We start from the raw sequence: 51,857 nt of genomic DNA, 5'->3' as shown, positions 1-51,857 counted from the left end.
AACACAGTATTATGTTTATGTAGACTGTAAGAACAAACCAGCTCTGTTTGACTGATTCACACATAAACTTGTGGCTTGGCAAGCATGAGAATCTGAGTTCAGCTCCCCGACACCCATGGGCCGGTAATCCCAGTACTTGGAGGCAGTACCAGGAGGACCCCTGGGGGTCTCTGACTAGAGAGAAAGCTCTGGGCTCAGTGACATAACCTGACTTAAAAGGTAAGGTGGAGGGGCCCCTAGAGTGGCCCAGTGAATACAGGTGCTCGTGCAGTCAGGAGACCTGAGCTTTGAGCCCTGGAATCCATAAAAAACCAAAACGACCCAGATGCCATGGCTAGTCTAATCCCAGCATTCCATTGATGAGAGGTGAGGACAGAATCAGCTAGAAGCTCATGTATGCAGCAGAGGGAAGAACCCACTCTAAAAGCTACTCTGACCAACCACATCTCTCTCTCTCTCTCCCCCCCTCCTCTGTCTCTCTCTCTCCCTGTCTCACACACCACACTTTGAGAATTTTTAAAATGTAGAGAGCAGAGCTCTGTGTCATGCCATGTGGTCGGTAAGGGCAGGACTCAACTAGGAGCCACCAGGGGACTCCAGCCCTGGGCTGTGGGGCTGCAACACAGCTACAGCCCTGCACCATGCCATGCGGCTGGCGGGGGCAGGCTCGACTAGAACCACCTGCTGCCTATGGCACCTGGCGGTCAGACACCATTATGGTTGGTGAGTGAGGACGGGGTGGGGAGGTGGGAGAGGTGGAGCCGTTCATGGGCTGGGGAGAGGCAGATCTGAAGAGGTGAGGGTAGTGAGGAACAGGCTGATGTGAATGGCCTGCTTGCCACCTGAGACCAAGGTGATGTCTGGGCCTGGGCTACTGCCAAGGGCTCATCTTGGTCCAAGGCCCTGAAGCAGCTGAGGAGCCATGGGTTGATAACTGTGGCTCCTGTCCCCACTGAGGGCCATGCAGAGAGGCCTGTACTCTGGGCCGCCACCTGGGGCCAGGTTGGTGTCTGGGGCCATGCTCCCTCAGGGGCCATGCCGATCTGAGTGGCCTGCACTGCCACTTGGGGCCATGGTGACATCTCAGCTGGGGCTGCTGCTGAGGACCATGTCTGGGTCTGTGGCCCCACCACAGCTGGGGTCTGTTGATGTCTGGTGGCCCATGGTGCCACCCACCAAAGGCCACACGGATGCCCAGGGTCTAGGCCACAACCTGTGGTCCTGTGGGTGATGTGGGTGTCCAGGGGCCATGAGTGCTGCTGCCAGGGCTATTCTGATTTGAGTGGCCTGTGCTGTCACCCAGGGCCATGGTGTCATCTGGGCCAGCGCTGCTGCTGAGGGTCATGTCTGGGTCTGTGGTCCTGCTGTGGCTGGTGTCTGTGTTGACGTCTACGGCTCGTGTTCCCACGGGGTGGTGGGGGCAGTGGTCATAGGAAGCAAGTGTTGAAATCTGAGGGCCTTGCCGAGCTGGTCTCGCCCATCGCTGGTCCTGGAGTAGCTGGCGCTGCCCATGTTGGATACTGTAGCAGGAGAGCTGCCCCCCCTGCAGTCAGGAAAGGTGGCCCCACCCCTCGTCACGGGTGTGCACTTCACCTGGGCAGCACGCTAGAGCTGACCCTGTTGTTGGGGGTGCAGGTGAGCTGGCTCTGAGGGCGTGAGAACAGCAGCGCTCATCCTGCCCCCCACTTTCATCTCCCATGTGGTGGCATGGGTGAGGGAAAGATCCCCCACACACACACACCACCATCTGTAGCAGGCAAGAGAGCTGCCTCCGGGGTCACGAAAGTGGAAGAACTAGCCCTGCCTGTCATCAGCTGCAGCACACAGGAGAGCAGACCTTGAACCCTACCAGGGCAGCACACCAGAGCTAACCCTGCTGTCAGTGGGGCAGGTGAGCTTGCTCTGAGGCCATGAGAGCAGGAGAGCTGACCCTGCCGCCCCCTCAAATGTCCCCTACAGCAATCGAGAGAGAGGACCCTGCACCTTGCCTGGGCAAGACAATGGTGGTGTCCTTTTTTAAAAACTGTTGCTGCCTTTTAAGCCACACTGTTCGAATCCACAACTGCATGCTACCAGCAGTGGTTGGTTATGCCAAGAGCCACAGCCTGAGGGAATTCTGTTCCCTCAGGCACTGACTCTTTCAAAAAGCTACGAAGGGAACTTAACTAAACCTCTGTCCCTCTAAAGAACTCAAGAGTCAAAGGTTAAGGGGGGAATTCTGCTCTTCAGAGAGGCTGAGTAGCAAGTAACTAACTCACCTCTCCTTGCTCATGTCCTCCACAAAGCCCCCCTGCTTAAAACACCCTCTCCACCTGGCTCCTCCCTACCACTTCCTGTCAGCTAGTTGCTGACGCAGCCTCCTGGCCACAGGTGAATTTTATTTAATCAAACACATCTTTGCATTATTCAACAAATGCTCCAGAGCATAAACAAAAGTAACACACCTTGAAATGATCTACATCACAGTGGAGCTAGCCCTGATGGTGTGAGTGCGGGTGAGCTGGACCGGAGAGCCTGAGAGCAGGTGGACTGGTCCCCCTCTTTGCCGCAGGCTGGGTTGGGTGGGCTGCCTGAGGCAGTGCTCACCTGGGTAGTGAATGAGGATGAAGGAGAGCTGGCAGGCTGACCAACCCAGCTACCACCCAGGCCCAGAACAAGGGCTGTGGGTTGGCCCACCCCAACACCCACCCCATCTGTGATTTGCTGGAGCATGTGAAGGGGATGAGCCTACAGATCCAAAGCTGCAGGATCCCCATGACACAGGACAACAACAGAATATCCAAGAGAGCCCCAGTGAGAGCCCAGCATCCGTGGCGTAGCAGAAGCCAGAGGCCACGAGCCAGACCAAAGGCTCATGGCCATGAACACTTCCATGTGGGGATGAAAGGACTGAAGGGTGAACTGTGTGTCTCAACAGGCCGCACTTCAGCTTCCCCGAGATTTTTCTTTTTCTTTTAAAATTTGTTTTTTTGGGGGAGGCTGCAAGGATGGAGGGTGGATATGGGATGAGTGGGATCGGGATGCATGGTGTGTAATCTGCAAAGAATAAAAGTAAAAAAAAAAATTACATGTTATATAAGTCTGGGTTGGCTTTATGATTAAAATGTTTTAAATATATATATGAAAAAAAAGTGGAAAGAAACAGGAAAACAACTCCATGTCAACCTTTGGCCTCCACAAACGTGTACAGCCATGCACACACAGCAGATACATGCACACGGATGTAACATAAAATTTAAAAAGCCTGCAGTTATTGCTGCTTTGTGGCAAATGTAGGGCCTCTGCCCTACACCAGGGTGGAGCCACTGGTGCAGGTGTATCAGAAATGCAGGAGCCATTAGTGACCCCTGTCAGGACACGGAGACACTGGTGTCCACATGGGGAAGGTGTGTCTGGTGATGGGCGGATGTGGCGTCTCCACACAGCTCTCTGAAACAGTCTTGTTTTCACAGGGGTGGGATGGCACTAGGGAAGTTGCCTGCCTCTGAGGTATATTCCTGGCTCTGAAGTCCTTTAAAGCAAGCTATCTGGTGGCTCCACCGTCCTCTTCTTTCCTGAGTCTGAACTTGGGCTTTTTTGCCCCATGGGAAATAGCAGCCAGCCATGAGCGCAGGGCTGCATGCTTTCTGGAGCTGAGACTGCAGATGGGGGCTCGTGGAGGGGTCATGACCTGTCACGTGGCACTGATGTAGCCTGCTTCCTATTTTGGGTGTCTAGCGCTCCAATCTCTAAAGCACAGCATTTTTGTCAATCTGATGGCCCAACCATTCCTTTCAAAGAGGTTGTGGTGTGACCTCTAGTGGGGGCTCAGGGTCACTGCAACCCACAATACCTGAGCCAAGACAACACTTTTAGTGCGTGCACAGCCCTGACTGTGGCTTTCAAGTCCACAGATAGCACAAGGCAGTGTCCTATGTCCTCTGGGGCAGCTGCTGTGAGTGAGGGCATTCCCTATCCTCTTCCAAACAGGAGATATGTCTGACACCTTGTCCTGCTTCAGTCACCACCCCCTGCCTAGTAAACCAATGTCTATCTGTCTGTCTGTCTGCATCCCTCCAAGTAGTGGGCTCCTGGCCCTTCCCTGGAAGGGGTTCTGTCCAGGGAGAGGCTCCCCTGCAGCCCCAGCCTTACCAAATGCTGGTAGAGGAGACCCCTCTCACAATGTGGGGCTGTGAATATAGGTAGGAGAGGAAGCAGAAACTTGAGGTGAATTGTTTGCCCAAGGCTACAGAGCTAGAAACCTTTTCAAATACATGAGCCTTGTCAGGCATTTTTTGGATAGTAGGATTGTCTGCGTGTTCCCCTCGTGAAGCCCAGGGTGGCTCTGAGCTCATTACTTTCTCGCCTCTGCCTTCTGAGTGCAGGCATGAGCAAACCACTCCCGTCTGGCTAGAACTGGTTTGTTTATAGGCTATGCCGGGGATTAAACCCAGGACCTTGCATGTGCTGGACAAATGCTTTACGACTCATTGACCTATCCCAGCAAGTGCACGGATTTATTTATTTGCTTTTTTGAGATGAGGGCCACTTAAGCCCTACAGTGGGGACAGAATGTTGTCACCCCTCCATGTCGAAACTGACCTGCACTTCACTCCTTTCCCCCTTCCAGAGTGTCCAATCTATGCACACAGGAGGGGTTCAGTCCCTTCTCAGGGCCATTTTCGGTGTTTTTATAAGTGCTTCCATGGGGATATATACTGGAGAGACGGCATGTCTCTAAACAGATGAGGTTGGCTTGAAATGCTCCTGCTGCTTCAGTCTCTCGAGTGCTGGGACTACAGGTGTGTATCTCCACACCTGCACATCCTCCAGAAATCTAATAGTGCGTGCTGTTACCTGGCTGTGCTTTATCCTTCCAAGGGGCCGATTGGGCTGCCCACTTACAGCCATCGGTCCTGCAGAAGTCATTTCCCTGTTGAGACTATACACCTGCCCGTGTTGGGGTTCCCCCACCCTGCTGCACCTGTCACTCACACGCCTGCATGGCTGAATACTCACTCTGGTGTGCACCTCATAGCTTGTCTCTCTGCTGGTGGACCTTGGATTGTTCGCAGTTGGATGTTTTATAAATAGTCGTACATACCCTGGTATATCTTTTGTGTGGCTAGGGTCTTCAGAGAGGGACAGGCACTGTGGGGTCACAGCCGAAGAACCTGCTCAGGGTTGGAGAGATGACTCACTGTTTACAAGAGCTAGCTGCTCTTTCAGAGGACCTGGGTTTTATTCCCAGCACCCACAAGGCAGCCCACAACCATCTATAACTTGTTTCCGGAGCTCTAATGTCCTCTTCTGGCACTGTGGTGCACATACATACATGAAGGCAAACACACATACACATAAAATAAATACTTAACCCAGGTGGAGCTCCAAGAGTCCAATTGATGAGAGAGAGGAGGGATTATATAAGCAGGAGATATTGAGACCATGATTGGTAAAAGTACAGAGACAACTAGCCAAACTAGTGGAAACACATGAACTGTGAACCAATAGCTGAGGAGCCTGGACTAGGCCCTCTGGATAAGTGAGACAGTTGTTTAGCTTGAACTGTTTAGGAGGTCCCCAGGCAGTGGGACCGGGACCAGTCCTGGGTGCATGAGCCGGCTTTTTGGAACCTAGTGCCTATGCTGAGACACTTTGCTCAGCTTCTGTGCAGGGAGGAGGGGACTAGACCTGCCTCAACTGAATGTACCAGGCTCTGCTGACTCCCTAGGAGAGGTCTTGCCTTGGAAGAGGTGGGAATGGGGGATGGGAGGGGGGGAAAAGTGTGGGGAGTGGGAGGAGGGAGGACAGGGGAATTCGTGGCTGATGTGTAAAACGAATAGAAAAATCTCTTAATAAAAAAAAAAAAAAGAAAGCCAGGAGGTGGTGGCGCATGCCTTTAATCCCAGCACTCAGGAGGCAGAGCCAGGCGGATCTCTGTGAGTTCAAGGCCAGCCTGGTCTACAGAGTGAGTTCTAGGAAAGGCACAAAGCTACACAGAGAAACCCTGTCTTGAAAAACCAAAATAAATAAATAAATAAATAAAATAATAAATAAACAAATACTTAAAAAACATCCTGCCTAGGACTGATAGTGGCTGCCCCATCTTGCTTTCCCACCATCACAGGATGAGTGTGTGCTGTCCCCTAGCCTTGGATGGCACAGCCATATCTGAATGGAGTGGCAGAAGTCATAAAGCCAGCACAGCTGCTAGACAAAGATCCGGCACAGCTGAGCCGAATGATGGCTGCCATGCCACCTTTGGTTTTCATCTCCACCTGCTGCATACTCGAGGGACTTTTAATATTTGTACAATTCGGGGATATTGGATTAATGGAAAATTTCTTATGAATCATTTATGCCTTCTCCCAGGAATGCTGCTTCTAAGCTTCCCCAGGGAAGTCCTGAACATACTATTCTCCGTACCCCCCCCCTCGAGGTTGTGACACATAAAGAAGGCAGAGGTCTCTTCATGAGGCTATGAGACATTCTTGAAACATCTGTCCTTGTACTTACTCAGGAACAAGATAATCAAAACGAAGTAAACTTAAAGAGGTCAACAAGATTCGGTGGGCGAGAGGAGTTGGCCACACATCAGATTATGAACCTCTTCCTACTGTACACTCAGACAATTATGTGGCATATACCCCTGCCCTACACAGAGACATATTGATGAGCAAAGTATGGAGTGGAAAGATGATAAAAGAATGAGATGTCAGGACCCCCCTTTCTTAGAAAAGTTAGCACATGCAGAGCCACTGTGGTGTTATATGGCCAAGAAACAAAAGAATGCCAGGATTAGACCTAATAGACAAATTCTATAAAGATATAAAATACAAACATTGTTTATGCCAGAATTTGAATAATAACTGCAGCAACTTTAGCCTGAGGACTTTTCCCTAGGCACTATTACCATTAAGAGTTAATAATACACTGCTTGAGACATGGCAAAATGTGCAAGGTGGCTTGAAGATTTTGTTTTGGTCTAGTGTCCTTGAAGCAACCAGAGCTACCAGCCTGCGAAGAGGCTGTCATATGCCTCTAGATTCTTAAAAATTGGATTTTGGGTTAATGAATAAGAATGTTAGGGGTTGGGGATTTAGCTCAGTGGTAGAGCACTTGCCTAGCAAGTGCAAGGCCCTGGGTTCAGTCCTCAGCTCTGGAAAAAAAAAATAAAAAAAAAATAAAAAAAAAGAACGTTAACTCTGTTTATTAATGATGTCAAAACTTGGGGGAAATGATTGGAAATGATAACTCTGTTTTGTCATAGTTTATTAATGATGACTAAAAGATGAGCAAAAGGAAGTGAAGCACATGTCCAAAAACAAAAATGATATGATCTATGTTTTGGAACATCATGAATGTATCCCTGCTTACTAAATTCTGTATAAATAAAGAAGCATTCTGGCTGCTAGTCAGTCAGGCTGCAAGATTCTCCCGACCACTATGGCCTGGCTCATCTACTTTCCTCACCAACTCTTTACATACTCTGCTGGGACCTGTCTACTGCTGGGGATGGCTCCTGGCACTTGCAGCCCCTCATTGTCCCTGGGCATTTCCACCCCAGTCATCATGACAGGCTGCAGCGGTGCTCATTAATGGCCAAGGTATGCAAACCTGAATGATGGCCATGCACATTAGATGTCTGTTCAAGGCCTCTGCACTGTCCCTGCAGAAAACACCAGGGGAGAAGGGTGGGAGGGAGGAAGCAGGCAGAAGGAGCCAGCTGGGTAGGGAACCCCGGGGGCTGGAGTCTGGGGACAAAACCATATGGGCCAGTGGGTGACCATGGACCTGCCATCCTGCAGAGAATGCACACCTGGCAGCCTGATGACAAACTCTTTGCTGCTGCTGCTTCTCCTCTGCCTCCTCCTCCTCCTCCTCCTCCTCCTCCTCCTGGTTTTTCAAGACAGGGTTTCTCTGTGTAGCTTTTGGAGTCTGTCCTGGAACTAGCTCTGTAAACCTGGCTGGCCTTGAACTCACAGAGATCTGCCTGCCTCTGCCTCCCAAGTACTGGGATTAAAGGCGTGTGCCACCACCACCTGGCAACTCTTTGCTTCTTATGGGTCCAAGGAAGCCCAGCCTGGGTGTTGAGAACTCACTTTCTTGACTGCAATTCTCTGTCCCTCGGTGTCACCCCAAGAGACACTGTGGGAAAGGAATGTGGAAAGTGCCCAGCACCTACAAACCTTAGCTGTTATCACCTCCATCTCCATCATCTGAAACTCACACTCTGCCTTGCGCAGTCAGCTCTTAGTGAGGTCTCTTATGTGGACCCTCAGAAGTGAAGCCTTCAAACAGCTGGTGACAGGCAGAGCAATTTGGGCTGAGGGAGGAGGTGGTTTAATAAAGGGACCACATAGCACTGTGGAGCAGCAAGGAACATCAGTCATGTCAGGGAAGGAAGCTGAGCCACTGAGTGGATGGAGTCTGTCAGTGTGGCTGTTTGGACGAGGATGCATGTGTATGTGCCCACGTTAACTACAGCTCTGGAGACCATAAGGACTGTGGGATTCTCAAAATCCCACAGAAGGCCCTGAACAGGATGAGAATATACCCTGGCGGCCTTCCTGAGAATGGCCTACAGGTAGGCAGGGCACTGAGTCAGCTGCTGGGAGGCCTGGAGGTATGGGTTCCTGAGTGTCAAGGTATGGCTGAGGAGCTAGGGAGGGTTGGATGTGGGGCAGAGCTGAGGGAAGAGCTGACTGCTGGGTCTGACTCCACTTGCCTGTGCACCAGTGGGGTACTGATGAACCACTCAGTGCCTGGGTCCCACCGGTCTGTGGCTAAACCCTGGAGCCTGCTGCATGCACTGGAGTCAGGACAGCTGCTGCATGCACTGGAGTGCTGTGATGGGGGGACCTTTTGCAGGTAACCACACAGAAAGCCACCACGGAGCTCTAGGCACCCTGAGCCTAGCACAGTAGACCTCTTTTCTGTCCACTTCTGCAGTTCCTGGACCTACGCTGCCCTTCTGGAGTCCACAGGGAAGAAGGGGTGCCTGAGAGAGACGGCCTGTCCTACCTATCATCACCGTGGAGCTTCTGTTCCCAGCATTCCACAGTTAGTTCCATTGGAAGGCCAGCTCCCACAGAGCACCATGGTTGTGGGGGACACAGAGGGTGCACAGACAAGTAGGTGGCTGCTACTCCCAGATATGTCACAGGGAGCCCTGGGATCATGGGGTGCAGGCTAACAGAGGCATTTGGGAAGCAGCAGGCTATCAGAGCCTGAGTGGCCCCCTTTCCTGCTCTGACGACAGTGAGCAAGATGACGGTGACACTGTGTCCCACATGATACTGGGGGAGGATGGAGTGAAGGAGGACCAGGCACAGCCACTGAAAGAACTGGGACGTGTCACCACTGCAGACAGGGAGGAAAGGGTGGCGATGACACCAGTGACCCTGAGAGGGAAAGGTAAGGGCCAAGACAGCAGAGCTGACAGTGTCTGCCCACAGTCAGAGCAAGAAGCTAAGAGCCCCAAGGCAAGGGCACCAGACCAAAAAAATGTCATCTGCGCTGGCCCGTGGTGGCGCACACCTTTAATCCCAGCACTCAGGAGGCAGAGGCAGGTAAATCTCTGTGAGTTCATGGCCAGCCTGGTCTACAGAGTGAGTTCTAGGACAGCCAAGGCTACACAGAGAAACCCTGTCTTGAAAAACCAAACCAAACAAACAAAAAACACCAAAACCCAAAACTCACCTTAAATTGGAAGAGAAGGAGGAGGAGGAGGAGGAGGAGGAGGAGGAGGAGGAGGAGGAGGAGGAGGAGGAGGAGGAGGAGGAGGAGGAGGAGGAGGAGGAGAAGAAGAAGAAGAAGAAGAAGAAGAAGAAGAAGAAGAAGAAGAAGAAGAAGAAGAAGAAGAAGAAGAATGTAAACTAACATTGGTCAGAGGCACTGGGCTGAACTTGCCCTAGAACCCTCCAAAGTCCAGCCTGAAAGGCCTGGAAAGTGTCTTCAGCAGGGCATTGTGTTCCTAGCATTTTGTTTCCTTTTCCTTTCCTTTCCCCTTTTCATTTTCCTCCCTTCCTCCCTCCCTCCCTCCCTCCCTCCCTCCCTCCCTCCCTCCCTCCCTCCTTCCTTCCTTCTGAGTCAGGGTTACTCTGCAGACCTGGAATTCTAGACAATCCTCATGCTCTCAAGTGGCTTCTGTGCTCAACCTCCTGAGCAGCTGGGATGACATCTCTCCTGCGGCTCGGACACCTCGGCTGTGGGCTCGCTGTACCTCCCAGCAGGGCTGTGGCTGCCATCCTTTCTTCTCCCTTCTCCAATCCTCAGGATCCTCTTTTTGTTGAGTTGTTTCCCATTGTTTGTTAGCAGAGGCCCAGCATGCTGCTGCATCAGCTAACATCTCTGAATGCAGCGGGGCTGGGGTGCCCACCCCAGCCCCCCAGGTCTCTGATTGCGCTGTTTGCCTGCTAGGGACTGCCACTGGACAGCTGCAGCAGTGGGAGGCCTAGCGTCACCTTGGTGGCTGTGACCCGTCAGAAGGGTGCGGGGAAGAGCCCGTCTCAATTTGGGATCCTCTAGTGGCAGCCCCTTGGACAGGGATTCAGAAACAGTCATGGGGAGGTGACTCAGCAAAGAGATGTGAAGGAATGCTCAGGGACCGAGATCCACGGGGCCAGAGGGTGATTGTAGGGATGTGTTCTGGAATGGTCGCCACTGTAGTACGGAGGCTGGGGCAGGGGTCCACATTCCCCTCCTCTGCTAAGGGCAGCCGCGGGATGGGGCTGGAAGGAGCCACCTAGCAGGAGTCTGCTCCCTTTGCCCATTTGTGGACTGGCAGCTTCGTTTCCTTGGTGTTTAACTTCTGCAAGAATTTGTCAATTCTGGATTTTAACCCCTGCTGGATAAGATTTTCTCCCATTCTGTGGGTTGTTTCGGGGTAGGTGGGTGGGATGTGTGTGGCACACATACATATAGTGGTCAGAGGACAACTTGCGGGGGTATTCGCCTTCTACCATGTGAGTCCCGGGATCGAATTCGGGGCCATCAGGCTTGGCAGCAGGCGCCCTAGCCTGCTGAGCCATCTCACTGACTCCAAGTGCTATCTTTGGTCTGACCCGAGTCCTGGATGGGTACATTTCTTTTAAAGTTACAATTTGCGCATGACAGGTGCGTGAAGTTCAGGGTCACCAAGATGTCACTCCATTTGATAACGAATGGCTTTGGGTAGAAGTGGGCCCCTGGTGATATCTGGGACCCACAGAGGGAATGTAGCCCATGGGAACCTCCACGTCCTGTCCTACCTCCTCCTGTCTCTTTTCAGGGGACCGGGACCGGGGTGCCTTGTGCACGCACAGGACCATCCACAGGAAATGGTGAGTGGTCTCGGGCTGGGCTCCACGTCAACTGGGGCAACGAGAGCAATGGGAGTGGGAGCCAAAGGTCCAGAAACCACTCTGTCCCACGGTTCCCAGGAGCCGCTGCTGCAAGTAGCCAATCAGCTGTCAGCTCAGTGCACGACCAAATACGACAGCTCCTGATTGGTTGCTTGAGGACCAATCAACTAGTCAAGCGGGAAGCTGTTGCGAAGCACCGCGACCCTCCGGCCCTTGCGAGGAGGCTGGCCCTCGCCTGGCCCTGGTCCAACACGGCTGTGTAGCGCATGCCCTGCACTGTGCATCATGACAGATCAGGTCAGCCTAGAGCCTGCACAGGTGACCTCGGAGCTCACCTGTGAGTGCCTGGAGCCCCGGGGCCGCCCGGTCCAGCGGTAGCGCAGTGGTAAAGAAACGGAAGGGCGACCTACTCTTTCCATCCCGGAAATGTCAGGAGCAGCCCTTCAGGCATGGCTGTATCCAGGTGTGCAAGGACTGTGACCCTACATGGTTTCTCCCCAGCCCTCGCCTTTCCCTTGTGCTGGCTTCCTTCCTAGGCCAGGTGACCACCCAGACCGTAAGGATTCCTTGTTATTAGGGTAGCTCCTTCATCAAAAAAGGAGCCCAGCTGCTCCTACTAGTTCCACATTTAGTCTTAAGGGTTATGACTCTGTAGTGATCAGTTTCAGAGTCCAGTTTGACCTCACCTCCAGGCGGGGATGCTGTGGGTATTCCGGGTGCTGTGCAGGTCAGCCCCCATGTCTTGTTTTCGGTCATCAGCTAGGAAAATTGAGTGCAGAGGCCTGAAGCACACCCAGACACTCCTGTGATCCCAGCACTTGGGAGACTGAAGCAGGAGGATTGCTGTGGGTTCGAGGCAAGCCTAGCAAAATATAGCAACAACAAAGCGGCCCAGTAATGATTGTGGTGATCATAATGAAACACAAAACCACTCAGATAGTGTGTGTGCTTTCTGACGTGAAGCAAGATGACACCCACCATGGAAAATCGGCTTTGCCTGGCATTCAATGTCTACACGCCAGAGATTCTCATGGCCAGCATCTTGGCAGTGTGTGGCTGGGGGCAGGGAAGAGTAACTGTTACTCTAAGAATTCTGTCCTGCTGTGTCCCCTCTATCCTCTCCTGCCCCTCTGTGGCACTCTGCCCCCTCTGTTCTGTTCTCTGTGCCCCCGTGTCTTGCCCTGTCTTCCTTGAGGCGAAGTCACCAGGTCTACTGGGTTTCTGTTGCAGTTCTGACAGGCTCTCCTTCTTATTTCCGGAAGCCAGTGTATACCCAACAAAGCCTCAGTGGAGCCCTGGGAGGCTCTAGCTTTAGGACCCTCCTGAGAACCAAGCCTGGCTTTGGTTGGAGTGTACTGAACAAGTTGGCTTGGGAACACAGGGTCCCACACCAGTGGGGAGGTTATCATGTGGGCGAGTCTGCCTTTCTGTCATCGGAAGCACCTCCTGGGCTCAGAAGGAAGACTTCTCCACACGGAGCTTAGTGCCAAGGGTCACCAGTGCCCAGCCTACAGTTTGCATGGAGGCCAGAACACTCTGAGCTGTGTGCTTTTCTTTTCTAGGAAGGGTTCATTTCAGACCTTTGGAAAGGAGGTGTGCATCACAGGTCACTCGGTAAGGACATGCCCTCAGCCTCTTATCCCTCCTGTGGGTGAAAGGGTGGGGGGAGATGAGGGTCTCAGGCTGGACCCTGCCTAGAAGCATGTGGTTGTATGGGTCATCTCTGTGCCCACATACTTCTGTGTAGTGTCACTTCCTCCCTTCTAGTCCCCCCTGAGACCAGAAGCCCCTTCAGTGACTTGCCCTGGTCACCAGCTTCGGAGGGGGTGGTGGCCCCAGCAGGTGGCCAGTACCATGCAGAAAGCCACAGGGAGTTGTCACCTCCTCCTGACTGACTTGCTCACCGTGAGGAAGCAGTGAGTGGCCAGGATTCCGCCCAACTCAGCTTGTAGACTCAAGCTGGTAAACCTGTAGCCAGCCTCATCCTGAGCCACAGGTGGACCTGAGTACCTGTGCCTTCCCCTGGGTGCTTCCTTCACTCCTGTCACAAATGCCTTTCACACTTACTTCTGTCCTCTGTGTCTTGCTTAGTTAGGTGCAACCTGGTTTGTGGTGATATATTGTGTACCTCGATAAAACTTACCTGGGCATCAGAGGACAGAGCCAGCCACTAAATTAGACATAGAGGTCAGGCAGTGGTGGCACACACCTTTCATCCTATCACTTGAGAGGCAGAGATCCGTCTGGATCTCTGTGAGTTCAAGGCCACACTGGGCTACATGAAATTGATCCAGTATAGGAGAGACACAGAGCCAGGTGATGGTGGCACACGCCTTTAATCCCGGGAAATGACATGACAGGACACAGAAAGGTATATCAGGTGTGCGGAAACAGGAACTCTCTCTCTTTTTTTTTTTTTTTTTTTTTTTGGTTTTTCGAGACAGGGTTTCTCTGTGTAGCTTTGCGCCTTTCCTGGAGCTCACTTGGTAGCCCAGGCTGGCCTCGAACTCACAGAGATCCGCCTGCCTCTGCCTCCCGAGTGCTGGGATTAAAGGCGTGCGCCACCAACGCCCGGCGGAACTCTCTCTCTTGAGGCTGAGGATTTCGTAGAGGTGAGCCAGAGGCTGGCTCTGTCCTCTGATCCCTAGGTAAGCTTTATTGGGGTACACAATACATCACCACACTGGTTGGTTCTATCCTCTGTGTGTCTTACTCAGGTGTACCCCGGACTCTGCACCGTCCTTCAGGAGTGCACATGTTGCCAATGCTATGCCAGGTTTGGGGGCCACTTGCCTGTGCCCCGGGCTGATGCACTGCTGCCCTACTGGGTCCCTCTGTCCCTGAGACCACGAAAGCAGGTAACTAAGTGACTTGGCAGATCATCACTTAGGGCCAGGACACAGAATCATAGGTATTGTATGAATGAAGTTTCTGAGACACAGTTTTGGTTTTAGCTGGGGATTGAATGAGCTAAGTAAGTCCTCTCCACCGAGTGACAGTCCCTGCCCACCTTCTTCTTCTCTTTCCTGACCACCTCTTTTGTTTCTTTTTAATTGTGTGTGTGTGTGTGTGTGTGTGTGTACACGTATGTACGTACATACATGTGGCACCATGGTACTCTTGTGGAGATCAGAAGTCTACCTTTGGGGGTTGGGTCTCTCCTTTAACCACGTGGGTTCCAGGGATCAAACTCATTTCAGGCTTTGTGGCCATTTGTCCTTTCCTGGTAAACCATTTCTTTGGCTTACACAGTTCTTATGAGATTCATTCATATGACATGGGTCTGGAGTGTTCTCCCATCTCCCTTGTACCTGCTTCTCTTCCGTGGGCACCTTGTCCACTGAGAGCAATTCACTGAGTGACGTGCGTGGCATTGACACCCACGGATCGGCCCCTGACCTCATCTTCCAGGGCCAAAGGAACTCAGCAAGAGCTCCCTGGACTTGGGTGAAGAGGTAGAAGGGCAGTTACCTTGTTCCTGCCACAGGCTTCTAGACAGTTCGTTTACCACTGACAGTGTGCCAAGGAAGTTCTTCGGCATGTGAGATCAAGGCCAGCCTAGTCTACATAGTGATTTTCAGGCCAGCCAGGGCTACATGTAAAAACCCTGTCTCAACTCCCCCCCCCCTCAAATAAAATAAAATACCAATAAATAAATTAATTTAAAAAGAAAGAAAGAAAAGGACCACACAGCTCCTAATTCTTTCCAAACAGTCCCAGCAGGTACAGACCAAGTATTCAAATATAGGAGCCTATCAGGGTCCTTCTCATTCAAACTACCACAAATACCATGCCTATTAGGAAATATTTTTTTTTACATTGATTGATTGATTGATTGATTGATTGTGTTGTGTATGTATGTGTGTGTGTGATGCATATGTGCCAAGGGGCATGTGGAGATAGTCAGAGGACAATTTACAGTAGTCAGTTCTCCTTCCACTGTGAGTCCCAGGGATGGAACACAGAGGTACGGGGTAGGCAGCAGGTGCCCTTAACCACTGAGCCATCTTGCTGGCCTCTGTGCCCTTACCTGCTGAGCCATCTTGCTGGCCTCTGTGCCTGGTGGTGCTGGAGGTGGAATCCATGTCCCTGTGCATGCTACGCAAGCATTCTACTAGCTGGTCTGTAGCCTTCCCTCTTAAAGTCAGAGTCTCTCTGTGTGGACCAGCCTAGCCCCGAACTCACAAAGGTCCACCTGCTTTCTGAATGCTCTAATTAAAAGCATGTGCCACCATGCCTGGCGGGGCCCCCCCCCCCGCCCCCTTTTGAACCTTTCTTACTGTCCCCTGGTAGGTCTCAAAGATGATGCGGTGTTATGTCCCCAGAGCCATAAGGTCGTGCCGTTGCCCCTGCCACAGCTTTGGGGGGCGCCTTCCGATGCCCAGGGAGAGGGCTGTCATGCCCTATTGGGTGCCCCAGGGGCTGAGGTCACAGAAGAAGGTAAGAAGGGAGCCTGTGAGACAGGGCTGAGTGAGGGGTGGGAAGGGGAGGAGTCCAAGGGGGCACCCCCTCCCTGATGGCCATGGCGAGGGCAGCTGAGGGCAGAAGGTCGTGTCTTGTGGAGGCTGCTGGGAAGTGTGAGCCTCATTCTCTGAGCATAGCGAGGGGTCATCTGGTATCCAGGCCACTGCATCTATTCCTCTTCGCTGTCTCCTCCTCCCTCTTCCTCCGCACCATGCCCTGTGCCCAGCCTCATCTCTGTATCTGTCTATAGGCCTGCAGAGGTGGCTGAGAGGGACCATGGCCCTGGGTTTTCTCCCTCTGGACACATCTGCACCCCCACAGCTGTAGTTCTAGGCCACGATGCCGGGATTGGCCACATCCAGCCTCCCTGCAGCTTAGAGGGTCTCCCCAGTATTTGAGACTAGCTAGAAGTCTTTTTTTCTTTTCTTCTGCCTTCCCACTTTTTGGGTTCTCCATCACCGAGCAGCAAGCTATCCCCAGCACAGAGAACTCAGTCCTGAACTGGGAGCCACACCACCCCTGCCCTGAAAGGTCTCAAGTCCTGATCACTCCCTGCCCCCTCCACACTGCGGGTCTCTAGATGACATACTGATCCACTTTCTCTTCTCTTAGGTGGTGAAGAGGTTGGAGAATGTTAAAGGCACTCCAGGTAACTCCACACCATGTGTCACCTCATTCTGCACTGGGAAAGGGGTGGGGCAAGGCCACGCAGGTGACACAGCCATCTCCAACCCTTGCCAGGCATCACAGCCCGCCGGCTGCCCTTCTTACAAATGATGGAGGCAGACCACCAGTCTTAGCAGTGACAAGCTAGGGCTGACGGTGTCTAAAGTGCGTTTATTTAAGCTATGAACTTCTGTTATTTGTGGTATGTAGTGTGTGCACATGTTCATTTTTGAACTGGTGTGTATTTCTGATGTGACAGCTCTTGTATCACACACACACACACACACACACACACACACACACACACACGTGTGCATGCCTTATACAGCGGATGTGTGCTGCACAAGTGTGTTCATATGCTCATGCATGTGACCTGGCATGCATGCATTCCTGTATTCATGATTGATAATGTATGCTCACATTCATGTGCTCAGTGTATGTTCCTACACACTTGGCAGCACACTCACACATTGGTGATGTAGCCCTCAGACATAACCCCATGGCTCAGCTCTCTGGGAGAGACAGTCTCCTCCCCATGTTATTTGTGTTTTTTGAACTCTGTCCTGGACTTGATTTTGAAGGCACGTCCAGGCTTTGGTCTGGTGCTTCTTTGGTGCACTATGCCAGCTCTGCACAGGAAGTCCCTTGTGCAGGATCTGGGTTGGGGATGGCATTCTAAAAAGGCAGGCGAGAGGAGCGTTCAGAAGAAAAGGGTGAGAAGCGCTTGGGAAATGGATAGCCACCAACCCACCTGGTCATATATATATATATATATTTTTTTTCTATTATCAGCTTGATACAGTATAAATTCTTATCCTAATAGTGAAATGCTTTACTGAGGCTCGCCCAGTGATTGAGTAAAACCAAAACTTATTATAAGCCACAGTCATCCTAGGGTCCCCCCTTGCTATATAGCCTCCCTGGTTCTGTGGGTTGCAGTCTGATTGTTCTTTGCTTTATGTCTAGAATCCACTTATGAGTGAGTCCATACCATGTTTGTCCTTCTGAGTCTGGGTTACCTCACTCAGGATGATATTTTCTAGTTCCATCCATTTGCCTGCAAATTTCATACTGTCATTGTTTTTCTCTGCTGAGTAGTACTCCACTGTGTATATGTACCACATTTTCTTAATCCATTCTTCCGTTGATGGGCATCTAGGTTGTTTCCAGGTTCTGGCTATTACTAGTAGTGCTGCTATGAATGTAGTTGAGCATGTATCTTTGTGGTATTATTGAGCATTCCTTGGGTATATGCCCAAGCATGTATGGCTGGGTCTTGAGGTAGATGGATTCCCAATTTTCTGAGAAACCACCATACTGATTTTCACAGTGGTTGTACAAGGTTGCACTCCCACCAACAGCGGAGGAGTGTTCCCTTTGCTCCGCATCCTCTCCAACATTGACTGTCATTGGTGTTTTTGATCGTAGCCATTCTGACAGGTGTAAGGTGGTATCTCAGAGTCATTTTGATTTGCATTTCCCTGATGACTAAGGATGTTGAACATTTCTTTAAATGTCTTTCATCCATTTGAGATTCTTCTTTGGAGAATTCTCTGTTTAGCTCTTTAGCCCAGCCTGTTCTTAAATGTGTAAAAATGTCCAGTTCCCAATCCCAGAAGCAACACTGTTACTCCAGAGTGCAGATCCTCCCAGCCCTGCAGACACGGCTTGAAGACATCAGGTTTTGAAGCATGGCATTTGTTGGGGACAGCCCGAGGGTACTCAGCACTCTCATCAGGGTTGGGAAATGTCATAGCAAAATCTTGGGGTGACTTGAGCCTGTTGTCACGGTAGAATGGACGCAGTGGGCCGTACCCGAAATGCAGCACTTGCTATTGGGAGACAGAGCTCTAAGCCACCGTGACATTGACACAGTGACCATGTCCCCAGGACTCAAGGCTCCTGGAAAATCAGGTCCTAGGAAGCCACACAAAAGGATGTCCTCACACATGTTCAGAGTTGGAACCTGCAGGGTTCAGAGGGAGGGCAGAAAGGTGAGTGGTAGGTGCCTGGCGGGGCAGGGGTGGAAGTAAGAGTAGACCTCCCTCCCCTCCCTGGGAGCTAAGGACCGAACCCAGGGCCTTGTGCTTGCTAGGCAAGCGCTCTACCACTGAGCTAAATCCCCAACCCCAAGAGTGGACTTTTACCCCAGGGAGGCTCCCAAGAGCAGAGCAGGCTCCGGCAAAGTCAGAAGCCCACACTGGAACCTTCTCCCAGGAACATGAGAGAATCAGGGAACTGTCTCCAGACCCAGTGGCGGCTCCCTTGAGGTCTGTTTTTGTCGACTGCTTTCACTTTGAATACTTTACATTATTAGGAAAGGTGAGTTTATTGTCAAATTATAGGGTTAGCTGATAGATTTTCAAAACCAGTGTTAGGTTTTACTCCATTCATGTTTTCCTTTTTTTTAGGACTTACTTACTTTTATTTTATGTATGTGTTTTCATGCATGCAGTGCCCATGGAGGCCAGAAAAGGGCATCAGATCCCCTAGAACTGGAGTTACAGATGGTTGTGGGCCACCATGTGGGTGCTGAGGATGGAACCCTGGTCCTCTCTCTGCAAGAGAGGACAGCGCTCTAGCCTCTGAGCTCTTTCCAGCTCCTCCAGTCACGCTTTCTAGTTGAGGTGATTTATTTGTTTTCAAGGTGAGACCTTCCTGTGTTGCCCCAGCTGTTGTGAACTCCTGGGCTCAAGCTGTCGTCCCTCCTCAGCCTTCCCTGTGGTAGGGACTGCAGGCCCTTCACTGTGTCCCTCAGTTCAGGTGACTTACAGAATACATTCCTCAAGCCTCTTACCTGTTCATGCTAGGAGACCTGGAAGGAAGGATCAGGAGGACAGCCTGTCCACACTTTTGTCCCCTCTTCCAGCTCAGTGTGATTTCATTATTTTGTTTCATATCTGACTGGTTTCCACTTGAAGATAGTGCGTGTGTGTGTGTGTGTGTGTGTGTGTGTGTGTGTGTGTGTGTGTATGTGTGTGTGTGTGTGTGCATGCTAGAATCACAGTCAGGGCCTTTCACATGCTGGACTACACCCACCAGACACATTTTTGATCTTATATTTTTCTCGAAAATGAGGGTTCCACGATTGATTTTCTCCTCTGTACTGTGGTGGGATTTTTTCAGAAGAAAATGTATTTATCATATTGCATATTAAGAGTATTTTTGCAGCTGAGTGGTGGTGGTGGTGGTGGTGGTGGTGGTGGTGGTGGTGGTGGTGGTGGTGGTGGTGGTGGTGCACGCCTTTAATCCCAGCACTCGGGAGGCAGAGCTGGAGGATCTCTGTGAGTTCAAGGCCAGCCTGGGCTACAGAGTGAGTTCCAGGAAAGGCACAAAGCTACACAGAGAAACCCTGTCTTGAAACCGCCCCCCCCAAAAGTATTTTTGCATTGATACAATTAGGGCTTATATTTCTATCAATAGGCAGAGGGAGATGGAGGCCAGCCTGGTCTACAGAGTGAGTTCCAGGACAGCCAGGGCTACACAGAGAAACCCTGTCTTAAAACAAACAAACAAACAAACAAACAAACAAACAAACAAACAAACAGAAACTATCTGCTGAGTCACCATTCTGACACACCCTGCACCTTGTCTGCGTGGGGCCAGTTCCCCACAACCCCACACCCCCAGGTGGTGTCATGCTCTGCCCTCAAGAGTGCTCCTCTTGCTCCTAGAGTGCTCCCTGGACTCAAGCAGCCGCCATGGCTGTTGGCGGGTTCGTGGGGACCAGCGTCTCCTCCTCAAGTGGCGGCAGCTCCAGGCCCTTCATCAGGATGAGCTGCCTCAGGCGCTCAGGCCTCAGGAGGATGAGCCACATGCTGGCCGCTTGGGCCTCTTCCTGCCCATCAGCTTCAATCTCCTGACCCTGCTGCAGGCTGTCCTGAGGGCCATCATGGCCATTCGGTGAGCTGCTGGGGAGGTGAGAAGGGGTGGGCCTAGACTCATCACTCACTTTGGAATCCAGGGTCCCTGCCACCAGCATCTTGCCCCAGACTTGCCTTATGTCCTTTACTGAAAGACCGTTAAGCCCTTGGACACCATGGTGACAGCACTTGTAAGCCTCTTCCAAGAAGTGCCCCTGGCTTCACGGGCCTGGCTCTGGGGCAGTGGTGGTGGCCCAGCCCCCTTGTCCAGCTGGGATGTGGGGAGCCCTGTGAACCTTCACGTCACATACCTGACTGCCCCTGTGGCCTGGCAGACACTTGATGGCAGGGAGTCCAGCTCAGAGCCTACGGAGGAGCAAGGATGCTCTGGAGCTTCTCCTCCCAGCTCTACAAAGCTAGGTGTTTTCTCCCTTCCTGTGAGTGGGTGCAGAAGGTCAGAGTCTCACTGGGGTCCCACAGCTGGGAGTCAGAGATGCTGTGCTGACTCAGTCCACTCCCCCAGTTCCTGAGCGTAGTGGGGAACCCAGTGACTGAGGGCGCGCCCACACCATCCTCTCTGTGAAGGCTCTCAGCAAGCCCATGCCCAGGACAGCGAGCACTCAGCCCGGGGGACAGTTCCCAGCACTTGCCTTTCTCTTGGCTTTCTAGCCATTTGTTCTGGGACTGAAGTGGAGTCTTCAGCTACTGTCAAGATCCTCAGCAAGAATGTCAGTCACCATCATGGTCCTCAAGGGAAAGCCCTCAGATCAGGAGGATCTGTGACACTTGCTGTTTCCACACACGACAAGATCTGCACCCATGATCCAATCTGAACTAGAAGCCACCATGCGACTGTTAGTTGGAGGGGGGCTGGTGTGAATGTCCAAACGAGTCTGTTATGAATGCAGCCAATAAATGTTATTTGTGAAACTCTAAACTAGCAGCTTAAAGATTATTTCATACTGTGTGCTCTGTGCATGTGTGTCTGTGCACCGTGTGTGTGCCTGGGTGCACATGGAGGCCAGAAGAGGGCGTCAGACCCCTGGAACTGGAGTCACAGACGGTATGAACCGTCACGTGGGTGCTGGGAATTTGAACCCCGGGTCCTCTGGAAGAAAAGCCAGTGCTCTTAACCACTGAGTCATCTCTCCTGTCCCCAGCCACGTTTAAAGGACGACCCGTGGTTTTCCTTTGGTAGGAGAAACTTGTCCTCTATGTCCCTGGAGGGGGCTTGTCTCTGCATCTCTTTCCTCTCAAGGATTGACAGGGTTTTATTTGGGGGTTTTGTTTGTTTGTTTGTTTTGTGTGTGTATGTTTTGTTGTTTTGAGACAGAGTCTCTTACATAGCCCAGGCTGTAGTGGAATTCCACTTACTCTGTAGATCAGGCTGGCCTTGATCTCACAGAGATCCACCTGCCTCTGCCTCCCAAGTGCTGGGATTGAAGGTGTGAATCAACACACCTGGCCTGAAAGTGTTTTATTTATGGCATGATCCAGAGTGTCCCATTTTAATGCCAAATAGCGTGTAAAATTGTATGTGAATTGAAAATTTACATTTATTTATGTTTTAAAAAAATGTGTGCAAGAACTGTATAGTGTTCTAACTGCTGTGCCTCTCCAGAATCTTGAGTTTTTTTTTTTTTTTTTTCGTTTTTTGAGACAGGGTTTCTCTGTGTAGCTTTGCGCCTTTCCTGGAACTCACTCTGTAGACCAGGCTGGCCTCGAACTCACAAAGATCCTCCTGGCTCTGCCTCCCGAGTACTGGAATTAAAGGCGTGTGCCACCGCCGCCGCCCAGCTTGAATTTATTTTTATTTGTTTTGTTTTTGTTTGTTTGTTTGTTTGTTTTGAGACAGAGTTCTTCATGTAGACCAGGCTGGCCTCAACCCTGATTCTCCTGCCTCCCCCCTCCAAGTGCTGGACTTCTAGGTGAGTGACACCATGGTTGGCATGAACTAAAATGTGGATGGGGACATCATTCGCATGATGTAAAAGTCACCACCTTGAAGTTCATTCATTCGCTGAACCTGGAGCTCAGGATTTGGCTCTCGGGGTCTCCCTGCCTGCATCCCCAGTGCTGGGGTTCCTGGTGTGCGCTGCTGCCCCAATTTCTCTTTGTGGAAATGCTGGGACTCTGAACTCAGGTCCTGATGCTTTCCCACAGGCGCTTTCCCCACTGAGCCATCTCTCCAGCGCCTCCAAAGGATCCTGCAGGAGACCCTCACCATCCTCCCTCCCACCCCGAGGTCCCCTCCCAGTCCTTCACAGCTGGGAAACCAGTCTGCTTCGACTTTAGAGCCCTGGGTCCCAGCCTTCTGCGGGATAAGATTTCCACGCTCTACCAGCGTCTCCTCGGCCTCACACAACCGACCCAGAGTGTGCAGGGACCTGCCTTCCCTCTCGGCAGCTGGCGAGAGCGGCAGCCTGGTCCCCCAAAGCCTAGCCGGTACTGTGCACAGCAGCTGTGACACTTCTGTCCTGAGACAGCAGAGCCGAGGTCAATGGCAGCTTTTGTGCTTGAAGGCAACAATGTGCTCTGGGCCAAGAGCTGAAGGAGTCTGTGAGTGAGGCCATCCTCCTGGCAGAGGGTCGGTCAAGCACTGCCAAGTCTGTGGCCGTTGGGCTCCAGCAGGCTCCAGATGCTACCCAACTGTACTGGACCGCACAAGTAGATGGTGCCTCGCTCCCAACACAGCGGCGTTGCCTCCCAAAGGCAGGCGGTACAACCACAGGCTCCCCCTGGGAGGGATCCGCACCCCCAAGAACTTGACACTCATCTACTCCTTTTCTCAAGAGTTGTCCGTTGGCCGCCTTCCCTGGGTCTCAGAGGTCACCACTCAGCTTTCGGGGGAGGTGGTCATCATTCTCCTGGGCATGCTCCCTCCTAGATGCCCATACCCAAAGCTCTGAACAGCGTATTCATATGCAAACATCTTGCAGACAGTTCCTCTCTGGCTACCCTTAGTGGGGAAGCAGGAGAATTCAGGAGTCCTTTTGCACAGTGCTGGGGTGGGGGGACAGAACAGTTGAGGACCCCGGGCATTGGGTTGCTTATTCTCCATCTCCTTTAGGAATGGGGGAAAGCCACAGGAAGAAAGGGTCTGGATTGTTCTTTGCACACAGCTGGAGTCTGAATCCCAAAGCTGACAGCTGATAAGTGACGCCCTAGTTACAGATCCCCAAATGTGACTGCATAGGTCCCAGGTTCCAACATTCTTATGAAAACAAACCAAAACCTTGCTAGTAGACTCTGGGAGTGTCTGACTGCAGCATCCTGGCTGTGGCTGAGGTGAGATGGCAGGGCTCCTTGCCCACTTGGTGCTAGCCTAGGACCTATGGTATCTGAGCCACAGCCATGGTGCCCTTGATGATCTTGTCTGCTGAGACCCCAGCGTAGACACAATAGCACGCAGTGACAACTTCCCCCAATGAAGGAGTGAGTTCTGGAGTCCCACCCTGCCAGGAGACATCACAGTCTCTTCATGGAAGTGGCCACGTGCCCACAAGTGGGCTTGGGGAAGTCAGCTGGTAGGTAGGTGAAGGGTTGGGCATGGTCTGGTGGGAGCTCTTGCAGCCTGACTTTCTCTCTCTATGCTTTATGCCAGCTGGGGCCTCCTGTCTGGCCTCTGTGGCTCATAGGCTTCCCTCACACAGCCTCCCAGAATGCCTCAGCTCCAGTGCTGTGTCGTAAGAGCTCCACAGGGTAGAGGCACTGGCTGTCTGTCCACCCTCGTCATTGTAACTCCGTTGCTGTGGGCACCTTTTCTCCTCTCTCCCCCTGCCTAGTTCCCAGGATTTTCTGGTTACCTATGTCTGACTAGGGTAACCTAGTCACTAGGAGCTGGAAGGGGCTACTCGGGGCATCTAGTCTAACCACTTTATTCCCAGACAGGGATGCTGGGTCCAGAGAATGGAGTGCCCCATCCACAGTTCCTGCTGCTGGGTCCAGAGAATGGAGTGCCCCATCCACAGTTCCTGCTGCTGGGTCCAGAGAATGGAGTGCCCCATCCACAGTCCCTGCTGCTGGCAGATGCAAGGCTTGCCTGCAGCTTCTTCTTCCTGTCCAGGCTGCTTCCAGGGACCTCCTCCCCACCTCTCCTCCATGAGGAGACTTCCCACACTCCCTGCCAAAGGAATGGCAGGTGATCTTCTTTTAGGGACCCTGGCTTGGTGGGGAAATGGAAGCCTTCAATCAATTGATGATGTCTGCTTCAAGCCCAGGCTGGGCCTCGGGGTCGGGAGTGTCCTGACGTTTTCAGTGCTGTCCAGTGCCGGGGAGGGGTGTCTGAGAGCGCCCCCACCCCCCGCCCTGGAGCAACGGGAGCTTCCTGTTTTCTCCTTTGCCATTTCTAAGAGGAAGCTCTGTTTGAAGACACCATTTTTATGTTGAAACAGCAAACCCCGGGCTGATCCAGGAACCCTGGAAGGTGCTGGAATTCTGCAGAAGGCCAAGACTGGCATTCCTGAGTGTCTCAGCATTGCCAAGCAAGCATGTTCTTTCCAGACATCCCACATGGAAGGAGGAAATGCCAGCCATCACAGCCGTCACAACCCTCTGGCTCAGGGTTGGGGAGCTGGAGGTTATTACAGAGCGGGTGAGTGGCCTCAACTGTTGGGTTTACCCTTGTGTTTCAACAAAGGCGCAGGCTTTGCATGGGGTTGGGGGTGCTCTGAGCTTGGGGTGTCTTGTTAGAGCCAGGCACAGTTGTCCATGAGAGGTGATTGTGAAGGGAGGCTCTTGTCTGTGTTGTAGCCTTGGCCTCTGCCAATCCCTGGACAGTCCCCACTTTGTCCTACAATGTCTGCCCCTTCTCCTGCCCCCCTCCAATGTAACTGCTCCCCATTCCTTCCAGAGAACATTTTGATTGTCCATGAATGTTTTATTTTTAAATGACATGTATGTTTTGAAATCTAACCCCATTGCTAACCGTTCAATTCCTTTGTTACTCCTCCATCCCTTGCCCTCAAACTTCATATGTGTGCTCTCTCCCCCACCCCAAACCCACTGAGTCCACTTCGTACTGCCTGTGTGTGCATGGGCACAGGGCTATGTACTGAATCACGGGTAGTCACTCAGGGGCTGCATCCTGCCTTCCCTTAGCAGCTATCAGTTGCCAATAGCTCCTTAGATAAGGGTGGGAATTCATGATCCCCTTCCACATCCATGCTGGGATATTGGCTGGCCTGATGTGGTTACAGACCTTGTGCATGTAGTCATAGCCAGTGTAAGTTCACGTGTAAGTTTAGCTGCAGGGGCCTACTCTCTCTGGCTCTTACAGTCTTTCTGCCCCCTCTTCCACTATGATCTTCAAACCCTGTGTGTGTATGTGTGTGTAAGAGTGTGTGTGTATGTGTGTGTATATGTGTGTAAGAGTGTGTGTATGTGTGTATGTGATATGTGTGTATGTGTGTGTAAGAGTGTGTGTGTATGTGTGTGTATATGTGTGTAAGAGTGTGTGTGTATGTGTGTATGTGATATGTGTGTATGTGTGTAAGAGAGTGTGTGAGCCGGGCGATGGTGGCGCGCGCCTTTAATCCCAGCACTCGGGAGGCAGAGCCAGGCATATCTCTGTGAGTTCGAGGCCAGCCTGGGCTACCAAGTGAGTTCCAGGAAAGGTGCAAAGCTACGCAGAGAAACCCTGTCTCGAAAAACCAAAAAAAAAAAAAAAAAAAAAGAGTGTGTGTGTATGTGTGTGTATATGTGTGTAAGAGTATATGTGTATGTGTGTGTGATATGCAGATGTCTCATTCATAGTCAAGCATTCCACGATTTCTAATTCTCTGCACCTTGACCAACTGTAGGTCTCTGCATTAATCTCCATCTACTGCAAAAGAGAAGCCGCTCTAATGAGGGTTGAGAGATGTGTTGACTTGTTGAGGGCCAGGCTGGACCAGGACTTTTCCTGAGGCCTTGATGTCTGGAGAAGGAACTTAGCTCCTTTTCTAAAACCAGGAAGTAATGGCCTGGGTCCAGGGCCTTGGAGTTTTCAGATCCCGAGCACTCAACTTCTCCCCACTCCTTGAAGGGTTATGGTTGTCAGTTCCAAGGCTTGGTCTGTGTGTGATACACTTGAGATATCCTGTGTTCCCTTTGTGCAACCTCGCTTGATTAGCTTCCTGGTTTTCCCCTTGTATGATAGTTTCCTGCTGGTTCTGTCCCAGCTACCCCCGCAACTGTATGTAAGATGCTGTACTTAATAAACTTGCTTAGAATGGCTTCCTGATCCCAAACTTCCCTGTCTTCTTTATTTTCTCATCTCCTGGTCCTTTCTGTCAGTAACCTGTCACTGAAGAATGAGCTGCTGCTCCAGGTCACTAGTTTATGAGTATAAAGATAAGAACTTAGGGGGCAGTCTATCACTATGTCCATTTAGCAGAATAATAGTAGTACATGCTCCCCTAGGGCTTATAACCTAGCCAGTAATGTCTTCTTGGCCCCAAACAGTACCAGGAATGAATTCTGTTTTGTTGAGTGGCCTTCAAATCCAACCAGAAAGTGGTTGGCTGCTACCCTAACCCTCACACCACTATTGCACAAGAAACCGGTTTACACGTAGAATCAGGTTTGTGAATCTGTCATTTCCCCCTTTTTTTTTTTTTAAATTTTTTTTTCAAGACAGAGTTTCTCTGTGTAACAGTCCCAGAACTTGCTTTGTAGGCCAGACTGACCTCAAACTCACAGAGATCCACCTGCCTCTGCTTCCTGAGTGCTGAGATTAAAGGCGTGCGCCACCACTGCCTGGCAAAAGATATTTGCAAATGGTCGCTTCAGTTCTGTGTTTCCTAGACAATCACCATGGACCTAGAGACTTGATAGACCATGGCTAAGGCTTTTTGCCAGGTGGCTTCCTGGTGTCACACCTGTGTTGTTCCAGGAGATCTTTGACACTGGCGGTCCCAGTCTTCAGATACTGTGACTGGCTAGTAGGTTATGGAGGATCAGCCCGGCCCTGTGAGCCTCCACCGATGGCTTAGTGTCCCTCGTGATCATGGATTTGATCTAATATTTGACAGGTCTATAAAATAGAGGCCTTAGCCCTGGGACTCCTGTGCCTGCAGACCGGAGGCTGAGAACAGAGCAAGCTTACCGAGATCTGTAGAGCAAGCTTACCGAGATCTGTAGAGCAAGCTTACCGAGATCTCTAGAGCAAGCTTACCGAGATCTCTAGAGCCACCTGGGGTCCTCTGGGGCCTCAGAAGGCCAGAATTGTCCTAGGATCTGTTCTTCCTCCACCCAGCTTCCCTCTCCTCCCTCCCTTCTTTCCGTCTCTTTTTCTCTCTGTCTGTTTCTCCCTCTCCTTCTTTCTTTCTTTCTTTCTTTCTTTCTTTCTTTCTTTCTTTCTTTCTTTCTTTCTTTCTTTCTTTCTTTCTTTCTTTCTTTCTTTCCTTCCTTCCTTCCTTCCTTCCTTCCTTCCTTCCTTCCTTCCTTCCTTCCTTCCTCTTTCTTTTCTTTCTTTCTTTCTTTCTTTCTTTCTTTCTTTCTTTCTTTCTTTCTTTCTTTCTTTCTTTCTTTCTTTCTCTCTCTCCCTTTCTTTCTTTCTCTCTCTCTCCCTTCCTTCCTTCCTTCCTTCCTTCCTTCCTTCCTTCCTTCCTTCCTTCCTTCCTTCTTTTTTCCTTTTATTTTTTTGAGACAGGGTCTCACTATGTAACCCAGGCTGGCCTCGCGTCCACAGTCCTCCTGCCTCAGTTGCCCAAATTCTGGGCTTGTTAGTATGGCCAGCTGGTTCTATTTCTTCCCTGCTGATGCTGCTGTCTCCCAGTTACATCTCAGCGTCTCTATTGATCGATAGTTTCTGGGCCCAGCTCTTGCTACATAGGCTCCAAGGACCCCTGGCTACGGGAAGAGCTTGTGGTCACACATATCTGGCCCTGCCTTCTGTCTGCACTTGTGGAAAGGCACACTCTGGGGAGTGGGGTGGGTGGGTATGGTAGCCATGTTGACAATCTCAGTTCTCAGGAGGTGGAGGTAGGAGAATCAGGAATCCAAGATCATCCTTAGCTACCTGGTGAGTTTGAGGCCAGCATGGGCAAATGAGACCCTGCCTCAAAAAATAAAAAGAGAGGACAGCATATACCCTAAAGGTATTTTTTGGGGGGAGGTTGAGATAGGGTTTCTATGTGTAACAGCCCTGGCTGTCCTGGAACTCACTCTGTAGACCAGGCTGGTCTTGAACTCACAGAGATCTGCCTGCCTCCTGAGTACTGGGATTAGAGGTGTGAACCACCACTGCCCAACTTCCTAGAGGCACTTGTAAGAGTGCCACCTATGTGTGGGAATGGTTTCAGTGTTGCTCCAGGGAGAGGTAGTCGGAACACTGTGGTGGGTGTTGCACACTCTGCATGAACACACACAGGCGAGGTGCCTGCTAGCCTGTGGGTTTTGAGTGTGAGTCAGTAACTTGGGTTACACCGCTGGGTCGCTCAGCGCGCCCTGCACCAGCTGTCACTCTTCTCCGACTGCAGGCCGTGGGGCATCAACTCCTAAATACATATCCCCTGCTTGATCCATCTATCCATCTGCCATTCACCCACCTATCACCCATATAACCACCCATCATCCATCCATCCATCCATCATCTGTCTTTATTCCTGTTCTATTTCTGGGAAGAGATATCATTCTGTTCCCACAAGCATGAAATAGAGAGTTCCGTGGGAATGTTATGGACTTTTGAAACCTTAAAGCCAATCCCCAAAGACACATCTCCTCCAACAGGACCATGCCTCCTAATCCTTTCCAAACAGTTCACCAACTGTGGATCAAGCATTCAAATATTTGAGCTTTTGGGGGGCATTCTCATTCAAATCACCATGGATGGATGGATGGATGGTATGGGGATTTGAATCAGAATTGCTCCCATAGATTCATATAGTTGAATATTTGTTTCCTATTTGGTGAACTATTTAGGGAGGACTAGGTGTGGCCTTGCTGGAGACAATGTGTCACTAGGCTTTGGGGTTTCAGAAGCTCACACCAGGCTCAGTATCATACTCTCTGCCTCCGGCTTGTAGATCGGATGGCACCATGCCTGTCTGCCTCCTGTCATACTTCCTGTCGTGATGTCCTATGAAGCTGTAAGCAAGCCCTCAACTGAATGCTTTCTTTTATAAGTTGCCTTTGACATGGTTTTTGTCATGGCATTAGAAAAGACATCATTCATCATCCATCCATCTATCAATTTACCATTTACCTACCATACATCCATATATCATCCATCCATCCATCCATCCATCCATCCATCCATCCATCCATCCATCACCCATCAAGTCTTCAGAATTCATCCATCTATCTATCTATCTATCTATCTATCTATCTATCTATCTATCTATCTATCTATCTATCTATCTACCTGCCTACCTACCTACCCATTCATCAAGGAAAATACTACTATAAAGGCAATATAAAAATTCATTACCTACTTGGTGAGGCAGCACACGCCTGGATCCCAGCATTCTGGAGGCAGGCGGATCACTGGTGAGGCTTCAGTCAGGGTTGTTTTTAGTCTATACTGTGGATGACTGGGACCCACTATTCCAGGACTTTCTAAGGAGATACCTCAGGAATTATCCTCTGTGGAAGGCAAGCCTCAGACACTGGATCTCACCTGCCTTCTGGGGACTCACCTTTGAAATGCCTTTGCCTTTCTGTGGAACAGTGGAAGAGAAGCTAGGCAGAAGCAGGGTCCACAAAGTGCAGCCAGGCCAGGAACTGGCCCATGCCTATGTACAGCTGCTGGGTTGAGAAATTGTTGGAGCAAATTGGTGGGCTATGGGGTAGGGATGGAATAAGGGCTGTAAACATCCCCATGATGGCTACTGACTCCTTCCTGCTACACTCCATGTCCTTGGCCTCCCATTGCCTCCTCGGCCACAGAAGTCCCTCTGAGCCAGGACACATAATGTCAAGCAAAGTAGAAAAACTGATGATTCCATCAGCTGATATGCATTTAAATATTCCGTGTCACGTTGGGGGTGCTTCTAGACTAGGATTTGAGCATAAGGCTTAAGGCTCTTGCTTCCAGCGGGATGTCAAGGGAGGCTAGAGATTGTTTCTTGGCAGACTCACAAGCTGAGCCGCTCAGGGTCTTGCCGAGGTCAGACCCAGAGGTGCAAACATCCACCCAGGCTAAATGTGCGGTGCAGATGTGGGGCGACGAGAACATTCCTTTCCGCAGCACAAGCTGTGGCCCTCCACGCCTCCCCCCTCCCCTAGGTAAGTTTATTTTCCTGACTGCTTTTACTAGATAAACTCTGCCTCAGTGTCTGGGAGGGGACTGCTCTCTGTCGAGGGGGCTGAGGGTTGTTACACAGATGAGGACATAAAGTTGCAAAGCCAGCTGTCAGGTTCTAAGACTTCTAAGAGTCCCAGAAAGGATATCTGTCCCCCTGCATCTTTGGGGTCTCATGAAGGGATACATAGATGAACCTGGACAATCCTCTGTCCATTCAGCAGACAGTTACTGAGCGCTCATTAGATGTTCAAGGTACCGATAGACCCGCACACGTGACCTTGGGAGTCCTCTCCGGAGCCTTGCTTAGCAGATATTCTCATCTTCAGATTTGGTCAAAGACATGTGGGTGGAAGTCTCTTCAGTTCCCTGCTCAGGGATCATCACACATCCACAAGTGCTGAAAACTGTAGCAGATGCCAGTCCAGTGTTAGTGGGGGTAGGTTGATAGCGGTTTCCTGTCCCAAGACTGACAGTTTACGTCATCACCGTGTGGCAGCCTGCTTCAAATGCGATATCGCTCCACATGCAGCACAAGGACCCACCCCATCCAGTCCCTGCCTCCAGCCTTTGCACATGGTTGCCGACACTCTTACTTGTTCCACCCACTTTTATTTTACCTTTTAGAGTATTTCATATCTCTGCCTCTACAACCCTTCGCTTCTGCTTTGCTTTATAAACATTGTGTGTATGCGGGTGTAGGTGCACATGTGTGTGTGTGTGCAGGTACATGTGCATGCACACATGTAGGCAGAGGACAAAGGAGAATGTCAAGTGTCATCCTTTGTCTCTCTCGACCTTGTTTATCTTTCATTCACTTATTTTTATTTTGTGTGCATGTGTTTGCACACATGCGTGTCACGGTGCAGGGGCTGAGGACGACTGGGGGTTGGTTTGTCCCTTCTGCCTTGTGAGTCCTGTGGATCAAACTCAAGTGGTGAGGCTTGGAGACAAGCACCTTTACCTGCTGAGCCACCTTGCTGGCTCCTTGTTTCTTTTAAGGACTGTATCACGGAGACCAGGCTGGCTTCGGCCAGGACTCAGGAGGGGTGCTCCTTGTAACTCACCATGGAACATTCTTAGCACATACAGATGGTCTCACCAGGATCCTAGGCTGATTCTGCAGCTCTCTTGGGTGCCAGGCTTCTCCCCTGCAGTGAGCTTGAGATATTCTTCATCTTTGTGGGAACCATGACATTCGGGGACCAAAGAGGGATAGGAAGCCTGGGTGAGGGACTCAAGCTGGGGATGGCTCTCTACTGTGGGGTGGAGCCCACTTCTTAGTCCCTAATTATGGGGCAAGAGAAGAGTCGCATGTGGGCAGGGGCCGGAGGACTGTCTGGGTGTCCACAGGAGTCTGGGAAACGGTAGACGCCAGTGTTGGGGGTGGGGGTGGGTTGAAGAGCAGACTGTGTCTATCCACAGAGAGGACCCCAGGACCTCTGCTGAAAGACCACTCTCTGGTTCCATTCCCTGCTCTACACCCTGAGGGTTACTCTGGTGTCTCTTGTACTCCCCGTCTCCCTCATGAGAGTGTACTCCTGCTAAGACCTAGCTCGCACACTCCCAATCTGCCTGCTTCATAGGGAGCATATGAACATGGAAGGAAGTCTGTAAAATTAATACAGGGATATTCTCACATCTGGGCTAGCCTCTTACCCCTCTTCCTGTTAGGCAAACACCTCAACAAGTTTGTCTGTTTTGAATGTTTTTCTTTTTCTTTTCTTTTCTTTCTTTTTCTTTTTTTCTTTTTTCTTTTTTCTTTTTTCTTTTCTTTTTTTTTGAGACAGAGTTTCTCTGTGTAGCCCTGGCTGCTGTCCTGGAACTCAATCTGTAGACCAGGCTGGCCTCGAACTCACACAGATCGGCTTGTCTCTGCCTTCGGAGTGCTGGGATTAAAGATGTGTGCCACCACTGCCAGGCTGAAAGTTTTATATCATGCAAGACGTGGCCTTCTGTGTCTGGCTTCTTCCTTCAGGGTCAGGGTTCATTCACATGGTAGTGTGGGTCAGCAATGCTCATCTACGCTTTCAGCCTCTCCTGTATGCCCTCTGACCTAGCGGGAGCTGACAAAGCTGGCAGCTCTGGTCTCAAAGCCAGCCTGGGGCTTCTGCCACCTAGACATATCCCAGGTTAGATGTTGCAGTCCTGCACCTGATTTCCAGAAGGTGGTGCTGTCCCCCACTTTATGGATGCAGGTATAAGACTCAGGGAAGCCAGATTTATCCCCAAGCTGGGAGGCAAGAGGAAGCGATGGGGCTTTGGGCCAGCAGTGTAGAAGGGAAAAACAATCAAGAAAATAGAAATGGGTTCAGGTCTCTGCCCAGGCTGTGCACTAAGTTTCGAGGCCTGCTTGGTTTAGAAGAGACTTTTGTTCAGCTCTTGGCTGGGCACCTGTGGGAAGGCCCAGGTTGGACACTGATCAGTGCCCCAGCTTGAGCCCCTCATCCAGGCTTCCTCGGAACTAACTAACTAACCACCTGGGGCTGTTCTCACCCCAGCTCATCCCACTGTTCCCAGGGAGCTGAGGGACATCTCGAGCTCACTGCAAGCGTGAAGCCTTGTACCCAAGCTTCAGAATCACCCTGAGCTTCAGTTTCCTGAGCCTAAAGGCAGATACAGGAGTCTGGACGGCATGGACGGGCTATGAAGAGCTCAGCCATACCTGCTCTGTGACTGAGGTTCCTATGGGGGCTGCAGGCAGGTGCATGGAGAGCAGCTGCAGCTCTGATTCACCCAGGGTACTCAGGCTGGACCCTCCTTGACGGGGGAGAGTGTCGTGGACATTTTGGAGGGCTCTCTCCAGGTCATGGATGGAGAAACCTGTGGGAGGGTGTCACAGAAGGACAATTAGGATTGCTTCAGTGTATACACGGAAAGGGTCGACAACCCAGGTGTGGAGGTGGAGAGGCTCAGCCAGGAACTGTAGGAGGGCAGTTTGGAGGGAGAGCAGCTGTGGACACCTGCATGAGGGGGGACACATTCAACCTTTGGTCTCCTGGCTGTGTCTTTTCTTGTTGTTAGTGTTTTGTTTGGTTGCTTCCAGACAGGATTTTTCTATGTAGCCCTGGCTGTTCTGGAATTTGCTCTGTAGACCAGGCTGACCTCCTCCAATGCAGAGATCTGCCTCCTGCTGTGTCTTAGAGTGACTTCACACCAGGGTGGAGGGAACCTGTCCCACAGGGACAGGGTGCACAGCGCTGACACCCTCTCCCTGAGGTACTGCATCCAGGGTAACTGGAGTTTCACATTTACAAGTGCGGATCTGGAAACAGGCCCTGCAGCTCAGGGGGGGTCCCTGGCTGTTTAGGCCTCCTGGGGACCACTCCTGACTTGTTTTCCCCACCCGCAGGCTCACCTGCTGTTTCTCTCCAGCTTTCTGTCCATCCACACCTGTGCCAAGGTCTCGTCCAGTGGCTACTGTGTGAGGAGGTTCCGGATCCCGGCTGCTTTCCATTCCTGCCTCTTAGGCCCCTGCTTTTCCTCCCCAGGGCCTCAGACTCCACCACAAGTTTAGGTCTGTGAGTCTCCGGGGCTGTATCTGGAGGGCTGGCTGGATTATTCCGGAAGCTGCTGGCTAAATGTTGTAAATTAAAGCAGGGGGCTCTAGGCCCTGTGGTTTATCCCCTTGGCTGCTCTTGGATGGTCAGCTGCAGTATCTGAATTACCCTGGAGGGTGCTTGGATCCAGCTCTGAACATGCATCCACACACACGCAGGTACACAAACATGCAGACGTGTGTCTGAGTCTTCAGGCTGCTGTTTGGCTTTCTTTCTTTCTTTCTTTCTTTCTTTCTTTCTTTCTTTCTTTCTTTCTTTCTTTCTTTCTTTCTTTCTTTCTTTCTTTCTTTTTCTTTTTTTTCTCTTTGGTTTTTGGAGACAGGTTTCTCTGTGTAGCCCTGGCTGTCCTGAAACTCATGCTGTAGACCAGGCTGTTCTCGAACTCATAGAGACCTGCCTGCCTCTGTCTTCTGAGTGCTGGGATTAAAGGCATGCGCCACCACTGTTGGCCTTTTTTTTCTTTTCTGTTTGACTTTCTATTGGGAAGGTCGATTTACCAGAGTAGAGACAGTACCAGACTGTGAGGGCAGACCAGGGTCATCCAGACAGCTCGGAATGTCTCCAGGTGAGGCCCAGGCAGACTGTCCCTGGGTAGGACCCCAGCTTCTGGCAGCCAGGAGGAGGCGGAGCCTGGTGCTGCAGGCAGGTTTCGTCCACACCGGGAAGTCGTTAAAGTGAAAGGGAACCGACAGCCCTTCCCTCCGAAGCTCCGCCAAACACCTCACAGTGTGGCTTTTGTTCAGGGGTCTGGAGTGTAAAATCAGAGTGGCAGGTCTTCGCTGCTCACATAGAGCGTTTCCTGGCTCGCCTTGCCTGTGCCGCTCAAGTGACAGTCTGTAATCCCAAATGTCCCCTCCCCCACCCCTCAACTGTACCTCCAGGTTCATTGCAAGAGGCCCCCGCCCCCAGCTGATTTCTCTCCCCTTTCTTCAGCGGTTGTGAAAGGCTATTTGTGATATACTCTCCTGTGTGGCTGTGATGGCGAGGCTCTCCTGCGCATGCGTGAAGGGCCTTTGTTCAACACGCTGCCCTTTTGGTTTTCAGTGTGGTATAAATAACTTTTCTCTCATTCCCCCAGTCCCATCTTTCACGTTTCTGGTATAAGAGCCACAGTGGCACTGTTTGTTCTGTCTTTGTTCATGGGGCTGGACTGATGCCGCTGCTGATTGTAGCGGGCATTTCCCTTGCTATTTCGGGATGTTTCTATTGCAGTCTTTTTCTTTTTTTTACTTTTACTTTTTCTTTTCTTTTTTATAGTATCTTGTCAAGCAGCCCAGGTGGGTTTCACACTTGCATGCTCCTGTCTCATGTTAATGAGTGCTAGGACCATGGGCACCTAGTGATTGGAAATTTTTATTTTTTAATTAGCATGCAGAATTAATTAGCTAGATGCTCAGGAGGGAAGGACACTTGCTGACGAGCCTGACCTGAATTCAATCCCTGGGACCCACGTGGCAGAAAGAAAGAACGGACCCACTGAAGTTGCCCTCTGACCTCCACACTCGGGCTGAGGCATGTGTTCCCCTCCCCAATAAATACACACAAAACATTGGATTTTATATGGCTTTTTCAATCAAAAGTTGTCTTCACTGACCCCTCTCCTCCACTGCAGTGACTTTTGTGTACGTGTGGTATATATGTGTGTTTGTGCATGTGGTAAGCGTGCATGTAGGTGTGCACTGTACACGGAGGCCAGAGGTTGACACCCATTGTCTTCTTCAGTTGCTCTCCATCTTATATATTAAAAAATATTACATTTTTTAAATCTGTGCAAATGCCTAACATGTGCAGACATCAAAGGACAACTTTTGGGAATTGGGTCTCTCCTTTTACTGTGGGACCATGGGATTGAACTGAGGTCTTTAGGCTTTGTGCCAAGCCTCTTTACCTGCTGAGCCATCTTTCTGGTCCTACCTCATTTATCTATCTGTCTATCTATCTATCTATCTATCTATCTATCTATCTATCTATCTATCTATCTATCTATCTATCTATCTTATATATAATTATGCGTGTATGCCAGAAGAGGGCACCAGATCCCATTATAGATGGTTGTGAGCTATCCTGTAATTGCTGGGAATTGAACTTAGGACTTCTGGAAGAGCAGCCAGTGCTCTTAACCTCTGAGCCATCTCTCCAGCCCCAACCCACCTTATTTTTTTGAGACAGGGTTTTTCACTGAACTTGAAGCTCACTGATTTGGCTAGACTGTCTGGCCAGTGAGTTCTAGGGATCTGCTTGTCTCTGTGCTCAGCACTGTGATTGTAGGCACACACTACCATGTCCAGATCTTTGTGTGTATACCGGGGATTCACACACTACCATGTCCAGATCTTTATGTGCATATTGAGGATTCACACACTGCTATGTCCAGATCTTTATGTACATACTGGAGATTCACACACTACCATGTCAGATCTTTATGTGCACACTGGGGATTCACACACTACCATGTCAGATCTTTATGTGCACACTGGGGACTCACACACTACCATGTCAGATCTTTACGTATACGCTGGGGATGAGCCCAGTTCCTTGTGCTTGTGTGTCAAGCACTTTACCCACTGAACCACTGGCCTTGGAGTTATTTTTATCAAAGAAAGATGAACATTGGTTCCCTAAAACATAGACCTTGGGGTTTTGTTTTGTCGTTTGGAGATGGCTGTTGTGTGTGCCATGGCTCTGCAGAGAGGTTTTAAACTGTCTCGTGGCTCCTCTGATGAGAGCACTCAGACACACGAAAGCATCACTTACAGTTTATGTCATGTATTAGGGCCTCCTAGGGAACTTTCCATGGCTAAGACAGCAGGCAAGGGATTGCGTGCCAGAACATGCTGGATACACTGTGTACCTCTAAGAGATGTCTTGAGCATCATTTGAGGCCTCTGTGGAGTCTGACACTTGTCCAAGACCCTGATGGACTGTGTGGTAATACCAACTTGGTTGTCACCTCTGTGGTCCTCTGGCTTTCTAAAAGGCATAGAGCTTTCCTTTAGCTGAGTGGATCTCATCTAGTTAGGTGATAGCATATATAGAGAGGCCCAAACTTCTCCAAGATGGAGGACTCCCTGGTCAGACAGCCACACAGGGCCTGCAGTGCTCCCAGCCTTGGGAGGTCAGCCTCCCACGTCACAGGCTCATTTCTGCATTTCTTCCTGCGGCTTCTTTCTGTTGTAGAGCTTCACTGACACCAGATGAGGGGACAGGTGGCTGGGGCTTGAAGCGCATGGAGTGGCAACCCAGGTACCCATGTGTGCATGTGTGTAGGGACTGCAGGATGTGCATGCTAACATAGGATCTACAGCCACTCAGTTGTTGCCCTGCAGGTGGATCTGCACCCCAGCAGACACATGCCACAGTGCCTGCCACTACAGCCACAATGGTCCTGAGTAAGGGTGTCTCAGCAGGGGTGAGATCTCTTGGGCAAGCCCCATGTGTATGTGGGGGTCCAAGGGTGGCTCAGGACATTTCACCAGGCTTCTTCCTTATCTCCTTTTGTGTAAGCCAGGGGTAGGTCTCCTTCCCAGGTGAAGGAGGCACTCTACAAGCACTAACTGCTGGTTGCAGGACTGTGAACAGGCTAAGCACCTCCGTGTTTTTAAAGATAGCTTGGGCGGGGAAGGGCTTCCTGAGAAGCATGAGGACTTGTGTTTGGATTCCAGCACCTGTGGAAAGCCAGGCATGATGGCGCATATCTATAATGCCAATGCTGGGGAGGCAGAGATGGGGATCCCAGGGGTTCAGTGGCAAGATAGCAAGCTCTAGGTCGGTGGTTCTCAACCTTCCGGGTGCTGTGATCCTTTAATACAGTTCCTCATGCTGTGATAACTCCCAACCATAAAATTGTTTTCATTGCTACTTCATAACTGTAATTTTGCTCCTGTTAGGAACTGTAATGTAAATACTGTGTTTTCCAATGGTCTTAGGTGAGAGAAGAGAGAGCTGTATGTGCATCCCAGGTCTTAAGGGTCCCCAGCGGCCACGCCCCAGGGGCATGTACTTCAAGGTCATAGGCAGGTGTAACTGTTACCTGCTACCTCACTAGGGGCGGAGCTTCAAGGTCATAGCTAGAACAGCCACCCACTACATCCCTGTGAAAGGGTTGTTTGACCCCCAAAGGGGTGGTGGCCCACAAGTTGAGAACCACTGCTCTAGGTTGAGACCCTGTCTCAAAAAAGAAAAAAAAAGTCAGTTTAAAAATAGTTAAGATGTTGGACCTGCCTGGACTGAGTCTACCAGGGGAGGACTTGCCCTGGAGGAGGTGGGAATGGGGGGTAGGCTGGGAGTAAGGGGAGGGGGTGGGAGGGGGGAGAATAGGGGAACCTGTGGCTGATATGTAGAACTGAATGGTATTGTAAAATAAAAATAAATAAATAAATAAAATAGTTAAGATGATAAATACATTTAAAAACTATTTTAATTTAAATTTTGTATTTTATTTTCTTCTTCTGAGGCAGGGTCCTGTGTAGCTCTGACTGGCTTGGAACTTGCTTTGTAGATCAGGCTGCCTTGAGCTCACAGAGATGCACCTTCCTAGGATTGAAAGGGTGCATCAGCCAGGCGTGGTGGCACATGTCTTGGGAGTCAGAGGCAGATGGATCTCTGAGTTTATCCTGGTCTACACAGAGAGTTCCAGGACAACCAGGTCTACAGGGAGAGAACCCTGTCTCAAACAACAACAACAAAAATCTGCACCACCACATCAGGCCATGTATGGAGTGTGTTATCTGCATCATGTGTACATCATGTGTGCATCATGTGTGCATCTGGTTCCCATAAAGGCCAAAATGGGGAGGGACATCAGATACCCTAGACCTGGAGTTACAGACAGACAGTTGTGAGCCACCCTGTGGGCACTGAGAACCAAACCCAGGTCCTCTGCAAGAGCGGCCAGTGCTCTTAACTGCTGATCCATCTCTCCAACCTCTGGTAAGTACACATTTTAACCAGGATATAAAAAGAAAAAATTTCTTGGATTCACCAGAACTCTGAGCGACAGACGCAAGATCTGGGCCGTAGGTCAGTCAACTGTCTTGTAGGATGGAAGGTGGGGCTGAACACCTATCCCATCAGGACTGTTGAAAACTTCGTTTCTGCCTCACGTCTCTGGCATCTCATCCCCCTCCATCAGCAGCTTCTCTGGGTTGCTGGAAACCTGGCCACTGACACTGGTAGGGCTAAGACTGGTGAAGGATGCTGAAGATTCCTTCAAGAATGTGGTGGCTTCTGATGGGCCAAATGGTTCATCCTGGAGGAGCAGTTCCCCAGAAGATGGCTATGTGTGCCTGGGCTGGAGAGAACCAACCTTTCAAGAGCCACAGACCATACCATGTCCGCTCTGTCTTTCTCAGCACTGTCCCAGCTTTCTGTGGGATTTTCCACCTGGGTCTCCTCAGGCTCATCTGGAGCTACGCCACTTTCTCCCATTCCAGAACCTCCAGGTGCCTCCAAGAGTCGGACCAGGTGGAAGAACCCACAGACATGGAGCTCCAGCACCCTGTGCTCAGAGAAGGTGGGAGATAAGGAGATAAGAACACCTGGGAAGGGCCATGGGTGGCCGAGTTCCGGATGGGAATGCCGGAAGATGCCGGGAAGATAAAGCTGCTGGTTTTCCAGCTGGAGTTCATGCTGGGGCAGGATGGGATGGGTCTTCACGAGCACACTCCGAGGGGACTTCCAGTTAGAGCCTGGCAATTAGCAGATACCCACTGTGGCCACGTGAGCCCTCGGCCCTTGAGCTGGAGTGTGAGTGTGCAGCCTGCAGAAAGGCTTGGGAGGCTGTGAGCAGTGACCAAAGCTTGGGGCTTGGAGGCAGAGGTGGTGAGGAGGTGGCTGGACACCTGTGCAGCTTTTGACTAAAAGGCAGTGCAGACCTTGCCTGATCCCCAAAGACAGCTTCGCCCATTGTTCAAGAGAGAGTGTGAAAGCAAACAAACAGAAAACCAACATCAAACACGCCTGGAGTCCCGGGGGGGATTTTGTTCCCAACCTTCATTCTGGATTAATTTGTTTTGAAGTCCTCAGCTGCGGTGTGTGCTTGTGTGAGCAAAGAGACAAAGAAAGAAGAGAGTGTGCCCCTTACAGGACCTGTCACCAGTCTGATGACGCTTCCCTCTGTGTCTTGAGGGTATCCCTGGCTTCTGCCAAGGAGGGCCACGGGGAGGTAATTGGGCCGCCCCATCCTCGCTCCCGTCAGGGCTCGTGCTGGGGTTGAGCTCACCTGCACATTTGAGAGTGTCCTTATTAACAAGAATGATTGCAGTGAGCTAAACGGGAGAATAGGAGCGCTCTGGCCCCCATTTCGGCTGCTTTGAGGCCATCTTCTTCTTAGTCAGTTTGATTATAACACTGGCAGTGTTTTCCTGGCTGCCCTGTCAGCTTCCTGCTCCTGGAAGGTTCGAGGTCGACACTGGGGTAACTTTGCCCTCTGCCCAAAGACAGAAGGGGCAGACCACACGTACCATACCTTATGTCGGTAAATGGCCATGTGATGGTTGAATTCGCTGAGAAGCCACCTCCTGACTGACAGAGAACATCAAAACAGCCCAAGAATAAAAATCTGGGTCCTTGAAGACAGCTACTGGAAAGTAGGCCACTTCCAAAGCTCATGACTATTGTTTATACCACAATATTAAAAAACAAACAAACAAACAAAAATAACCCAAACAACAACAAAACAACAAAATAGGGCGAGAAGTGGGAAGTGACACCACTGAGGGGCTGCACGGAGGACGGAGTGACGTCACATGCCAGTTGCCAGCCAGAGCTTGCATGGCCAGCCCATGGCTCACTTAGTGTCCAGGCCCCCTGTGGGTAGGCTGATCTGAATGGCCTTCTGGGCTCTGAGGCATAAGGGCTGTCTCTAGCAACTGGCACCTGGCTCAGGGGAGATCAGGGCTCTGCAGCATGGCCCAGAGTACGGGACTTCCTGAGAGAGGTGGATGGGGTGTGGACCCACCAGAGGCTCCGATGGGACTCACTAGCCTTCTGCCAGCTCCCGAAGCAGCATCTAAGTAGTGTTTTATAAAAATCGCTGCCTTAGCCTGGCCAGCCAAAGGTGGTTTCTGCTCAGAGCAGTGAATCACCTGAGTCAATTTCCCTTTGACAGTGGTCAACCAGAGACCAGAGCTATTGGATTATGGAGGCAGGGCTGAAGGAGTGACTATAATAATCACAGCTGTCCCTGGAGCACCACATCACAGTTGCAGAATAGCATCTTCATCAGTAGGCTCTTCCCAGATCTGGTCTGTTGGCTTGTGGGCAAATAAGAACAGTTTTATCCATTACTTTTTCATTATTATGTTATATTATGTTATGTTATATTATATTTTATTTTATTTTATTATTTTGAGACAGGGTCTCATATAGCCCAGGCTAGCTTCAAACTAACTGTCTAGCTGTTTGACCTTGAATTTCTCATCTTCCCACCTCTTCCTCCTGAGTTGCTGGAATGGCAGGCACATGTCACTCATACCTGGCTTATGGTACTAGGGCTTCGTGCACACTAGGCAAGCACTTTACCAACCGGATCACACCCCCAGCTCCAGTTCCATCACTTTACAGATGAAGACTCAGGTTCAGAGAGGCCCTGAGGCTGGTCCAAGGCCACACAGCTCAGGAATGTGTGTGTCCCAGCTTTGTGGAGCGTTGTCTGTGATGTCCCACTTCCCCACACATGGCAAGGCTTCTAAGCTGCACATCTGACTTTGCTCCTGTGGGCAACTCCGGATGGGCATGAGTTGGTGGGGCGTGCACCCACGAACACTTCTAGAACATTCTGCCACAGGCACGGCTGTTTCTCTGTCATTTCCAGCGTCACTTATTATGTTTGGAGAAAGGACAGTTTCCTAGTTCCTGCACTCAATCAAGCCCATCTTAGAAGTCTGTATTGTCACCATGTGGACCATGTGTCAGCCATCTTAGAGGTCTGTACTGTCACCATGTGGACCATGTACCCCTTCTAAACTCTCATTCGGGGAGTGATGGGCATCTCAGAGGACAAATGCTCTTTGGATAATCCTGTCAGGCACATGCCATCCTGCCTGGCGTGTTATTCACTGTGAACATGTTTCTATAGTCCAGAGCCAGCTCCGAGTCTCAGCTCTTGGCTGTGTTGCTGTTTGAGAGATCAAGTACCCGGACTTCACAGGATGAACACGGCCTTTTGTTTTTTTAATTTAAGATTTAAAAGTTGCTTTCACACTGTAGCCCCGGGGGCTTGGAATGGCTGCTCTGTCCTTCCACCTCCAGGAAACTGGACCACCTACAGGGAAATTAGCCTGCAGACCCAACTTAGCAGGAGGGGCGAAACCCCTACTCAGCACTGTGGTCCTATCGTTCGCGCTGCATAATCTAATCTTTCAAGGTATTTTTCTCCAGTGAGTCAGAGAGCTGAATAACTAAACAGACACAGACTGTTAATCCCTTTCCCAAGGCTGGGGTAGCTCTTTGCCTTCTGTTCTCAGTGAGCTCCAAGGGGCTGTGGAGGCCCATGGAATTTTTAAAGGAACCTCCGGCTTTCCATTCTTTATGCAAGGGCCATGCTCATAGAGACATGATGTGGTTCCCTTGTCTGGCTGTCTAGTCCTGTTCAGCATACTTGCTATACAGTCCCTTGGAGGTTGGACACCATTGATGTGCATAGAGATGTGAAATAACTTGTCCAAGGTTACGCAGTGGTAGAAGATTCAAAACCTAGCCACTGCTTCAGAGTTTGTTCCTGACAGGAAATGCTCAGCAAGGCTCTGAAACATCTGCCTCTTCAGTTTTCATCTATCCATCCATCCATCCACCCACCCACCCACCCACCTGTCCATCCATCCATCCATCCATCCATCCATCCATACATACATACATACATACACCCATCCATCCACCTATCTACCCATCCACCCACCATCTGTTTACATAACCATCCATCCATCCACCCATCCATCTATTTACATATCCATCCATCATTCATCCACCTTTCATTCCCATATCCATCCATCATTGTCAGGAAGATTCTAAGAAGAGGAAGACTGCTGGCCAGGAGGATGGATGGGTCCAGGGTGGTACATTCGGGAAAATTCTCTGGGTCTGGAGTCACCTGCATTTGAGATGGAAGATAGCAGAACAGAGTCAGGACCCTCTGTTTGGTGAGCCTAGCTGGGCAGGGTCATCACCAGAGCACTCTCGGGAGCAAGCAGGTGGATGGAGGCTGTAGCCTCATAGCCAGCTCTGCCAAGTGTGGTGCAGACCGGTGCCTGCAGAAAGCATGGGGTGTGGGACTCGGATCTGCAAACCCAGCAGCTCCCAGCTGCTCCTGCCTGACAAGGCCTCTGTGATGGCTCAGGAGATGTGCCTTGTGGTTAGCTAGCCAGACCCATCCTCTCCTTCTGGATGGTCCCAAAACTCTAAGGATAGCCCTGCCCCTAGGACACAGTCCGGGTCAGGTTCTTGATCCTTATGGTTAGAATGAATGCTGGTCAGTGTAAGATGTATGTGGGTTCCAGTTGGTTCTAACCCAGCAACAGCAGACAAACCATCCACACCTTCTTGTTTTGTTTTGTTTTGTTTTGTTTTGTTTTGTTTTGTTTTGTTTTGTTTTGTTTTGAGACAAGGTTTCTCTGTATAATAGCACTGGCTATCTTGGAACTTGCTTTGTAGACCAGGCTGGCCTCGAACTCATAGAGATCCACCTGCCTCTGACTGGGATTAAAGGTGCCACCACCTCCTGGCTCATCCATCCATTCTTGCTTCATGTCCCCAGCCCAGCCCAATGCATGGAGGGTCCTCAGCAGAATGCGCTTGCCCCCAAATCCACTGGGATTAACCACTCTGCATGGTTATGTGGTCCAATGCTGAAAGCCCCTTAGTCAGTAGGGTTCAGACCGCAGCAGGCCCCACAAGTGGGAGCACAAAGCCACTGGGAGCTGGAAAGTGCTGTCTGCTGTCCTGAAAGGTGCTTGAGGTTTAAACAACGACTTCCAGAGGTGGAGCCGGCTCTTTCCTGCTTCCCCTCCACAACCGACACCAGCCACATGTAAAGAGTCTTCCACCCCCCACTCTTCTTCCTGCTCTCCTCTCAGCTTCCCCCTCTCTCTATAGGGGCTTCCTTTCTCTCTGGGTCTCTCCGGGGTCCCACCCCACCCCCTGGAGCTTGGAGTGAGTTCTAAGGGACCTCATTAAGGGCTTAGATCTCTCTCCTACTTTTCTTCCCTTGTTTGTTTTCTACCCTTTCCCTGAAACAACCACACGTGGAGGGTCCTGTTTGCTTTTCTTGCTTCGCATCTCCCTGCCAATCACTTCTGCACCAAACAAAGGCTGCAGCACTTCCCCAAACGCCCCTCCCGTCCCAGCCCTGCAAGGCTAGAAGGCCGCGAAGGGATGCCAACAGGCACTCCTGGGGAGGGAGTACCCACTTGGGAGGGCAGCTTCCTACGAGGGGGCACAAGTGAAAGCCAGTCCCATTGTTAGCTGCGGGTCTGCCAGCGGTTCAAACCCACGACCCACCTAACCAGTTCTGTCCCTCAGAGAAGCCAGGAGCCAAGGGCGAAGTTAAAATTTTCCAGGAGCTAGCTGGTAGTGAAAATGAAGTGGGGAGCGAGCATGCTTTTCATTTAGCCTGGTGTATCAAAGCTTTGTCCTCTCGATGCAGTATCAACATCACAGTCAGTGAGCTCTTTCTGCTCTCTTATGCCTGGTGTCTGGGGTCACCAGTGTGTGGATGATAATAAAGCCGGATTTCGGTTCCCTCTGACTTTGCTTTCTCAGCTAAGCATGAGCCACAGTGGTGTCCTGAGTGGATGCTGCCTCCGGGTCACAGGGCTCTCTGAATTCTATGGACATTTGACTGTGTGTGTGAGTTCAGTCTGTGGGTTTTACACACCCAACCATCGTATGGGAACTGCCATTTCTTCTACAGATGAGGAATCTGAGGGGCTGAGTGCTTGGCCAAGGCCACACAGTACAGGCTGGGACTAAGGAAAGCCCTTCATTTCAGATAGCTTTACTTCCAGCCCCTCGCCTGGCTCATGCTCTCAGACCCCAGGAGCCTCCTAGTGTCTCAGCACACATGTCCTTGCCACCCCCATCTAGGATGTGGCTTCTCTGGCTCAGGGAGACCCATGGGACTTGGGATCAGGGAGCTCTCTTTGACAGGGACCAGTTTTTCCACAGAGAAGGCTCACAGACAACAGCAGTAGGCGTTCTCGGAGCAGTTCCATGTGGCCCACGGTGGCCAGGACTGTTGGCCTCACCATGTGGAAAACCGTCACAAGCTGGCTACAGTCATAGTTTTCTCTGCCGGAGCTGGGGTGCCTGTGCCCCTCCAGGTCTCATGGAGCAAGATCCCTGTGTCTAAGCTGGGGAAGAGTCTCACTGGACCTAAAGCTTTCTCAGGACTTAAATTAATGTCAGACCTTTCCCTCATGGCGGATGAAAGAAGGTGGTTGGTTTCACGAGGTCTTAGGTTCTTTCTATTACCTGCTTAGACGGATTCTGGTGGGTTTTTTTCCTTAAGAACTTTATTATGTATTTTAATAGCAAGAAATATTACTTTGGAACAATGGGGAAATATTGAAAGCAGATCGTAAAAACGCCAAGTTGTCCTTAGAGGCAAATTTGCACACATGTGGATTAGTAGTTTTATAAAATATATAGTGTAACTATATTTTAGGTGCTAATTAAATACATCAGTCACTGAAAGCCTTTTTATTTTTTAAAGAGCGTAGTTCAGGGGGTGGGACCATGCCTCCATCAGTAGAGTGCCTGCTTAGCATGCCTCAGGACCTAGGTTCAATCCCCAGCACTGTATAAACTCCGTGGGGTGACTCACACCTGTAATGTCAGCAGTCCTGAGGCGGAGGCAGGAGGATCAGAAGTTCGAGGTCAACCTTGGCTGTGAGTTTAAGGGTAGCCTGGGCTACACGAGACTGCAGTCTGCTCCCTTAGGCTTACGTCTAGCCAGGAAGACAGAAATAGTTAACAAACAGTGATTGGATAGAATGTGGAGGGGGCATGCACGTGCGGTTTGTGAAGAGGGTCCTCAGCCACAGGAGCGGGACTTGGCGTCTGGGGAGAGAGCCTGTCTCTGGAACTCAGTGTTTTCACATCCAAAGGAAGAAGGATTTGGCCAGGAATGTGGAAGGATGGGGTAGGTGCATGTGTGCAAAGGCCTCCTTGCTGGCTTCTTGTTGGAAGATTGGCTTTTGTGGACTGGGTATCAATTGGTGAAGGAAGGCCCCTGCCTCCCAGGTGTGGGCTAGTGCAGGATGAAGTTGGGACCATTGTGTGGTGCTGCAGGGGCAGACCCCTATTCCTGGAGTTTTATCCTAATGACAGGAAGCTTCCAGGACCTTCTTTTGTTTCCATGAAGAAGGTCAGGCAGGGATGGGGGCATTCTGCGGCCCCAGGTCTCCAGTGGGTGGCCAGATGGTAGATGTGCTAACTGTAGAGCTAGCCTGTCTTGCCCAGAGTCTATAGCAGGTGCCCTATGGCTGCTATAGCAGACCCTGGTGGTGCTAAGTGCCCTGCATCGAACCCTAAGGTCCTGCCTAGAGATGGACATGCTCCACAGAGTCACAAGGTGAGGCCCGGTAACTCACCCAGGACCACAGGGGAAGTTGAAGCTGGGCCTAGGGTGGCCTCCATGGCCAGTTTTGTGGTCTGGCAAGGGCTACCAGCTCTGGTCTGGTATTTTTGGGTCTGTGAATTTCTATTGAGTCAGTTATAAAGCAAATGGATTTTTATTTAAATGAAAATGCTTAGAGGCAAGGAATTTAATTACTCAATGACTTCTTTTATGATTGAAATTAATTAAAAAATAATTTTGGAATGTATGGCGGATATACTGCCAGGAACACGTCATGCATTAAACTGCAGAACTAGTCTCCTCCCCGTCACAGACTTCTAAGCTCTGACTGGTCACCTGTTTTCACAGGAACCCGTGCAGCCCACCCTCAGGGAATTATTTTCCCTCAAATAAATTAAGGCTCATAACCTTTCATTGGGAATAAAATCCTAATGGACACACACAGGGACATGTTTAATAACAACAGGTTTATATAGGCTCAGTTCATCAGGCTCAATACATAGCATGTGTGTGAAGACATGAATGTGCACATGTGAGGGTGAGTGTGGGCATGTGTGAGGACACGGGTGTGCGTGTGTGAGGATGTGCACCTGCATATGTGTGTGTAGTTATGTATGCCTTGAGAAAATGGTTCCTTTCTGGTCCACATGGGAATACCTTCAATGGCTACATGTCACTAGGTGATGCCATCTGATGTGACCCCTGCATGCATGTAGTCTGTCGTTTGCAAAATTGTTACCACATGGCTGTGCTTGTGTCTGTTCAGAAGAAAGGTATCAGGTAAACTGGATTCTGATTGGTATGATCCCTGTGAAAATGTGGGCGTGTCTTGGGCTGTTCCCTTTCTGCTTTGGAGTTATGGGATTTATGGCGAGGGGTTGGTGGGCAATGGGGGAGCATGGAGCCATCCTGGGGTTCTGGGGAGACATGTCAGGAAGAGCAGGTGGTTTCTTCCCATTGCTGCTCTAACTCCCAGCCAAGTTCAACCTCAGAAAGACCCCACCCTTGGCATCACCCCATGAAATGCTGGCCGGATCTCTTAAGAATTCACCTGATACTAGCTGGTGAGGGTCAACCTGGCCCATGCTGACCATGAACACCAGAAAATAGTGTGTGTACCATAATGGGTGCTTTGTGCTTCTTGCATCACAGCAAGGTAGTACTACAAAGTCTTCGGGGGCTGAATGCAGCAGACAGATATTCCTTCAGTTTGGAAGGCCCAAAGCTGAATTCAAGGTGTCAGCAGGGCCACACACTCATGGGGGTAAACTTGACTCTTCTGAATCATCAGGAGCACTGGGGTCATACTTGGTGTCCCTTGGCTGTGGTTGCACATGCCCAGGCTTGACCTCCATCTTCACATGGCTTCTCTGCACATCTGTCCTGTGGCCCTCTTTCTTTGAAGGCACCAGTCACTGGACAAGGACCATCTGAATCCAGGATGGTCTCATTTTCGCTTGGTCCCATCTGTAAAACCTTCCCAAAATCAGATCTGTTTGCAGGTGCAGGTAAGTGACTTGGAGATAGCTCCCCCAGGATGCAGTTCAGCTCAGTGGAGAAGGGTAGAGTTCAGTGCTGGGGACACAGGATAATGTTTGTACTGCTGCTGGTCTAGGATGAAGGACAAGAGTGACCCCTCCCTTCTGACCTACTGGGTCCTGTCTTCCCCCATCCCACTTGTCAGTGACTAGGCCCCTTTGAAGCTGGGAAGTGACCAGGAACTCTTCTGCTCACTGAGACCCTGGATGCCAACCTCTGTGCCCCCTTCTCAGAGCCTGGGGCCGGCGGGGAGGAGAGGGAGGGCTCTGCTCAGCCTGTCTTCAGCTGAGAAGCTGACACACTTCCACCAACACCAGCTCATGAAAGCTGAAAATATATTGAGCAAAGGGCTCCATTTCCTGTCCTCCGGCAGCGGGTGTGTGTACCAAGCTTTCATTCCCAGCCAAGCACTCTGGGGAGGTAACACTATGAAGCATTTTTCTGAATAAATGTTTGCCCTGTCTGACGTTCCTTTGGTGTGAAGTCCCACATGCACACAGAGAAGGGGAGAGGTAGGCCAGACTCATGAAGCTGGGAACCCACGAAGCTGGCAGTTGAGGAAGGCATGGTATGTTCCTTTGGGGTTCCCTCCCTGGCCTTGGAGCTATAGTCAGGGCACCCACAAATGTCTTAGGAGGGTTGAGATGTCTACAAATTTTTCCCCATTGGCTAGTATTTTAGAAATTTTTTTTTTGAGACAAGGTCTTACTATATAGCCACTGGCTGGCTTGGAACCAATTATATAGACCAGGCTTGCCTTGAACTCACAGAAATATGCCTGCTTTTTCAAGTGTTGGAATCAAAGATGTGTGCCTCTGTGCTAGACTTATTTTAGATTTTTTTTCTGTCATTCACGTTCCCTTGAGATGGTGAACCAAGCTCTCAGTTGTTTAAAATTATAAACAGGCCAAGAAAGAGTTTACTTTTTTTGGGGGGGGGTAGGTGAAAAGATTTATTTTATTTTTAAATTATGTGTATGTGTCTCTATGTGGATATGCACACATGAGTGCAGTGCCCATGGAGGCCAGAAGAGGGCATTAGATCCCCTGAAGCTGGAGTTACAGGCAGCTGTGAGTCACCCGACCATACCCTTAACCCCCAAGTCTTGTGCTCTAGTCTAAGATCTTGCTTTTTCTTTTACTTCCCACTCGGCTTTTTGTTTATTATTTTTATTTATGTATATGTGAATGTGCCTGCATGAGTTTATGTGTACCACATTCATGCAGATGCCCACAGAGGCCAGAGGGCATTGAATGCCTTGGAGCTGGAGTTACAGGCAGTTTTGAGTGTCTAATGTAGCTGCTGGGAACCAAACCCATGTCCTCTGAAAGAGCAGCAAGTGCTCTTAACAACTGAGCCCCCCACCCAACCCCATTTTACTTTTTGAGACAGGGTCACACTGGATTTGGTACTCATCAGTTTGGTTAGACTAGACTCAGGGATACCCCCGTCCCTGCTTCCCCAGAGCTGGGATGACATATAACCATTTGACATTTTTTTTTATAGGTGTTGGAGGTGAACTTGAGTCTCATGCTGGGGCAGGGAGCATTTTCCCAGCTGACCCACCTCTCCAGCCCCTGAAAAAACATTAATGTGCTGAAATGCAGCCATGGGGGAGCATGCCCAGCACACTTTTCAGTTCATGGGATTTTGAGTATCATGAAGATACCAATGGCATTTCAGAAAACTTAGGGTCCTCTGGCAAAAGGCACAACAAGAGTTCCTACACCCCTCCCAGATGGCTGCTCTTGAAGGGTGCCAGAGGTCAGGCTCAACCCCCTCCTCACCCAGATTATGGGAAGGTCACAACTTATAAATGGTGCAACTCAAATCCTGCAATATAAAACCAATCAAAATAGAGGAAATCTTGGGTGAGGGGGGGGGGGCGTTCATTTTCATTCTTTTAAAATGGTCGTAGATTCACAGGAAGTTGCAGGAGTAGTGTGTGGGGGTCTCTTGAGCTCTCCCTTGGCTTCCCCAGTGGTGACATCCTACAGAAGCAGTAAAATTGCAGGACCAGGAAATTGACTTTGGAACAGTGAGACACCAGGCCTGGCTCAGGTTTCACAGTCTTAAATGTGTGAGTTTCTGCACACACGCTCTCAGAGACCCTGTAACCAGGGCTGCCTGCCACAGAGCAGTGTCACCCCCAGAGAGGGGTGCCCTGGTGCAGCCCTGAGACCTGCCACATGTAAGGAGGAGAGGTGGACTGCACACATTGTGCGCAACTCCATGTTTATTATTTTTATTTGCATGTGTCTGGGTGTTTTGCCTACATGTACGTCTGTGTGCCACATGTGCGCCTGGCGCCTGAAGAGACTAGAAGAGGGACTCAGATGGTTGTGAGCTGCCGTGTGGGGTACTGGGAAGCAACCTGGGTCCTCTGCAAGAAGGCAAGTGCTCTTAACTGTTGAGCCATCTCTCCAGCTCCGTGACTCTGTGTTTTGACTGCTGTACCTTATAGAATGTCTAAATCAAACAGAGTGACACAGGATCACTTGCGCACCTCACAGGGTCTCCTCACACGCCTCATGGGGTCTCCTCACAGACTTCACAGGGTCTTCTCCTGCACCTCGTGGGTCTCCTGTGCACTTATTTTGTTCTGTGCTTAGGACACTTGTGGTTTTCTTAGTAGTCTTCAGGTACCCAGTGCTGCTCTGACATTCACTGCTGCTAATTCCTGTCACCAGGTAGGACAATAGCCCCTTGAGCCTGCTCCTCCTTTGTGACTGAAATTGTATGTCTTTGCAGGTCTTTTATTTAGTTAATTTAAGTTTTCCCACACTCACATCTCCCATGGTTATATGTCTCCACTCATACCCCGGTTCCCTCACTTTTCTCACCCTCCTTCCTTTAGTCCTTTGTCCTTTGTCCCTCTAGACCAGAGGTTCTCAACCCTGGTCATGACCAAAGGGTCATAACTCCTTTGGAGGTTAAATGACCCTTCACAGAGGTCCCCTAAGACCATTGGAAAGCACAGATAATTACATTATGATTCATAACAGTAGCAAAATTACAGTTATGAAGTAGCAATGGAAATAATTTTATGGTTGGGGGTCACCACACCATGAGGAACTGTACTGAAGGGTGGCATCATGAGGAAGATTGAAAAGCACTGACCTAGACCGTTTAGCTTTCATGGTGTGGTGGTTTGTGGTGGTGGTGGTGGTGTGTGTGTGCATGCACGCACATATGTATGTCTTTAAAATCTAGGAGCTACAAATGAGAGAAAACATGATATGTGTCTTTCTGAGATTGGCTTAATGAGCTTAACATGATCATCTCCAGTAATATCCATTTTTCCTGCAAATAACATGACTGTGTTCTTCATGACTGCAAATAAATCTCCTTGTACATAAGCCACATGTTCTTATCCGTTGCTCTGTTGATGGACAGGGCTGCAGTAAACACTGATACGCAGGTGTCTCTGTGATGTGTTGACTTGGAGCCCTTCAGGTCAGTACCCTAGAGTGACATGGGTGAGTCATATGGAAGAGCTAGTCTTGGGTTTTTGAGGAACTCCATACTGAATTCCATGGTGGCTGGAGTGGTCTGCATTGCCGCTCACGGCACACACACGATGTAAACGTCCTCGCCGGCATCTGTCTGTGAGGTAGATTCGGTGTGTTTTGATCTGCATTT

General features: G+C 50.5%; 1 protein-coding gene and 1 long non-coding RNA gene across 4 annotated transcripts; one reads left to right on the top strand and one right to left on the bottom strand.

Annotated features, from left to right (window-relative positions):
* Positions 1-9,042: 9,042 nt before the first annotated feature.
* On the top strand, positions 9,043-21,254 carry C5H16orf95 (chromosome 5 C16orf95 homolog). Of its 3 annotated transcripts, XM_076572221.1 has the most exons (9): positions 9,059-9,113; positions 9,242-9,396; positions 11,252-11,303; positions 12,887-12,938; positions 14,042-14,182; positions 15,618-15,764; positions 16,401-16,437; positions 20,129-20,357; positions 20,987-21,254. In XM_076572221.1, exons 2-9 carry the CDS (start codon positions 9,273-9,275, stop codon positions 21,003-21,005), a joined length of 801 nt encoding a protein of 266 aa, XP_076428336.1. In that variant the 5' UTR covers positions 9,059-9,113; positions 9,242-9,272; the 3' UTR covers positions 21,006-21,254. The 3 variants fall into 3 exon arrangements, with proteins under 3 accessions (XP_042133722.1, XP_076428336.1, XP_015863904.1); XM_042277788.2 differs by lacking the exon at positions 9,242-9,396 and having other exon boundaries at positions 9,043-9,113; XM_016008418.3 differs by lacking the exons at positions 9,059-9,113; positions 9,242-9,396; positions 11,252-11,303 and adding an exon at positions 11,508-11,787.
* A 7,540-nt stretch (positions 21,255-28,794) lies between these two features.
* On the bottom strand, positions 28,795-34,954 carry LOC121829739 (uncharacterized). The gene is made up of 3 exons (XR_006072806.2): positions 33,901-34,954; positions 33,208-33,365; positions 28,795-30,949 (listed from the first exon to the last, which is right to left on the bottom strand). It is a non-coding gene; the product is annotated as an uncharacterized LOC121829739 (long non-coding RNA).
* Between the last annotated feature and the right edge of the window lie 16,903 nt (positions 34,955-51,857).

The sequence above is a fragment of the Peromyscus maniculatus genome, chromosome 5, assembly GCF_049852395.1.
Source record: "Peromyscus maniculatus bairdii isolate BWxNUB_F1_BW_parent chromosome 5, HU_Pman_BW_mat_3.1, whole genome shotgun sequence".
NCBI classification, from domain to species: domain Eukaryota; kingdom Metazoa; phylum Chordata; class Mammalia; order Rodentia; family Cricetidae; genus Peromyscus; species Peromyscus maniculatus.
Note: the sequence above shows the minus strand (reverse complement) of the source record. Positions and strands in the feature narration are given on the sequence as shown.

Coding starts and splice junctions, on each gene's coding strand:
- C5H16orf95 (XM_076572221.1), top strand. CDS start 9,273: ATGATACTGGGGGAGGATGGAGTGAAGGAGGACCAGGCACAGCCACTG. Junction 9,397..11,251: donor AGTGACCCTGAGAGGGAAAG/GTAAGGGCCAAG, acceptor GTCTCTTTTCAG/GGGACCGGGACCGGGGTGCC. Junction 16,438..20,128: donor GAATGTTAAAGGCACTCCAG/GTAACTCCACAC, acceptor TCTTGCTCCTAG/AGTGCTCCCTGGACTCAAGC.